General features: G+C 45.3%; 1 protein-coding gene across 1 annotated transcript; it reads left to right on the top strand.

Annotated features, from left to right (window-relative positions):
- The first annotated feature begins 47881 nt into the window (after positions 1–47881).
- On the top strand, positions 47882–59836 carry AMOTL2 (angiomotin like 2). Its single transcript, XM_075341004.1, has 10 exons — positions 47882–48037; positions 50033–50839; positions 51915–52068; positions 52857–53001; positions 53408–53500; positions 55397–55692; positions 55805–56100; positions 56193–56377; positions 56492–56635; positions 58588–59836. The coding sequence occupies exons 2-10, from the start codon at positions 50151–50153 to the stop codon at positions 58635–58637; spliced, it is 2052 nt and encodes a 683-aa protein (XP_075197119.1). The 5' UTR covers positions 47882–48037; positions 50033–50150; the 3' UTR covers positions 58638–59836.
- The last annotated feature ends 12253 nt before the right edge of the window (positions 59837–72089 follow it).

The following is a 72089-nucleotide window of genomic DNA, read 5'->3' as shown; positions in this document are numbered from 1 at the left end:
TATTTTTTTACAATGAATACAGATTCGCTTGACAGAGAAACTTGAGAACTTCAGGTGAAGTTTTTGTCTCATTGCTCAGTTTTACACCATAATTAAACTATTTGCTGTAATTATGTTTTCAGGAAGTTTGGGTGAAGACTGAAGGAAACTAGGAATCAGTCAAGAATTACTTTGCATTGGTGCCATGGGAATTCAATAGTTATCACCCATTATTACAGTTGAGCTGGCTGTACACGTAAGATAAGTCAACCAAAACCTTCAATTTAGGCAAACTGGACAATAATTAGTGATGAGCGAGCACTACCATGCTCTAGTGCTTGGTACTCGAATCGATCAGATTGGATGCTTGGACGGGCTCGACTCGAGTAATGAGTATAGTGGAAATCAGTGGGAAACTCAAGTGTTATTTCAGAAGACACTAACAAGAGGGTTGGGGGCTGGAAAAGGATGGAAACTGCTTAAATAGATTGGGAACAGCATGGAGAATATTCGTGAATACAACTTTGACTCTCAGGCGGCTGCTGGGAACTAAATAATTTTAAAAATGACATGGGGTCCCCCATTTTTAATAATCAGCCAAGTTTAAGCAGATAACTAGGGGCTGGTATTATCAGGCTGGGAAGGTCCATGGTTCTTTAAGCGCTCCCAGCCTGAAAATACCAGCCTGGCTCTTCCCGATTGCCCAGGTGCTGTTGGAAATCGGAGTAATATTTTAGGGGCTAGCTGACAGCTGTCTAATGTCAGTTGGCATCAACCCCAGGGGTTAGTAATGGAAAGGCATATATCAGACACCCCCATTACTAACTCAGTAATAAAAAAAACCTCACACACATATAGGAAAAAAATAATTTATCTGAATAAAGACTCCCCCACGCTATTGCTCAGTTACCAATTTATTATCAAAAATGTTCCCATGAAGCTCCGTCATAGTCCATAATCCCAGGTGACTGTAAACAGTAAAGTACAGCTCTTTGCAGGCGCCGGGTAGAAACGACAATGCTCAGCGCCACTGGGTCTCACTGAAAGCAGCATTGAGTCAGTGGCTCTGATGAGAGTTTATGTTACTATCTGGCCCCTATGAATCTCTGTACTTTACTGCTATTCACAGTCGATGGAGCTGCATTTGAGGGAATATGGACTATGATTGAACTGTGTGGGAACATTTTTGATAATAAATTGGTGAAGAGGGGGATTGTGTTGAGAAGTCTTTTATTCAAATAAACTATTTTTTCCTGTGTTTGTGGGGGTTTTTTATTACTGGGTTATTAATGTGGGTACCTGATAGACTCCTATCCATTACTAACCCCTGGGTTCAATGCCAGCAGGCATTACACAGCTGACATCAACCCCCAAAAATATTACCCTGATTGCCACCGCACCAGGGCAATTGGGAAAAGCCATGCAATTCTAAATGTGATTTGCCAATTCTGGGGAGGCTGCAGGCTGATATTTTTAGTCTGGGAAGGGGCCAAAAATCAGGGGCCTTCGCAGAATGATAATACCACACCCCTGCTGTCTGCTTTATTTTGTCTGGTTATCAAAAATAGGGGGGGAACTCAAGCCTTTTTTTTATAATTGTTAATTTATTAGGTTAAACAAAACTACAAATGCCCTTTAGTGCCACATGAAATGTCCTAAATGGTGCAAGTGTACAAACCCTGTTCTAATCTAAGCTCTCTCCCTCCTCAACTCTCCCTTTACTGCTTCTAGAGGACAGTGTGCCGAGCATCGCGCTCTTGGGTCTCATAAGACCTGATGCGGCTATTCACAGGAATGCCAGTAGCCAACATGGCTACGGCATTAGTGTGTATGGCAGGCAATCCCTCATGTTTATTGGCTATCTAACAGGAGCAAAACATGGGGGACGGGGACTCGAGCATGACATTCAAGCATGTGTCATACTCGGCTGAGTAACAAGCGTGCCCGAGTAGCAGTACCGAGCACGCTCCTCATCACTACCAATTATCTAATGTGTCCCACCAATGGCATATGTTGAACTACTTAAAAAATTTGGAAGAAAACTCCACTATTTGTCACACATGGACTACGGGATGTCCGGCGCATGGCACACCACAGAGGTTCCAACGGGAGGGAAAGGGAGAGGAAGACCCTGAGGGAAAGGGAGAGGAAGACCCTGACAATAGGAAGTAGAGAATGGGACAACTTCGGAAACTAACTTGTGCCTGGCTCCTGAGCTCACCTAACGTCCCTATACGAGTCCTTTCGTCTCATATCGCTGTCACATCCCTAACTGTCCCTCCACTCACCATGTCTAGTGCTAAGGCTGGTGAGTACACTAAACGTCACCACTAGGGCAGGGTCTTCTTACCTCTGTATCAGGTTTGTCTATTGTAACATGTATATGTATTCTGTATGTAACCCCTTCTTATGTACAGCACTAGGGAATCAATAATGCTCTATAAATAAATAATAATAATAATAATCTCTATTTAGTTAATCAACTTCTATAGACTTCAATGGTAAAATAAAAACAAATCAAGCTGAAATCAGTTATGTTAAAATGGGAAAGAAAAGTTGTGCCGGCAGAACTTTTTTGACAACGGATCCGTAATAGATCTAACTGGATATGTGAGCTAAGCCTTCTACTGTAGCTATATATATATATATATATATATATATATATATATATATATATATATATATATATATATATATATATATATATATATATATATATATATATATATATATTTATTATAAAATTGATTTCTATGCTTTTTCCTACAACTGAGGAGACATGAGGAGGGGGAATGTGTGGAGAAGACAAGGAGCAGATGGCAGGTTCAGGTGGTGAGGAATTAATGACAAACCATCTTAGCAGACAGCCCTCTCCTCACACTGATTAAATAAGGGGGATTTCTGCTTTGAGAGCCAGCTGGCAGGCAGAGCCAAACACCCTCCAGCTAACAACACACGTTAATATGGACACATTAGGCAAATATTCATAGCGGCCAGGTCCCCAGGGTCAAGATATGTTTTGGGGCTTCCATTAAATTGTATTGGCTTACAAACTGTTAACCCAATGTTGTCCATCCAGGCTCTTGTGCTGGATTTTAGCCATTTCTACTCCTTGCAAAAAGTGGAAAACTCTTTTAATGTTATAGTTCTCATATTCTCATAGACCTAAATCTTCATGACCAGTCTTGTTGTTTTTTTTTTTTTTTTTTTTTTTTTTTTTGCTTTCTTTACAGCATATTTTTTTCTCTCCAATTTAAATTTAAATAAAAATATTCATTTATTTTTGGGTAAATCCAAATGGGACCGAAATTTGTACAGAGGCATTAGGAGTCACGAGGCTTGAGGCTCAGCATTCAGAATGCCTGATAATATGTCATCTCTGTGACTCTGTATAATTGGTGGCACACGGAGACAAAATGTGCTCATAGCAGGGTTGGGGTGCATTCTTTTTCCCTATTGAAATCAGTAAAGAGCTAAGGGGGCTCTTCATGAATGGAAAACCAGGAAATTATGCAGGGTCAAAAGGAATGGACCCCAGGAGCAACCATAGGGTGGAGTGAAAAAAAACCCCTGCTGTAATATTCAGTCCAGTAGTTATCAGTATTGCTCATATACACTGAATACTCTTCCTGGCAAATCAATGAAATTAACTCCCAAATCACCCTATTTTAATTAGTTATTTTGGTGGATTTTTGTAATTTATTGCAGAATTACATGGAAACTATTAGGCCTCATCCAGATGTCCAGTGATCGCATACACGTTCTACCCATCTTTTTCTCAGATTGAACAGTATCTACCATATTCTATGTGGCTGTTCACATCTCTGTGTTTTTTGAGAAGTGTGTGTCCACAAAAAAAAGATGGCCATCATTTATTCGAGTCTTCGATCAAGCTCACCAATACATTATAATACAATACAAGACATGCAAAACTTAAAAATACACTGATGTAGTAGCATAACTTAGAGCTCATGGGCCCTATTCAAAATCATCAAAAAGCCCCCATTTATCATTGCTTTATACCATCATTGGGCTTCTCACATGGACCCCTTAGGCTCCAGGGCCCGTGCCATTCCCACTTCCACATCCACCATAATTCCACTCATGCACTGATCCTATTTGCATCATGTGCTGTCTAATTTTCACTGGCTGGTTGCTAGGGGAACCTTGAGAAACTTCCATCAGCTTTTTTTTGTGTACGACATAGGCCGGAGTCACACTTGCGAGAGACTCGCGCGAGTCTTGCATCGCATCACCCGGCATGGCTGCACAGTCTCCTGACAGGAGCGGGTTGTTTGCATGTATTTCTATGCAGCTGAGACGCTCCTGTCTAGAGAGTGGGCAGCAATTCCGGGTGATGAGATGCGAGACTCGCGCGAGTCTCTCGCAAGTGTGACTACGGCCAAAGACTGATAAAACAGTGATGGTAATACTGACACACCCCACAATGATGAAAACCAGATCCAAAACAAAGAAAAAATTGGTCTATGATTTTCATGTGTGAGAAAAAAAGGCAGTCTTAGGGCTCATGCGCACGTTGCTTTTTTTTGCGTTTCTGCAGCGTTTTAAGCTGCAGTGTCACATTGTCAAAATTCATGCGTTCTGCATCCCCAGCAAAGTCTATGAGAATCATGCAAAATCCGTGCGCACGTTGCTTTTTTAAACGCAGCGTTTTGATTGTCAAAAATTTGACAAATTCTTTACGTTTAAAAAAGCAGCATGTCACTTCTTTTGTCTGTTTTGGCAGCGTTCAACACCCATTCAAATCAATGAGTTGTAGAAAAACGCTACCAAAATGCTAAGCAGTGCGTTTGCACTGCATTTTTGTTGCGATCCGCATGTTTTTTTGACATAACAAACGCAGGTCTTTCGGTATCTCTCTCTCTGTCGGTTGGCCGGTCGGTCTTTCTCTCTGTCTGTTGGTCGGTCTCTCTCTGTCGGTCGGTCTTTCCCTCTCTTTCATACTCACGATCCACGATCACTGGCGCGGCGCTGCACGGCGTTCACACTTTGGCGGCTTCTCCTCTTTTGAAAGTGCCGGCTGCTCATTATTCCATCTCGTATTCCCTGCTTACCCCGCCCACGGCGCCTATGATTGGTTGCAGTCAGACACGCCCCCACGCTGAGTGACAGCTGTCTCACTGCAACCAATCACAGCCGCCGGTGGGCGTGTCTATATCGTGCAGTAAATAAATATATAATTAAAAAAAAAAAACAGCATGCGGTCCCCCCCAATTTTGATACCAGCCAGGGTAAAGCCACATGGCTGAAGGCTGGTATTCTCTGGATGGGGAGCTCCACATTATGGGGAGCCCCCCAGCCTAACAATATCAGCCAGCAGCCGCCCGGAATTGCCGCATCCATTAGATGTGTCAGTCCCAGAACTCTACCCGGCTCATCCCGAATTGCCCTGGTGCGGTGGCAATCGGGGTAATAAGGAAATAATGGCAGCCCATAGCTGCCACCAAGTCCTAGGTTAATCATGGCACGCGTCTCCCCGAGATACCTTCCATGATTAACCTTGTAAGTTAAAGAAAATAAACACACACATCCAAAAAATCCTTTATTTGGAATGAAAGACAAAAAAAACACCCTCTTTCACCACTTTATTAATCTCCAAATACCCCTCCAGGTCCGACGTAATCCACATGAGGTCCCACGACGCTTTCAGCTCTGCTACATGAAGCTGACAGCAAGCGGCCATAGACCACGACCGCTCTCTGTCAGCTCCACGCAATAACTGCAGTGAGCCGCGCAATCAGTGATGACGTCACTCAGGTTACTCGCGGCCACCTCTCTCAGGTGGAGGACTCCAGCTGTGGCCACGGGTCACCTGAGTGACAGCACCACTGATCGCGCTGCTCCTTTCAGTCACTCAGGGGATTTGCGGTCACAGGTGAATCCTTCACATGTGACCGCAAATCAGGCTGCGACACAAAGAGAGAGAGAGACGCGTGATGTCAGTAAAATTGGGTGAAGCTCTGAGGTCACTGCTACATGAAGCTGACAACGAGCGGCCATAGACCATGACCGCTCTCTGTCAGCTCCACGCAACAACTGCAGTGAGCCGCGCAATCAGTGATGACGTCACTCAGGTTACTCGCGACCACCTATCTCAGGTAGAGGACTCCAGCTGTGGCCGCGGGTCACCTGAGTGACAGCACCACTGATCGCGCTGCTCACTTCAGTCACTCAGGGTTTTTGCGGTCCCAGGTGAATACTTCACGTGTGACCGCAAATCAGGCTGCGACACAAAGAGAGAGAGAGACGTGTGATGTCAGTAAAATCGTGTGAAGCGCTGACGTCACTGCTGCGGACTCCTGTGTCCTGGCACTGACCTCGGAGGTTCATCTGACTTCATGACAGCACACAGAGACAGAGCCGCAGGATGACAATGAAGTCGGGTGAAGTTCATCCTAGTTCATTCTCATCGCCCGGCTCTGTCTATGTCTGCTGTCAGCGGGCATGTAGCAGAGCTGAATTGCCGGGGGACCGCACTGACAAAAATGCATCCAAAACGCGTGTAAAATGCATGCAAAATGCATCCAAAATACATGAGTTTTGGATGCATTCTTTTTGTCAAAACGCAGCGTCAAGTCTGCCAGAGGGTGCATTTATTTCTGCACTAGTCAGGACGCAGTGTGTGCATGAGCCCTTAGGCTATGTGCGCACATGTGCGTATTACATGCAGTTACGCTGCGCTTTGTAGCGCAGCGTAACTGCATGCGTCCTGCGTCCCCTGCATAATCTATGGAGATTGTGCAGGAGCCGTGCGCACGTGGCGTCTTAGACCGCAGCGCTTCGGCTGCTGCCCGAAGCGCGCATTCTAAGAAGTGACATGTCACTTCTTCCGTACGCTTTGCCGGCAGCCCCTGCTCTGTCTATGGCAGGAGCTGCATGCAGAGAGCACGTTCTCTGCCGGCACTATGCGCTTCAGAACGGAGCTTTTCAGCTGCGCTCTGAAGCGCACCTTTTAGGTGCGGTGCAGAGCGCACACGTGCGCACATAGCATTAGGCTGGTTTCACATCAGCGTTTTTTTGCCTAACGGCAAAAAAACAAGCAATGCATCATGCCGGATCCGTTTTATTTATAGTACACAACGTGCAACCGCAAGTCACCGGACCGTTATTTTGCAGGATCCGTCTACCGGATCTGGCATAAAACTGGACTGGTGACTTGCGGTTGCATGCGTTTGACTGCTGTTTTTTGCCAAATTTTGACGGATCCGGTTTTTGTTTTCTTTTTTATACCCACACAAAGGTATATATACATTGTTTGACTGTTCTTTGGACTCCATTTGTTGACATGATCACGTGACTTCCGGTGGTTGCCATGGTGGCACACGGTCATGTGATGACACCTGTAGCTAACATGAGTCACTTCCTCTCGATGCTGGAATACAGCCGGCATTGAAAGTAAAGCAGCATATCTGCAGATCTTAGCTCTGTAGCTGTGATCTGGAGATATGGGAGAGCGATCAGATTGCTGATCGCTATAGCCCCCTAGGGGGACTAGTAAAATAAAAAAACAGTAAATAGGTTAAATTTTTTTAACTTTTTAATTTTCAATGGGGTGATTTGAACTTTTAGGTTTTTTATTTTTTTTTTAATTTTTAAAACTTTTTTTAAAAATTAAAAAAAAAAATAAACCTAAAAGTTCAAATCACCCCATTGAAAATTAAAGGGTTAAAAAAAATACATATATTTGGTATCGCTGCGTTCAGAAATGCCCGACCTGTCAAAATATAAAATCAATTAATCTGATTGGTAAATGGTGTTGCAGAAAAAAAATTCCAAACGCCAAAATTAAGTTTTTTGGTCACCGCAAATTTTGCGCAAAATGCAATAACAGGCGATCAAAACATAGCATCTGCGCAAAAATTGTACTGTTAAAAACGTCGGCTCGAGACGCAAAAAATAAGCCGTCACTGAGCCATAGATCCAGAAAAATGAGAACGCTACGGGTTTCTGAATATGGCGCAAAACATGCGCCACTTTTTTTGGACAAACTTGTGATTTTTTTTTTATTTTTGAATCCGTTAGAAACAAGTAAACCTATTCATGTTTGGTGCCTGAGGCATCACACTGACACATCAATTTTACCATATAGTGAACACGGTGAATAAAATATCCCAAAAACTATTGTAAGATCACACTTTTTTGCAATTTTTCTGCACTTGGAATTTTTTTGCTGTTTTCCAGTACACTATATGGTAAAACGTATGGTTTCATTTAAAACTACAACTCATCCCACAAAAAACAAGCCCTAAAGCCAGCTTTACACCTTACAATTAGGTGTGCAATCTCGTATGCGATGTGACACGCCCAGGTCGCATATGTGATTGAATGAGATTGCACGTAGGTCGTTCATTTGCTGTCACACGTGCGTTAGTAGTCTATGTTAAATTGATCAATTTTGTGTGCGATCCTTTAGATCATGTGTTCTGTGACGTATGCATTGGGCACCCTTTTTTTTTTATTTATTGACTTGCCAAGCATGTGTAATGTGTAGGGATGCGTTTTTACTATGTCATCTGCCATTCAGCTCTGCTACATGGCCGCTGACAGCCGACACAGACAGCCATGTAGCAGACCTGAATGGCAGATGACAGCAGACACAGACAGAGCCGCACGATCAGAATGAACTCGGGTTAACTTCACCCGACTTCATTGTCATGCTGCGGCGCTGTCTGTGTCGCATCCTGATTAGCGGTCACCCGTGAAGAACTCACCGGTGACCGCTAAACTCCTGAGTAACTGAATTTAGCAGTCCTCTCTCATACTCACCGATCCCCGATCACCGGCGCGGCGCTGCACGGCTTTCACACTGCTCCGGCGGTTTTTACTATTTTGAAAAAGCCGGCCGCTCATTAAACAATCTCGTATTCCCTGCTTTCCACGCCCACCGGCGCCTATGATTGCACCCAATCACAGCAGCCGGTGTGCGTGTCTATACTGGGCAGTGAAATAAATAATTAAATAAATAAAAAAAACTGCGTGCGGTTCCCCCCAATTTTAATACCAGCCAGATAAAGCCATACGGCTGAAGGCTGGTATTCTCAGGATGGGGAGCTCCACGTTATGGGGAGCCCACCAGCCTAACAATATCAGCCAGCAGCCGCCCAGAATTGCCGCATACATTAGATGCGACAGTTCTGGGACTGTACCCGGCTCTTCCCGATTTTCCCTGGTGCGTTGGCAATTCGGGGTAATAAGGAGTTATTGGCAGCCCATAGCTGCCACTAAATCCTAGATTAATCATGTCAGGCGTCTCCCCGAGATACCTTCCATGATTAATCTGTAAGTGACAGTAAATAAACACACACACTCGAAAAAATCCTTTATTAGAAATAAAAAAACACTAACATATACCCTCGTTCACCACTTTAATAAGCCCGAAAAAGCCCTCCATGTCCGGCGTAATCCAGGATGGTCCAGCGTCGCTTCCAGCTCTGCTGCATGGAGGTGACCGGAGCTGCAGAAGACACCGCTGCTCCTGTCACCTCCACGCAGCAACTGAGGTGAGTAGCGTGATCAGCTGAGCTGTCACTGAGGTTACCCGCTGTCACTGGATACAGCGGTGGCCGCGAGTAACCTCAGTGACAGCTCAGCTGATCGCGCTACTCACCTCAGTTGCTGCGTGGAGGTGACAGGAGCAGCGGTGTCTTCAGCAGCTCCTGTCACCTTCATGCAGCAGAGCTGGATGCAACGCTGGAGGTCCATGGATTACGCCGGACATGGAGGGCTTTTTCGGGCTTATTAAAAAGGGGGAACCAGGGTATATGTTTGTGTCTGTTATTTCTAATAAAGGATTGTTCGGGTGTGTGTGTTTATTTACTGTCCCTTACAGATTAATCATGGAAGGTATCTCGGGGAGACGCCTGACATGATTAATCTAGGAGTTATTGGCAGCTATGGGCTGCCAATAACTCCTTATTACCCCGATTTGCCAACGCACCAGGGCAAATAGGGAAGAGCTGGGTACAGTCCCAGAACTGTCGAATCTAATGTATGCGGCAATTCTGGGCGGCTGCTGGCTGATATTGTTAGGCTGGGGGGCTCCCCATAACGTGGAGCTCCCCATCCTGAGAATACCAGCCTTCAGCCGTATGGCTTTATCTGGCTTGTATTAAAATTGGGGGGGACCGCACACCGTTTTTTTTAATTATTTAATTATTTATTTCACTGCACAGTATAGACACGCCCACCGGCTGCTGTGATAGGGTGCAGTGAGACACCTGTCACTCAGCGTGGGGGCGTGTCTCACTGCAAGCAATCATAGGCGCCGGTGGGCGGGGAAAGCAGGGAATACGAGATTGTTTAATGGGCGGCCGGCTTTTTCAAAATAGTAAAAGCCGCTGGAGCAGTGTGAATGCCGTGCAGCGCCACGCCGGTGATCGGGGATCGGTGAGTATGAGAGAGGGGGGGAGAGGGATAGACTGACATGGACAGAGAGAGAGGGACAGAGATAGTGACCGACTGACAGAGACTAGTGAATGACAGACATTGTGAGGCGCTTCAGAACGCAGCTTTTCAGCTGCGCTCTGAAGCGGACCTTTTTTAAGCTGCGGTGCAGAGCGCACACCTGTGCACATAGCCTCAGACATTAAAATCGTGTGAGGTATGTCACACGTTTCAATTGACTAGGTTCCTGCAACAAAACGTCCAATGTATGAGGAATAAACGACGTGTATGCGATCACCGTATTTGCGTTCAATCTTGATCGCACGTAGGTGTCACACGGAAATACGTCACGAACGATGCCGGATGTGTGTCACTTACAACTTGACCCCGACGACGGATTGAAAGATTTATTGAAGTGTGTAAAGCAGGCATTATATGGCAAGATTGACAGAAAAATAAAAAAGTTTCTCGGAAGAAAGGGAGGAAAGAAAAACCCGGAAAAACGCAAAATGCCCAGGGACTGAAGGGGTTAAAGCATGTAGAAATTTGTACAATTTAAATATACTCACTGTTTTGAAGATTTGGGGTGCCAAACTTGGGGCGATTACTGGCTCCTGGGCTGGGAGGTCAGCAGCTGTGAAGGTATAAAGAAAGTACATTAGAACAAAAAATAAAGCAGGCCATTATAAAAGCAGTGCGACAAAACTTACATTTTGTCAAAGCTCTGGCTTGTTCAGTCAATTCTGAGACAATGTGGATGCTCCTTGGTATATGAACTTCAAGATAACTTTGTTTTCCTACTTTCTGGGCATGCTCAGTACTGGAAAACGGATCCTGCAAATCAGATGCAGTGACTTGTGGTACAAAACGGATCCGGCGCTCATTGAAAAGCATTGCAGAGCGCGCCGCAATGTACCGGATCTGGTGAGATGCAGTATTTAAGCTTTATACAAAAACGCAACATGTTAAAATACCGCAAATTACTGGATCCGGACAGTAACGCACACAACCGCATGCAAACGAATCTTACCGCAAGTCCATTGAAAAAGCATTGAGCACACAACGGATCTGGTAAGATGCGTTTTTTGTTTTTTTTGCCGTTAGGCAAAAAACGCTGATGTGAAACCAGCCTAAATAAGGTCTTATGTTTGGTCTTAAGGGTGCTTTACACGCTGCGATATCGGTAACGATATATCGTCGGGGTCACGTCGGTAGTGACGCACATCCGGCGCCGTTACCGACATCGCAGCGTGTAACACAAATGAGCGACGATCAACGAGCACAAAAACGTGAAAAATCGTTACTCGTTGACACGTCGCTCATTTCCTTAATATCGCTGCTGCTGCCGGTACGATGTTGTTCGGCGGTCCTGCGGCAGCACACATCGCTGTGTGTGACACCGCAGGAACAACAAACATCTCCTTACCTGTCTCCACCTGCAATGCGGAAGGAGGAGGTGGGCGGGATGTTACGTCCCGCTCATCTCCGCCCCTCCGCTTCTATTGGCCGGCTGCTTAGCGACGTCGCTGCACAGGTATGTGCGTGTGACGCTGCCGTAGCGATGTTCGCTACGGCAGCGATCACCACATATCGTTACAACGACGGGGGCGGGTGCAATCGCATGTGACATCGCTAGCGATGTTGCAGCATGTAAAGCACCCTTTACGCCTGCAAAATGCCGATCTGTGACGGCCTCATAGACTATAATGGGCGCATGTTCCATCAATGGACAACACAGAGAAACAAACTTTGAGTCAGGCTTTAAATAAATATATATATTAAATATACTGTATAATACATGATAGTAATTAATGCCTATGGCGACATCTGACACACCTGTATACAATACCAGATCCATTGGTTAGTTGCTTTTTTTTCTGCCAACATTGAGGCACTAATTATCATTGTTTATTAGTTGTCCAGACAGAGATTTGTAAAGGCCCCCATACATCTTATACTGTCATCGGTAGGCTAGGCTGACAGTATAAAGTGTATTGGGGTCTCCTTTCTCTTCCCATTGAACAGACCAATATACAGTTTAAGATTTGGCTGTGCGGACAATGTCTCTTTTTCTACAACTCTCTCCTGATTCATTGATGTCAAGGGAATAAAGGACCCGGCATGTTTGATTACGGATTCCCAATCCTTGTGTTCTCGGTGAGATAAGCCGCCCCCAGAGGAGTGTGACAGCGGGTCTGTAATAGAGGACACAGATGTACAGTTAGGTCCAGAAATATTTGGACAGTGACACAAGTTTTGTTATTTTAGCTGTTTACAAAAACATGTTCAGAAATACAATTATATATATAATATGGGCTGAAAGTGCACACTCCCAGCTGCAATATGAGAGTTTTCACATCCAAATCGGAGAAAGGGTTTAGGAATTATAGCTCTGTAATGCATAGCCTCCTCTTTTTCAAGGGACCAAAAGTAATTGGACAAGGGACTCTAAGGGCTGCAATTAAATCTGAAGGCGTCTCCCTCGTTAACCTGTAATCAATGAAGTAGTTAAAAGGTCTGGGGTTGATTACAGGTGTGTGGTTTTGCATTTGGAAGCTGTTGCTGTGACCAGACAACATGCGGTCTAAGGAACTCTCAATTGAGGTGAAGCAGAACATCCTGAGGCTGAAAAAAAAGAAAAAATCCATCAGAGAGATAGCAGACATGCTTGGAGTAGCAAAATCAACAGTCAGGTACATTCTGAGAAAAAAGGAATTGACTGGTGAGCTTGGGAACTCAAAAAGGCCTGGGCGTCCACGGATGACAACAGTGGTGGATGATCGCCGCATACTTTCTTTGGTGAAGAAGAACCCGTTCACAACATCAACTGAAGTCCAGAACACTCTCAGTGAAGTAGGTGTATCTGTCTCTAAGTCAACAGTAAAGAGAAGACTCCATGAAAGTAAATACAAAGGGTTCACATCTAGATGCAAACCATTCATCAATTCCAAAAATAGACAGGCCAGAGTTAAATTTGCTGAAAAACACCTCATGAAGCCAGCTTAGTTCTGGAAAAGTATTCTATGGACAGATGAGACAAAGATCAACCTGTACCAGAATGATGGGAAGAAAAAAGTTTGGAGAAGAAAGGGAACGGCACATGATCCAAGGCACACCACATCCTCTGTAAAACATGGTGGAGGCAACGTGATGGCATGGGCATGCATGGCTTTCAATGGCACTGGGTCACTTGTGTTTATTGATGACATAACAGCAGACAAGAGTAGCCGGATGAATTCTGAAGTGTACCGGGATATACTTTCAGCCCAGATTCAGCCAAATGCCGCAAAGTTGATCGGACGGCGCTTCATAGTACAGATGGACAATGACCCCAAGCATACAGCCAAAGCTACCCAGGAGTTCATGAGTGCAAAAGAGTGGAACATTCTGCAATGGCCAAGTCAATCACCAGATCTTAACCCAATTGAGCATGCATTTCACTTGCTCAAATCCAGACTTAAGACGGAAAGACCCACAAACAAGCAAGACCTGAAGGCTTCGGCTGTAAAGGCCTGGCAAAGCATTAAGAAGGAGGAAACCCAGCGTTTGGTGATGTCCATGCGTTCCAGACTTAAGGCAGTGATTGCCTCCAAAGGATTCGCAACAAAATATTGAAAATAAAAATATTTTATTTGGGTTTGGTTTATTTGTCCAATTACTTTTGACCTCCTAAAATGTGGAGTGTTTGTAAAGAAATGTGTACAATTCCTACAATTTCTATCAGATATTTTTTGTTCAAACCTTCAAATTAAACGTTACAATCTGCACTTGAATTCTGTTGTAGAGTTTTCATTTCAAACCCAATGTGGTGGCATGCAGAGCCCAACTCGCGAAAATTGTGTCACTGTACAAATATTTCTGGACCTAACTGTATAAGAGTTTGGAGAGCTAGGTCAGATTAGCGCAACTGAAACCTATCTAGTGTCCACGGGGCCACTAACACTGGTAGCCGGCCAGTTCTCTATCTTTCATTAAATAAATAAGACTTGTATGGAGAGTTTATAACCCAAATCTGCTGATTACGGAGAAAATAATTCCACAGAAAATACTAAATTTATCTTTGAAGGCTTCGCGTGAAAAGGTTATGAGATGCCAAGAATAACTGTTGGGTAGAACTGATAAAAGCCCTTTGTAAGGAGTTTGTATGTTCTCCCCGTGTTTGCGTGGGTTTCCTCCGGGTACTCCGGTTTCCTCCCACACTCCAAAGACATACAGATAGGGACTTTAGATTGTGAGCCCCAATGGGGACAGTGTTCCTGATGTATGTAAAGCGCTGTGGAATTAATAGCGCTATATAAATGAATAAAATTATTATTATTATTATTTAGGCTCTTTGGAACATTGCATTAAAGAGTTAAAGTGGCAGATGCAGCTAAAGTTGGTAAAGTGCCATTGGGGGAGGGTGGGTCACCTGCAATTGTAGGGTCTGCACACAGGCTGCCATTGTTAATGACATATGGCAGGGGACTCACAGCTAGTTCCAAGCCATTAATGCACTTTAAAGCCTAATATACATGTATTACAAGCTGAGGTCCTGGGACTGTATAACTGTATATTGTGTGTGTCCAGGGCCGGATTAAGGTTGGTGGGGGCCCCTGGGCAGAAAATCTGGTGGGGGCCCCATAACGTTAACATTTTTAGCCATAACAGTAGAGCACGAACCATAGCATTTAGATATAAATCCAATGAACATTTATCTTATCCTGTTCTGCCACATTCAGATTTACAGCACTACAATACAGATACAGTCCAGGATCACTCACAGTAGTCACTTATACACAGAAAGTAGAGTTAGGCTATGTGCGCACGTTGCGTTTGTCTCTGCAGAAATTTTTGCAGCAATTTGAACAGCACACATGCGCTTCAAATCGCTACAGAAAGAATCCGTAATGAAAAGCCAATTCCATGCGCTCTGAGTGCAGCCCCTCCCATAGACAGAGCAGGGGCTGCATCCAAAGCACATGAAAGAAGTGACACGTCACTTCTTAGAGCGCAGCGCTTCAGGCAGCAGCCGAATCGCTACACTCTAATACGCCACGTGCGCACGGCTCCTGCATAATCTTCATAGACTGTGCTGTTTGTAACGGGGGCAGGGGGCGCCTCAGGGGGTGTAGTCGTGGCCCCTTTGGGCGACAGGCTGACCCCCGGCCCGCCCGTCACTATTAAAACAGGGGTGTTGTTTGTGGGGCAGAGTGTGGGTGGCAGGGACGCGTTCGTGCCGGTACCTGAGTTCTCCGTTACGCCGTTTTCCCTCGGCTCGTCAGCCCCTTCATCAGTTACAGAAAAGAGCCACTGACAGGCAGCTGGTAAACTAAGAAACATTTTATTGAACGAGGCTTCCATTTTCTGTTACACTTCTCAGCAGCAAGTTACTTCAGTACTTCACTATAACGTTACAGATTACGTTCCTTCCTGACGGTTTCCCCTTTTTGCTGACGGTCACTCTCCTTCACCTGCAGGGGACACTTGTTAACCCCCTAGTAGCTGTACTCTGAACCCTGAATTACTGCAGGGCAGATCTAGCACACACTACCGGTTCCGGATGAGTTCCCACTCCTCTTTACACCTTTCAGCATCAAGTCACATCGGTTTACAGGTTACACTTCTTGCTGACGGTTTCCTCTTTCCCCGGTAACTTTCCCTCGCCTGCAGGGGACATGCGTTAACCCCCTAGTAGCTGCACACTGAACCCGGATCTATAGGGCAGATCTAGCACAGACTACCGGCTCCGGATAAGTTCTCACCTCTCCACTTCTTTGCCGGGGAACTACTTCTCTTGCTTTCTACGGGCGTTCCCGTGTACCTCCACTTCTTTGTCTGCGCACTCACTCTGGCTGCCTGCCACTTTTTACTCACACACTGCCCCGTCACCTCAGACTTCTCTCTCCAGTCACATCTCACTGCCCTCTGCACACTGCTCTGCCTTCAGAGACCTCCCTTCCCCACCTAGGCTGCCCTGCCCCTCCTTCCTTCCCTGCCACTGTTACCAGGGGAACCACTGCTCTACACTGGCACCTAGTGGGGAAACTGTTTAATCACTACAACAACAACAGGTAACATTTTACCATTAACATTTAACATTTGCCACCATACTATGTGGCGTCTTCAGGGGGGGAAAACGTTCCTTCACTACCAGGGGTCCGACTACCCCTTACACTGGGGACGCAGGACGCATGCAGTTACGCTGCGGTGGAGATCGCAGCGTAACTGCATGCAAATACGCAACGTGCGTACAGAACCTTACTCACATATTTTTTATTGATCCCAATGTTAAGGCAGCCAGGGCCGGCTCCAGGTCTTTGTGGCCTCCGGGTGAAAGAGTCTCAGTGGACCCCATCCACACACAGACACGCACACACACATACAGGCATACGTATATATACATATTTGAAGACAAATTCAGAAAAATACATATAAACAGACAAATATATGCACAGTCATATACACTGACATATGCAGACACAGACGCATTAGGGCTCGTGCGCACGTTGCGTAATTCCATGCATTTACGCTGCGTATAGCACTGCAGTGTAAATGCATACGTCCTGCGTTCACTCTACAATCTATGTAGATTGTGCATGATACTTGGGCACGTTGCTTTTATGAACGCAGCGATTTGGGTGCTAAAATGTTGACCCAAATCTGTGAGTTCATAAAATGAGCATGTCAATTATTCCGTGCGCTATGGATGCAGCTCCCGCTCTGTCTATGGTGGGGGAAGCAGCCAGAGCGCATGAAATCGGCATTTTTTGTAAAGAAAAACTGCATCCATTATGCAGTGTTTCTGCAGTGATTTGACGCGCACATGTGCTGTCAAATCGCTGCAGAATATTCAGCAGTTACGTGCGCATGAGCCCTTACAAGTATTAATATGGGGAAATCGCCAGCAGCCTCACTCACCTCTCCCGCTTGTTTCCATCCAGCTCCTTCAGGACATGTGGCTGTGTTTCACGATGGCTGTCACTAACAGACATGACTGTACACTGACAGCACTGCTGTATTTACATCACAGGAGGGCCTGGGGGCTACAATATATACATTACAGGAGGGGCAGGGGCATAGACGTTACTGGAGTGGCAAACAGCTCTGGTGGTGTACTCATTACTGGGATGGGTGACATAGCGCTCTGGGGGACCCATATAGTTCTGGGGGGCTGCACAGACTGCTTCTTACACACACAGCTCTGACACACACACACACATCTCTGACACACACACACATCTCTGACACACACACACACACACACACACACATCTCTGACACACACACACATCTCTGACACACACACACACCTCTGACACACACAAATCTGACACACATACACACACAGCTCTGACACACACACAGCTCTGACACACACACAGTTCTGACACACACACAGCTCTGACACACACACACAGCTCTGACACACACACACACACAGCTCTGACACACACACACACAGCTCTGACACACACACACACAGCTCTGACACACACACACACACACACACAGCTCTGACACACACACACACAGCTCTGACACACAGAAACACACACACAGCTCTGACACACAAACACAGCTCTGACACACACACACACACATCTCTGACACACACACACACACACACATCTCTGACACACACACACATCTCTGACACACACACATCTCTGACACACACACACACACATCTCTGACACACACACACACACACATCTGACACACACACACACACACAGCTCTGACACACACACAGCTCTGACACACACACAGCTCTGACACACACACACACACACAGCTCTGACACACACACACAGCTGACACACACAAATCTGACACACATACACACACACAGCTCTGACACACACACAGCTCTGACACACACACACACAGCTCTGACACACACACACACACAGCTCTGACACACACACACACAGCTCTGACACACACAGCTCTGACACACACACACACACACACACAGCTCTGACACACACACACACAGCTCTGACACACACACACACACAGCTCTGACACACACACACATCTCTGACACACACACACATCTCTGACACACACACACACACATCTCTGACACACACACACACACACACACATCTCTGACACACACACATCTGACACACATACACACAGCTCTGACACACACACAGCTCTGACACACACACAGCTCTGACACACACACACACAGCTCTGACACACACACACACAGCTCTGACACACACACACACAGCTCTGACACACACACACAGCTCTGACACACATACACACACACAGCTCTGACACACATACACAGCTCTGACACACACAGCTCTGACACACACACACACAGCTCTGACACACACACACACAGCTCTGACACACACACAGCTCTGACACACACAGCTCTGACACACACACACATCTCTGACACACACACACAGCTCTGACACACACACACAGCTCTGACACACACAGCTCTGACACACACACACACAGCTCTGACACACATACACAGCTCTGACACACACAGCTCTAACACACACACACACACACACAGCTCTGACACACACAATGCACCCACCCATCACCCCCTACACACACACACACACAATGCACCCCCCTTTACCTCCTACACACACACAATGCACCCCCCTTTACCTCTACACACACACACACACACACACACACACAATGCATCCCCATCACCCCCTACACACACACACAATGCACCCCCCATCACCCCCTACACACACAATGCACCCATCACCCCTACACACACACACACACACACAAATACAATGCACCCCCCATAACTCCCCCCACACAAAACACACATACAATGCACCCACCCATCACCCCCTACACACACACACAAAATGCACCCCCCCATCACCTCTACACACACACACAATGCACCCCCCCGTTACCCCTCCCCCCACACACAATACAATGCAACTCTCATCACCCCCTACACACACAAATCACACTGCCCCATCAGTACACACTCCTGCCTCCCCCCTCCCTCGGAATACAGTGCTCCTCCTCTGCCTGTCACAGAGCTGTGTTCCTTCACAGATGTTCACCGTTGTGTCCTCAGCCCCTCCCCACTCATCATCATTAATTAAACTTGTCTCTTCGGCTCCTTCATGGAGCGCTTACCATCTGATGTCCCGTGTGCCGGCGCCCGCAGCACTGTGATGACGTCAGCAAGGTGCTGATCTCATCACGTTGCTGCATGTAGGGGGCGGGGCCCAGTCCCGGCGCGCTGTTCAAATGTATTTACGTCTGAAAGACGCAAATACATTTGAATAGGAAGAAGGAGGAAGCTGCGAGCACCGGCTCCGCTGCACTCCTCATTGTGTGCATGCCGGACACACAGCACACAGCAGAGCCGGCACAGCACAGCGCTGCCTCCTGCTCCTGCTGCAGCTAGTGTGTCGGGCCTGCATGCACACACTGCGGAGGAGCGAGGCTGCACATACAGCGGCCCATTACACCGTGCCCCTGCTTCTAGGGTGGGGGGGCAGGTGCCCCCCCGCCCCTCGCTGGGTACGCCCATGACGGCCGCAGCACATAGCAGGGAGCTCATTGGCACACCTCTGACCCCGGAAGTGCAATCGCTGGTACTTCCGGGGTCATTCAGCGTCCTGTGCCCGCAGTTTGTTTTGCGTCTTAAAGACGCAGATACAAATAAATGCCGGTGCACCGCCCCATGCACCCCCCCCTCCGAAAACACAGCTGATTTATTAGACTGTCTTTACGGAGGGGGAGAGGGTGTGAAGAAAAAAAAAATGTTGACAGTATGGCCCTGGTGGTGGGGGCCCCCTTAGAAGCTCTTTTGGTGGGGGCCCCTGGGCTGGAGCCCCGCCTGCCCCGCCTATAATCCGGCCCTGTGTGTGTCTACCTATCGAATATGCTCAGGATAACATAGACACTCACTTATGTTGTATAAGCAAACCCTTTATTATTCCACCTCTTCAAGGTCGTGTTCACACAGTGAAATTGCATGACTTTGTTTTTCTATTCTTTTGTTAGTTATTAGCTTTGATTTGTTGGTATTTTTTTTCTTTACATTTTTTTTTTTCTAATTTAAAATTTTTATTGAATTTTCAAAAAACATACATGAGAAGAACACAAAACCATGCTGCATCAAATAGTATTCATCGATAGTCTGAACAGTAAACTATCATGGGCTTCATAATGGAATATGGATGATTACAAGAATACATGGATAATCATTTTTAAACCATAGAAAATAGTGAAACAAAGAAGAAAGCTTAAGAAAAGAGGCAGTCATGAAGAGTAGAGAGGAAAGAGCGGGTCAGAGAAAGAAGTGGAAGGGAAGGAAGTAGGGCGCGGCGACCGGTACTGATACATTGTCTGTTGGACCAAAACTTGTCCAAAGGGTAGTATATTATCTGAAGAATAAAGGGGGCCAGGGTACCTGTCTTCCGGAGGTTAGATTAGTTCCTGAAATTTTTTACCCGACAGAAATGATTCCCACTGAAACCATTTGGTGGCTGTCTCTACCGTCTGCCCACGTGACTGGGCCATTACCATTTCCATTCGGTGAATCACATTCACCTCCATTACCCACTCATCCAGCGTAGGGGGGGTAGGATCCTTCCAACGTCGTGGGATCACTGTCTTGGCAGCCTGGAGGAGGTGACGTAGGATAGATTTTTTATAGACCTTTTCGGATATGTTAAAGATGTACAGCAAAACTGCTTCTGGGCGGCTGGGAACCACAATCCCGGTGACCTCTTGAATGGCCACCAATACTTTGTTCCAAAAGACCGACAAGCTCGGGCAGTACCACCAGATGTGTGACATGGTGCCCCCCTGCGCTCCACAGCGCCAGCACGTATCAGGAACTTCAGGACACCACGCACGGAGAGATGCTGGGACCCTGTACCACCTAGAAAGAATTTTATAGCTGGTTTCTTGCATCCTGGTGGCCACCACTGACCTGTGGGTCAGACGGAAACAACGCTCCCATTGTTTCCTAGGGAACGTCTGATTGAGCTCTGTTTCCCATGCCGCACAGAAGCGAGGAGGGGACGTCTCTGCCGTGTCCGTCATAAACTTGTACACCCTTGATATTGCATGGCGCGTATCAGAAGACCCACTACAAAGGTTTTCAAAAGGTGTTTGGGGCGGACAGTGGGCCATGACAGTATTCCTTACATTTTTTGCTTTTAACATTAAACACATTTTCCAGATTTTTGGGAGGCTAAAGGACATTAGTGGCATAAAAGGTGCTTTTTTTTTGTTTGTGACTGTTACTTTTTTCCTATTTGTTTTTGTTCCATTTTTGTTCTTTGTTGTTATTTTTAAACACAACATCATCCATGTATATTTTTTTTTCCAGGCATTTTCAATAGGCTTGTCTGAAAAAAATATAATGTACATTAAAGGACTTGTCCATTAATTGGACACCCATGTCTCAATCCACATATTTCACCCTTTTATAAGAGCAGATACTCATTCTGGTGTCGGCGCTGTTCCAACAGTGTCGGCACTGGCTCTCCTGGGGTCACTGTCCCTTCACTGTCCCCACTTTGGACATATCACATACATCCGTAGGAAGGGAGGGACCAGCAGAGCTCCCTTCCACCAGAGGTGAGCAATTTGTCCGAAGGCAGGGAGAGTGAATCGGCCACTGATTGGCCACACGGATCGCGTGAAAAAACACCGAGAGAGACAACGCCGACACCGCTGGGGTTGAAGTGTTATTATTTTAAAAGTGGCAAACATACGGATTGAAAAGGGATTGTCCGAGTTGTGGATAACCCCTTTAAAAACCTTGTTCACTACTAATTCAACCCTTTCATAAATGCAACTGGGCCCCATGTGATATAACACATCATATACTCACCAGAGATGTCTTTGGAATTTTTTTATTAATTTTTTGAGCTTTTTATTTAACTATTTTGAAGGGATTGTCCTTTCCTTGGCAACTCCTTAAATGCAAAATGTAAAATAAAACGACGGAACATACAAAATATTCCCTGACCGGATCGTTCCAGAAGTGCAGGCTGATTCAGCTGCTGTACTCATACTTGTTTAGGATGTCAAAGTTACATATGAGGGAAGTGAGAGCGCTGCAGCCCATCACCTGCTGCACTCACATGACATAACAATGATACATAAGCACCAGAAGACCCAGCACCAACATCTCGGAACAACATCGATCCAACAGGTAAGTGTTTTAAATGGACTCTATCAACACAAAATTACTGTTCAAACCAAGCTCATGAGTTTGTGCATCATGGTGGGGTTAATTATTTAAAGGGAACCAATCACCAGGATTTTCCTATATAACCTAAATCCAATGCTATACTGGCACTATCAGGCTGATTCTATACATACCTTTAGTTGTCAGATTGTATGTATAGTTTTTGAAATACAGGCAAGTAAAGTTTTTTGATTGGCAGCAGCTGTCGAATAGCTAATATATGGGTGGGGTTTTGCTATCTATTCCCGCCGTGGTCTGCTGCCTGGCCTCTGTAGATGCTAGAATGTATGTGCAACATTTCTAACACACCCCTATCACATCACAGAAATGACTCATACTTGGAAAGAGCCAATACAGTCTAGTAGCATCTACAGATGTCAGGCAGCAGACAGAGGTGGGAACGGATAGCAAAACCCGACCCACATATTAGCTATTCGGTGGCTGCTGCCAATCAAAAAGCTGTACATTTCTGTAACTTTAATTGCTTATGTTTCAAAAAGTATACATCCGATCTCACAACTAAAAGGTATGTATAGAATCAGCATGATAGTGCCAGTATAGCAAGGTGTTTAGTTTATATAGGAAAATCCTGGTGATTGGTGCACTTTAAATCCACCTCCTTACCTGCTTGTTTTCCATCTATCTCTGCCCTTCTCTTGCTTTATGAAGACAGAGCTGGCAATAAAAGAACAGGGTAGGGTGGAGATAGAGGGAAAACAAGCAGGTGGGAAGGTGGATATAAATGATTGGCCCCACCATGATGCACCGAGCGCCTGTGCTTGGATGTACAGTCATTCTGTGCTGGTAAAGTCCCTTAAATATTGTGTTGTGTGATTTAATTTTACATGTGGCTTTTAAGGAGTTGTTCAAGTGGTTGAAAACTCATTTAAAGTGTTTAAGGCCTCCAACACACATCCGTGAAAATCACGCATGTGCCGCGAGACACGTATTTTCCCTGCATGTTGCGTTTGGAAAGTACGTGTCTCTGGTACGTGCAGGACACGTGTGTTCTCCGTGTGCTATCCGCGATAGCACACGTAGAACCGGTAATTTGCATACTCACGTGGTCCGCGCTGCTGTCCGTAGTGCTGATCTTCAGTCTCCAGCCCTGCCGTCTCCCCGCTGCTGCTGCTGCCGGCCGCAGTGAAGTGAATATTAAATGAGCATAATGAGCGGCGGTCGGCAGCAAGTGACAGCAGCGGCAGAGACAGGAGGGCTGGAGAAGGTGAGTAAAGATTTTTTTTTTCTCTGACACCTGAGTTTTCTCCGGTGCGTGTCACACGGGACCGCATCCACACTACATCCGTGTGGTAAGGCTGCGGGCCGTGTGACACCCGTGATGCCGGAGAAAACGTGGACATGTCGAGCGTGTTTGAAAACGCACACACGTACAAACGACACGGACACACGTTCCGTGTGGTTTTACGTGTGTGTGCCTGCTACCATAGGGTAGCATTGGTGTACGCGTCTCCGTGCCGCCGGTACGTGCAAAAATGTACCAAACACGTACCGGCGGCACGGATGTGTGTTTTAGGCCTAAGTAAAAGCTCAAAAAATTCTACAAAAAACTTTGCACCAAAGTGTCCATAGATGAAAATGCAGCGACCTTAGTAGCAGCAAAATCAGCACCAAATCATGGAGATATTACAGTGAATTCTTCTTTGATTATATTCACCAGCTCTCCCGACCGTAGCTATTTCTTTATATAAGCCTTGTTAGCTCAAGTCAGAAAACCTGGTGGTTGGGCTGGGTCTCCTGATCCAACCACAGTCTATGAGGTTCAGGTGAGTGTGTTTGGCCACTGTGCTGTCGGTGTGTACATCAGAGTACTTGACCAATGTTAGCCAATATGAAAGTGTACACTAGAGATTTAGAGCGCACAAACATGTTCAAACATGACTGCGCCAGTAGTTTCATCCGGCATCTGAACTAGTCCCTCAGGTGAATTTACACACAGCAAAGTAGTTACTATTCACATGTCAAGTTATTTTTTTGTAACCATTCATTTGAATAGTTCTTGCCTCATCAACAAAATGCATGTTATTTTTTATGGGACTATTCACATGTTAGGTTTCCTTGTGCTGACCAACTTTTGCTGCTCAATAGTGACATGCTCATCTTTTGTTTGATTTTCTCACCAAACTTGCCAATAGAAGTGACAGCATTCAGATGCCATCCTAGTGCTGTCTCATTGGTAGAAGAAACTGGAGAAACCTCCTTATTTTGCATACTTTTATTTTTCATGTGCCATAGACATTGGGAATTGCATTGGTGAGTTCAATACATAACATGGATGAAGCAACAAATAAAAAAGGACACATGAAAAGGCCCATCCATTGTAATGGGTCTGTTATCTAACTAAAAAATTACGGATAACACACGTACCAAAAAAGACCGATGTGAAATCAGCCTTAGGCAAAAAGTTGGCTCCCGAGAAATGTCTCCTTTTATCAATAACTTTTCGAATTGACCAAGTTAAAATGGTTCTACTACCAGTGACCCTTTACTTTACTTCTTTTGCAACTCTCAAATTTGGATTCCCTAGAAAAGTATAAAAAAAAAAAACATGTAATGTATGTGAATTACATAGTATGGAAAGGTAAATGAACCCATATAAAATATCCTAAATTGTGTTTCTCTGCAGATGATGATTATTTTCATTACTTTTATCCCGCACGTTTTAGTATGTCAACTAGAGATGGTACTATTCAGTTCCCGGTCATGATGAGCTCTTGAGCTCTGTGAACCACTTCTTATCTAATTAATGGCATCTGCAGCTCCTCTTTGGATTAGCTGGCCTGGTGTGACATCATCGATGCGGCATGATGCTCCTGTGTGTCCCGCCAGGCTGGCTAATCAAAAGAAGATGCCGCAGATGCAGAAGGTAGGAGGCGGTTCTCAGAGCTCCCATCCGTTAGCGACAGAATACTGGCGTGTCTGCTGGGCTGGGTCTGGCAAAATCAATTTACAGAAAAAAGAGGATGTCCAGCTCTTCAGGCAAAGAATCACGTCTTTATTTCATCATGCAGACACAGAGAATGACATGACCAGCACTACGCGTTTCAGGTGAAAACACTCACCCTTAATCATGAACATCTGATCATGATTAAGGGTGAGTGTTTTCACCTGAAACGCGTAGTGCTGGTCATGTCATTCTCTGTGTCTGCATGATGAAATAAAGACGTGATTCTTTGCCTGAAGAGCTGGACATCCTCTTTTTTCTGCATTTCATTGGGCTGTGGCAGTGCCTGTCCGTGCTCCAGGACGGAATCGGGATTGAGCCTTACACGGTGAGCTGATTCATATAAATTGGAAATCAATTTACACCATCTCTAGTGCTAACTACAACAGTGATTAGTCTAGAAACTACTGCAGAAATATGGTTCAATGGAACAAGAGCTTTTACGTTTGTCTATTGTCAATTCTTCTAAATATATAAATGACCCAGTAGACAAAGCAGCTGCGAAACGTGTTTGCTGTGTTGTAGATGAGACAGTATATAGTGCTACTTCAATATATAGCCCTTTTATTTTTTTTATAGCGGTTTCACCGATCGACATGTCTTTGTGACTATTGTGTTGGATAAGTAGATTTTTCATGTTTCCTAATTCAGATTTAATAAAAGTGAATTGTAATTTTTGCAATTATTTTGGTCATATGTGTTCTTTTGTGTTGCTTTCTATTAAGAGCTATTCAGAGTTCCAGCAGTGGAGCTGCATTCACACTTTGTGGTTACAGTACCTTTTTATTTTTTGCTCCATGGCATTTTGCTGAGATTTTGTACAAATTGCAGTAAACAAAACATAATTTAACAAGGATTAACCATAGTAAGTATTCATTACTGCCAAAAACACAGATATAGAGGGTGCAGAGGTGCACACATTGGATCTAATACAGAAAAAAATGAATCAAAGAAAGTAAATGGACAATTAAACGCAGACATCCGTGTCTATGGGGATCTATCAAAAATGCGTAAAAAACTGAAGCCATCAGTTTCCATCTATTTTTCATTTGTTTATGTGATTCTTTGTTTTGTATCTATGGATAAAAAATTCAAAAGACCTACCTCCTTTAGTTTTTAAAAACAGGTGGAAAAAAATTAGACAAAATTGATCCAAATGATGAAAAAACTCAATTTTTGCATGTAAAAACAGAAGTGTGAATGTGGCCTAACACATCCGTGTTTCGCAGTTTGATTGTAGACAGTGATTCACGGGCAGGGTCTCATATACGTATATGAGACTGTCGAGTTTGGGTGAGAAGACCCTCGGACCATCCATGCATCTCATTCCTTACTTGTACCATGATATATAGATGTGTGAAGCCGGCCTTAGGATATATTCAGATGATGTTTCATGTGAGCGCTTTTCATCCGAGTTTCATCAGCATTAATGAATTACAAAGCTTCTTCTATACTTTCTAATGGTAATAATGGATAGCTCTGGTGCCATTCGAGAGTTTCATGGGCCCATTGTAGGGAACCATTGGGTATTTTTGATCAGTGATGGAAATTCTGTCTCCAAAAAAAAGAGCAGCTCCGTAGATTATAATAGGTATATGTTCTATCTTTGAAAACCATGGGCAGAGCATGTATGAGATAAATGGACGTCTGAAGGAGGCCTTAATTTGAGATTGGCAGAAAATAAGTCCCTTATTGTCTTGGAAAAACAGGTGACAGCTCCTTGCTTTAATTAGATCCCTCTTTAAACTGAACTCTGGAGATTATGTCAGAAATAATGACAGATTCTAGCACCTACCTCACTGTGAATGGCAATATGGACACAGAAGGTCCCCGGCACAATGAATGGGACACTGTTCATGCTGACATCTGTTATCCCAGTTGAGGAGCATCTGTAAGACTCCTGCAAGGATGGTGTCAGGCTGCTAAATCCATTACTGGAAACAAATACGTTAATGGTACTATCTCACAGCGGCTAAAGCTGGACAAGGTCATAAAATGGGTATCAGGCTTCTGAGGGGCTCATATGTATAAATCAGTCTACAAAGATGTCCTTTACATAGATGATATAATGTAACCAACCAGAGCTGTAGCCATGGATCTAAATACCCTGGCCAAGTTAAGTGACTTGTCGGCACATCGCTTGGGCACCAAGCACAAAAGGCATTGACCTTGGTAGAACACCCCTGAATGAAGACTGTATAAACGTACTTCAATCCTGTGACGATGTGATGCAATGTTTATGATGATTCCACATGTAGTAAAAAAATGCGCAATGTTGAAAGAACTCTGTCACCCCCAAACCACTAACAAAACCCACTTATACAGGGATGTAGGCGATGAAGCCCCTATGAAAATCATACCTATAATAGAGATTTTAATGGTTTACTTGGTATAAAAAAACACCCTTCATGTAGCCAAAGGGCTCAGTGCAGCGTTACGTCCTTCCGTTTGCATACAGAGCTGATTGATTGATATTGGACAGTGCTCATCATGCAAATTGGAGGGTGTTTCACTGCACTGAGCCCTTTAGACACGACAAGGGTGCACTAAAACCCCTTCATGTGGATACAAAATAATTTTCTATGACAAGTAAACACTAAAAGGACTTTTATGTTTGGCTATTATCAGTTCTTCTAAATGTATCTTTATTTAAATATAAAAGACCCAGTAGTAAAGCAGCTGCGAAATGCATCGGGTGTGTTGGTAGGTGAGGTGGTATATAATCCTACTTTTTTTTTTTTACAGCAGATTCCGTGTTGGACCATCACCCATCAACATGTCTTTGTGACTATTGTGTTGGATAAGTACATTATATATATTTCCTAATTAAAATGTAATAAAAGGACCTTTATAGGGGATATATTAAAGGATATTTATAGGGGCTAAGTTGCCTACATACCAATATAAGTGGTTTAGTTTGCATTTTGGGAGTGAAAGACTCTACAAGGAGTGTATTTCTTGAAAGGCTTGGGGGACACCCATGGTAGACTCTAGGACAGTTTTCTTTAGCAGGTGCCCATTTCAAACAATAGCTGAGACTAGATGTTAAGATTGTAATGTTGATAGAAATTACTCACAGCACCTTCAATAGTAGAAATGTTATTAAAAGTAACCAGAGAAGCACGTACAACCATGTGATCATCTTGGAATAGTGGCACAAGTAGTATAGAAAACTTGTTGATGTTGCGACCGGCGCAGTGGTCTTTTTCAAGCCAGTCGCTTATGGAATAAAGATGTCTCTTCACTGAATCCCCCTGGAGGAGCTGTCCTTTTCTATACTAGATATTGAAATTGTGTCACTGGCTGAAAGACATACGTCTAGTGCTCACTTGTTGCGAGCGGGGGTCGCTGCCGCTTCTCTCTCTCAAGGGGGCCTGCTCGGATCCGGGTTCGCTGGTGCAGCTCGAGTGGTGACCGGACCCGGGCTCACACGGCCGCCCGTCCTCACAACTGTCGGAAAGGGGATATTTACAAGGGAGGTTGTCTGTGACGCCACCCGTGGGTTGCGGTGAAGTATGTAGGCACCGCCGCTGCCTGTTGATGGGGGCGCCCGGGGGTGATGGAGTGGGGCAGCAAGTTGGGATCCCCTCCACAGGTAGGGGAGGTGTAGTCCTGGGGCCCTGGGATTGAACACAGGAGTGATGGCTACTGGAGGTGGCGCGCCGGACCGGGGGACAGTGGTGTACTCACAGTTCAATAACTTCACACAAGTCCAGTAGTAAACCAAGTTGTCAGTGGCCGGCCGCCTCTGGAGGGTGCATTCGGGTCCCGCACTCAGGCTGATGAGCAGATAACCCTTCCTCCTGCACTTCATGTTTCCTTCTCTTTTGGACAACTTCGCGTGGAACGGAGAAGTCCACTCCCGATTCTATTTGTGTTGGGAGCTGTGGCCTGCGAAAGCTGACCCTTGGAATTTTAGTGGGTTCTTGGCGGACACCCTATCCCCCACGTTGGGCTTCCGTTTAGCTCTATCTGGGCAGTAAATTGGGACAATGTCTGGAACATTTTCCCCGACTGGTTAATTGGAGGGGCTTGCAACCTTCCTCGCCCTAGGGTCCAGGCACCCCGACTGTGCACGGCCTCTGGACCGGATTCCCGCTGTCGGTACCGGTGGGCTACAATCCTGCCCCGGTCCACTTTAGGTCTCCCGCGACCGGATCTCCGTCGCCTCTGGCTCTGCTCACCGTCTGCCACCTAGCCAAGTAGTCCAGGGGCCACTACCCCTGAGTACACTGTAGTAAGTTCTCCACACTTCCACTGCCAGCTTCATCTTCAACTCTCTACAGGTCTGACTGCACTTGTCTACAGTCTACACTGTTCTGAACTTGACTCCAACTGAACTCAACCGACGTGTTCCCGCCTCTGGACTCCTCAAGACCCCTAGGTGGGCGTTCTCATCCGCCTGATCCCGCCCACTGGTTTGTCCTAGTTATCATGAGGGGGTGACCAGGGTTTTATGGCTGTGTGTTGTGCCTAAGTGTGGGTTGTGATGGTAACAAGGTAGGATGTTAACTATTTGTGACTACCTGGTTTTGCCAGGGCGTCACACACTCATGGCTCCAACCCATTAGTGTATATATGGGGCACGGCCTATAAAAGGAAAGGTTCGTCTTCTCCAATGGTATACGTCAGGAGATGGAATTGTTGATCCATAAAAATGACTGGAATGAACGGGCCATGAAATAAGTGATCTTTAGTGAGAATTTCTTTTTGTGACAAAAGGGGCACAATGCATTGAAATAAATTAGCATGTTTTCTCACCATGTCTCCACCCTATGGTCTCATTCATCAAATCTGGTTTTCAGGTACATGATCTATGCATGTTGTTCACAGATTGAACATGTACCCATCATCATCGGTTCGGCTGCTCACATGTCCATGTTTTTTCGTGAAAAACAACCCTCAGAGACTTGTAGGTTTTTTATAGGATTCATGGATCAAACTCGTTCATTCAAATCAATGGGGCCGTGAAAAAAAAAATGATAGTTCACATATGCCATCCATGTGTCTGTCATGTGAGTGCTCGACATTTTTTTCTGCTTGATGAGTAGGAGAAACTATGAAAAGAATGAGGCCTAAGGCCAGTTTGACATATCTGATATTCAAGGTCCAAGTAAGGACAGCAATGCCTGAACTGCTCACAAGTCTCCAGACCCAAACTCAACAGTCTCATGTATGCACCATGCCTATGGGGCTTTTGAGTTTGGGTCAGGAACCCAGCAGACTAAATGTCAGAATGTGAAGCTGACATACTTGTGGAAGAAAATTACTTGATCTATTGTCCTTAAAAACATGGGACATCAGGACAATTTTACAGTCATTATAAAAGAAGAGGAAATTATCACTTTCTTGTAAAAATAATCCTCCATGATATCTTTACAAGCAGTTTATTATTGTACAGCAACTGTGGACTCACTTACCAGGAGTCATATATCCCCAGAAAAATAAAGTGGGCACCTGCTGAAGACCCGAGGAAGCGACAGTTGCCCAAGTGCATTAACTCCTGACAGGTGGAAGTGTTGGGAGCACTTGCTATAGCCATTGCTGTCACTTAATGAACAATAAGCAATAAATGTGGGAACAGGCACAGAGAAAGCTGTAGGCAATATAACTGTCAGTGGTGGGGTGTCATGTGGATTTCTACGGCAGGCGGGTGGATGTGCACAAAAGGTTCCATAGTAAATGGGGTCTTAGGTAGTTTGACTGTTGTAGAATAGCTCTATTCATGTCTATATTAAAGCAATGGCAAGAGGGGCACTGTGTCACCCACCTGTTTTATCTTCACTCTGATAATCACCATACATTAAATCTATATTTATTAATGGACCTATCTTATGATAATTTCAACTTAACAATGACCCTTCCTTGTAAGTGCTGCTTTAATCTATCCTGCCTTGGGTACTCTATGTGACTGGAGACTTGTGAATCCTCAAAGTGCGCAGGGTATGCACTGTCAGGATTCCCCGATGCTGACACTGGTAGCTGGTGATCATTTGACCTCAAGTCCGACTAGATACAGTGCCTACAAGTAGTATCCAACCCCCTGAAGATTTAGCAGGTTTGATAAGATGCAAATAAGTTAGAGCCTGCAAACTTCAAACAAGAGCAGGATTTATTAACAGATGTATAAATATTACAAACCAACAAGTTATGTTGCTCAGTTAAATTTTAATAAATTTTCAACATAAAAGTGTGGGTCAATTATTATTCAACCCCTAGGTTTAATATTTTGTGGAATAACCCTTGTTTGCAATTACAGCTAATAATCGTCTTTTATAAGACCTGATCAGGCCGGCACAGGTCTCTGGAGTTATCTTGGCCCACTCCTCCATGCAGATCTTCTCCAAGTTATCTAGGTTCTTTGGGTGTCTCATGTGGACTTTAATCTTGAGCTCCTTCCACAAGTTTTCAATTGGGTTAAGGTCAGGAGACTGACTAGGCCACTGCAACACCTTGATTTTTTCCCTCTTGAACCAGGCCTTGGTTTTCTTGGCTGTGTACTTTGGGTCGTTGTCTTGTTGGAAGATGAAATGACGACCCATCTTAAGATCCTTGATGGAGGAGCGGAGGTTCTTGGCCAAAATCTCCAGGTAGGCCGTGCTATCCATCTTCCCATGGATGCGGACCAGATGGCCAGGCCCCTTGGCTGAGAAACAGCCCCACAGCATGATGCTGCCACCACCATGCTTGACTGAAGGGATGGTATTCTTGGGGTCGTATGCAGTGCCATCCAGTCTCCAAACGTCACGTGTGTGGTTGGCACCAAAGATCTCGATCTTGGTCTCATCAGACCAGAGAACCTTGAACCAGTCTGTCTCAGAGTCCTCCAAGTGATCATGAGCAAACTGTAGACGAGCCTTGAAAAGACGCTTTGAAAGTAAAGGTACCTTACGGGCTCGTCTGGAACGGAGACCATTGCGGTGGAGTACATTACTTATGGTATTGACTGAAACCAATGTCCCCACTGCCATAAGATCTTCCCGGAGCTCCTTCCTTGTTGTCCTTGGGTTAGCCTTGACTCTTCGGACAAGCCTGGCCTCGGCACGGGTGGAAACTTTCAAAGGCTGTCCAGGACGTGGAAGGCTAACAGTAGTTCCATAAGCCTTCCACTTCCGGATGATGCTCCCAACAGTGGAGACAGGTAGGCCCAACTCCTTGGAAAGGGTTTTGTACCCCTTGCCAGCCTTGTGACCCTCCACGATCTTGTCTCTGATGGCTTTGGAATGCTCCTTTTTCTTTCCCATGTTGACCAAGTATGAGTGCTGTTCACAAGTTTGGGGAGGGTCTTAATTTGTCAGAAAAGGCTGGAAAAAGAGATAATTAATCCAAACATGTGAAGCTCATTGTTCTTTGTGCCTGAAATACTTCTTAATACTTTAGGGGAACCAAACAGAATTCTGGTGGTTTGAGGGGTTGAATAATAAATGACCCTCTGAATAAACTTTTCACAATTTAAAAAAAAAAATAAAAAAAGAAATAACATTCTTTTTTGCTGCAGTGCATTTCACACTTCCAGGCTGATCTACAGTCCAAATATCACAATGCCAAGTTAATTCCGAATGTGTAAACCTGCTAAATCTGCAGGGGGTTGAATACTACTTGTAGGCACTGTATATCCAGCCTCACTCACTTCACTTGTATTGAGCGAGGCCACACACGTCTAGTCGGCACATGACCACATACATGCACATCACATACATGTGGTCATTCACCCGCCAGCTCCTTTTGCTGGAAAAACCACACAGCATGCACTGCAGACTTGTACTTCAAGACTGGACAAACCCTTTAATATACGCCGAAATACAATTATTCACAAAGAGTGGAAAGATCTCTTGGCTTTTGGCTTTTGTCTTGCAAAATCTTAGATAAAGTGTCAAACTCTATTCATATTGTGTCGCCCCCGTGCCAGCAGCCGGCGCTGCTCGGATCCGGACCTGCTGGGGTAGTGGCTCGAGGGTCTCCGGATCCGGGGGTCTTGCGGACTTGCCGAATAAATGGGGAGACGTAGATGTATGGGCTAGGCTGTATTAAGTTCGTGACGCCACCCACGGTGTGTGGTGAGTTGGGACACCACTGCTGCTGTGATGGGGCACCCGGGGGAGATGTAATGGCAGCCGGCTGTTAACCCCTCCGTGGGTAGGGATGGTTGCCCCGGGGCCCAGTGTCTGGTGCAGGGTATAGCGATGGCGAGGGGGAGGTTTGCTTACTCACAGTCAATAAATCACACAAGTCTCTGGTAAACCAAGGTGCTGGTGGCCGGTGCCATGGCCGGTTGCATTCGGGTCCCCCACCCGGGCTGGTGGTCTCTATCCTTTTCCTCTGCACTGTTTTTGTGTAAGGTGGACTTCCAAGTCTGGGTCTCAGGAGTCCGCTCCCGGCTGGATGTGGCTTAAGGAGCCGTGCCCGCAGACGCTGGCCCGTGGGATCTATGGGCCCTGGCGGTGACCTCTTATCCCTATCGGTGGGCTGTTGTCTTCTATGAGGGACTCCCATATACAATGAATTGAGCGGAAGTGGAGTATGTGAACCTCCGCTCCATTCAGGATTCCAGGGCTCTCAGCGGTCAGATTCCAAGAAGTTATTCAATGTCATAGAAATAGGGAATAACCTGATTTTGGGGGAATAACCATTTAAATGTATAATGTTTAAAGAGAGTCTTCCATATGTCAAGTGGCATTGGATGATAATTAGATAAAGTATGACAGATTGGGTTGTGGCTAATATTGTGGTTTGTAGTTCCAGGATGAAGCATTTTAGTGCGAAACGCGGGTCGGGTGACGTAGGACCCTGCATGTTTATCATTTATAGGTGATTGGTTTACAATTTCTTTTTAATGTACCTTCCAATATTAAAGGGAATGTATCGTCATAAAAAAAAAATCAATAACTGAAAAAATGTAAAGTAATAATATTTTAATGTTTTGTTTAAATATTATTTTTTTTTTTTTAATTAAGCAAAATATAAAACAAAATTAAAAGGTTTGATATTTTCCACTGTTTCCACTGTTAAACACTAGGGGGAGCAGCTTCTGAAATGCTACAGAAATCCAACTGTAGAAAAAACTCAGGTTACAGCTGCAGTAAAGTGGGCGGGGTCTACTCTCCTGTGTGTGATGACACGCCTCCCCCCTCCTAATCTGAGTGTTTACAACAGATAACAGAGAATCACATGTAGGGACACAGTGCAGAGCCATTTTGTTGGTGACCAGAAATGTCTAAAGTGTCACCAAGGACAGCAGGAGTATCACACAGGATAGAATTAGATACACAGCCGTGCAGACAGTATCATACAGGAGAGGATTAGATTCACAGCTGTGCAGACAGTATCAGTGGTAGCAGCGGCGGTACTCACATGCAGTGGCACAAACACACAGCGGCAGCGGCAGTCAGAGCGGTGGCTGGGGAGAGCGGAGGGAGGGGGTGTCAACGGAGACGGTAACGGGGGGAGGGGAGGGTAGGCGGCCCGTACTCACACATCCCAGCGGTTGGCAGGGGTATAGTGGAGCAAACAGCATACGCTGTGAGCTCCACAATGATGGCGCTGATAACCTCCCTCTGCTGTGATCTGGACAGCCCAGGGGGGCGCGTCCAGTTCACAGCAGATGCCCACTGTAACGTTACTAAATGGGGTCGGATCCCGACCACTGTTCTCTATGCACAGGGGCTGCCATAAAGGAGTGAGTAACTGTCGTTACACACATAGCAAATCCAGCATGGCCCCTAGTGCCTCCAGTAAAATTAGAATTAAATAAAAACTAAATAAGCAGTGATTTTAATTTTGTATTAAAAATACTTGATTTCAGAATCACTATTTTTAATACAAAAATAAAAAAACGCGATACATTACCTTTAAGGCTTTATAACTTTGGCTGTCATGCACTTCATTTGCAGACAGTGTTGATCTACTTGTGCAAGATTTTTATGATTGCTTAGTTACATCTCTCCTCCTATGGGTGTTATTTAAATATTATATTGCTATTGGGGTCTTATTAATCCCTTTCATCTTTAATATATATATACATACTCTCGTTTACCCATAGGAGTTCTGAATAAATTTAGCTCTACTATGCTTGACCTATGTGAACTGTAATACATGCTACATACCCCTGTATTGTGTGCCTATTCTGAATTTATATTTATTATTCTTCACCTTCTCACTATATGCCCGTTGTCCCCCAGGTTTTCTTCTTTGTTTTTATTTACCTGTTTGGGTCTTTTTCCTTACATTTTATTTATGTAATTTAAAATAAAAAAATATGTTTTTACGCTATGTTCTTGCATTTATTCATTTGGGATAATTAGTATTGAGAAGGACTTGTAAGACCCTGAAATGTTGTAGGTTTTGGTAGTTTGGTAGATGTAATTTAATAAAAATACTTATTCTTCTTAAAATCCTTTATAGAAGAACTGAAATCAAGCCTTCCTTGAAATTTGAGCAGAAAAGAAAAGATCTAAGGTATTGGATTATCACATATAAAAAAAATTTCAACCTGTTCTTTTCTTGACCGAGCTGGCACGGGATTGTATTAAAGGGGTGGTTCACTACTCTGCAGTAGTGACCACATCCCTGTAAAACTGATATGGAAGGCTTTTTCTAAATACTTTGATCAGCCAATTCTGTCTGTGAGCAGCTCATCCCCAGGAAGTGACCCCTTCTGGGATCTGGTGATGTTACGTCAACTTCCAGTTGACCTGACATCACCGAGGCAGCCCCAGTCTTCCAGATTGACTGGGTTGTGTTCGGCATCTTGCCATTCATCAAAGCCCAGCGTCACAGCGCAGCATGTCGCATGTGCTCTCCTTCACTGCAGAACGCCGCAAGCAGGTGAGATGCTGGGCTGTGACGAGCAGTGAAACTCCGCCCACAGCCCAGTCACTCAAGAAGACCACCGCGGTGATGTCAGTTGACATTACCAGATCCAAGAGGTCACGGAGCCCGGTGGGACTCATGCGATGGGGATGAAAGGACCGCAATAGCACCACTTGCCAGCATAATTGGTTGATCAAGGTACCGTATTGTCCAGATTGTAAGACTCACTTTTTTCCCCCAAAACTAGGGGGTAAAATGGGGGTGTGTCTTACAAAACTGATATGGCTTACCGGGCGGCGGTGGTGGAGCGGGGTTATAGGAGACAGGGTAACAGGACAGGCTCGAGGGTGTTGCGGCGGGTGCCATTGATCTGCGGGTGTGCTGTGGGGGTGTTGCAACAGGTGCCATTGATCTGCTGGTCAGCTGTGGGTTTGTGACTGCAATGGAGCGACTCAGCAGGATCACAGAACGGGGTGTCTCGGCAGCGAGTGCCATTGATCTAACTGCGGGCTCCATTGAATCGCCCGCAGTTGATGGGATGGACTTCAAGAAAATGGCTGTGGAGGCGGCGCGTGCGCAGATTGGCGCAATGGACTTCAAGACAATGGCCGCAGAGTCCTATCTGCATAAGCGCCACCTCCGTGGCCATTTTCTTGAAGCTCATCTCATCCACTGTGGTCGATTCAAAGGAGCCCGCAGTCAGATCATTATCACCCCGTCTTGTGACCCTCTTGAGTTGCTCCACTGCAGTGTTAGCCCCGCAGCCTGCCGGCAGATCAATGGTTCACGCCGCCATGACACCCCAGCAGCCCGCCGGCTGATAAATGGTGCCCACTGCCGCAACAACGCCCAGTATTGCTAACAATCCTGAGCCGCAACACCCCCTACTCTGAGCCCACAGCATCGCCCTGCCTCCTGTGACCTTCTTGAGCCGCTCCACCATCGCCGCTCCCCCCTGGTGAGCATTAAGCAGGCTTTACACGCTGCAACATCGCTAGCCGATGCTAGGGATGCCGAGCGTGATAGCACCCGCCCCCATCGTATGGCCGATATGTGGTGATCGCTGCCGTAGCGAATATTATTGCTACGGCAGCGTCACATGCACATACCTGCTTTGCGACGTCGCTGTGACCGGCGATCTGCCTCCTTTCTAAGGGGGCGGTTCGTTCAGCGTCACAGCGACGTCACAGCAGCGTCACTGAACCGCCGGCCAATAGAAAAGGAGGGGCGGAGATGAGCGACCGGAACATGCCGCCCACCTTCTTCCTTCCTTCTTTTCCGGTGGACGCAAGTAAGGAGATGTTTGTCGGTGTCACACATAGCGATGTGTGCTGCCGCAGGAACGAGAAACAACATCGTACCTGTCGCTGCAGCGATAATAAGGAAATGAGCGACGTGACAACGAGCAACGATTTTTGACGTTTTTGTGCTCGTTGATCGGCGCTAATTTGTGTTACACGCTGCGATGTCGGTAACGGCGCCGGATGTGCGTCACTAACAACGTGACCCCGACGATATATCGTTACCAATGTCGCAGCGTGTAAAGCCGCTTTAGGATTAAGATGCACTAGGATTAAAAGATGGACTCTCATTTTAACATTAAAAATTATTTTTCCTATTTTCCGCCTCTAAATTTGGGGTGCGTCTTATAAAACGAAAAATACGTTATTTGGAAAAAGCCTTCTTTATCAGTTTTACAGAGATGTGGTCACTATTGCAGAGTAGTGAACCACCCCTTTAATGCTTATTCTCTCCAAGACAGTTTTATGTCAGTCATATGTTAGTGTGGACTTGTACTGACTGTATATAGTTGTTTGGCGCTCATTTATGGGTAGAAATAAATTGTAAATTTTACTCAAACATGACCGTTTTCTGTATCTTTTTTTTTATTAAATTGAATACACAATTTGGTATCGCCGTAATTGTACTAACCTGGGGAATCAGGTTTTCAGGTCATTTATTATTACAATTAATACAGTAATAAAAAAAACCTGAGAAATTATGGTATAATTGTACTTTTTCACCATTTCATATAATTTTAATTTTTTTTCCGTACATTGCATAATAAAATGAATAGTGTCATTCTAAAACTACAACTAATGTCCCTGCATATTTTCTGTCTTAAGTAAATACTGAATCTTCTGAGGTTTTGGGACAGCAATATTTTCCACTGCGGTGTGCACTTATCACTGTGTGGATAACAAACAGAGCGCTGGGAAGCGCCGGCCGGGGGTGAAGATGGGATCATTCCCTTTAAATCCATTATATGAAAGGGGTTATCCGGCTTAATTTGCTTTTTTTTTATTACCCTATTGGGCTACATTGGGGCAGGTAAGTAGATAGAGACCACTTACCTGCCCTGCTGTCAGCCCCTCTCCCCCGGCTCAGAGCGATCATGTGACCGCTCCTGCCGCGATTTTACTGCTTCCGGTCATTTCATGTCAACATGGGCAGGACCATGTTGACATGCAAATCTGGGAACAGCATGTTGCCTCCCTGCTGGGCGGCTACAGTGCGATGAGCTCCGCCCCCCTTCCCTGCACCCTCCCACACATTCCCCCGCACCCCGTACTCTGCCCGCAACCTCCCCCGGCACTGCTGTGGGTCCGTGACCTGGGGGAGGGGCCTGGCAGCGGCTGCAGTGGTGTCAGCGCCAGCACCGGGCCCCCTGCTCAGGATTGCACATTCAAATATACCGGCATCACAGATCACAGATGCCGGTACATTTGAGAGCGCTGATGAGAGGGAGCTCTGCTTCTCCTCACTGTCCCGCTGTCTCTGTCTGACACTTCAGGACAGCGGTGACGTCACTACTGCGCTGATATGTCCTGACCAGACAACAGACGGTGCAGAGTCCGATGTGCGGGTGCGGTGCAGAGTCCGATGTGCGAGTGCGGTACAGAGTCCGATGTGCGAGTGCGGTGCAGAGTCCGATGTGCGGGTGCGGTGCAGAGTCCGATGTGCGGGTGCGGTGCAGAGTCCGATGTGCGGGTGCGGTGCAGAGTCCAATGTGCGTGTGCAGTGCAGAGTCCGATGTGCGTGTGGTGTGCAGAGCCATATGTGTGTGTGCGGTGCAGAGCCCTATGTGGGGCTGTTGTTTCCAATGCTGTAGTGATAACAGGTCAGTGCTGGGGCAGAATACTGACAGGGAATGTGTGTGCAGAAGGTGGGGCTGGACACTGAGGCTGGGCGGTGCCAGCTGTGACTGGGAGGTGTGGCACAGGAAGAGGTCAGTTTGCTGGAGCAGAAGGTAAACAAAGAGCTGCAGAGAATAAAGTCATAATTCAAGATGAACAAAAGTTAGAAAACAAAAAATAACAATGTAGGGGTGTTTTATATGACAATACAGCACAGATTAGCTTAACAAAAATTTTTGAGTTTATGTCGGACAACTCCTTTAACACAACTAAAACTATGAATCTATTCTAAAAATATCCTTAAAATCCATACTCCGGTCCTCCCAGCATTGAATGGATGACTCGGACCAATGTTATACAAATGAAGCGGTGCAGATCTGCGATCTTTTTCTCACCTGTATTCAGCCTTAGAAAAAAATTGCAAAATGATGCGATTGGCCGCGTAAATCAGACAAGACTCACCCATTCAAGCCTATATCTGTGAGGAAAAAAAATGAATGCCACATGGATCATCCTAGTGGCATCCATTTTTTATGGTCATATTACCATTCTGTAGTATAGGACACATAAATGGTCCTGTAAAGGAATAATAGCTGCTGAGATAAAAACACATTGCATACGGATGAGATATGGTGGTGTGAGAGAGCCCTAAGGGGTACTTTGCACGTTGCGACATCGCTACTGCGATCTCGTTGGGGTCAAATCGAAAGTGATGCACATCCGGCGCCAGTTACGACGTCGCAACGTGTAAAGCCTAGAAGCACCGATAAACGATCGCAAAAGCAAAGTAAATCGGTGATCTGTGTAGTGTCAGTCAATTCCATAATTTCGCTGCAGCGACAGGTACGATGTTGTTCCTCGTTCCTGCGGCAACACACATCGCTGTGTATGAAGCCGCAGGAGCGAGGAACATCTCCTTACCAGCGTCCCGCCTGCAATGAGGAAGGAAGGAGGTGGGCAGGATGTTTACGTCCCGCTCATCTTCACCCCTCCGCTTCTATTGGCCGCCTGCCGTGTGACGCCGCATGACTTGCCCCCTTAGGAAGGAGGTGGGTCGCCGGCCAGAGCGACGTCACAGGGCAGGTAAGTGCGTGTGAAGCTGCCGTAGCGATAATGTTTGCTACGGCAGCTATCACAAGATATCGCATGTGCGACAGGGGCGGGGACTATTGCGCTCGGCATCGCTACAATCGGCTAGCAATGTCGTAGCGTGCAAAGTACCCCTAACAGTCGCCGTGTAGCAGGAGCTTTACAGGAAATCCCTCAGCAGGATTTCACCAAAACTATTTATATGTGTATATAGTTCTTTCAAAGACAAGTCCAGCAATACCTTTACATGGTCAGTCTGTTTCTTCATTACGGAGAAATCAGCAATTAAATTGATATTCAAATGAGCCTGATAAAATATTTGTAAATTTGAAGTCTCCATCACTCCAGCTCTATTCTATGCCCAGTGCTGCCTCCTCCTGATTGACTGATGGCTCCTTTGTCAAGTTACACATGAGTTAGGCTGTCAGTCAAACAGGAGCAGGTGGCACTGGGCAGGGAATAGAGCTGGAGTGACAAAGGCTTCAGATCTACCATAGCTCTTTATCCTTATTTGCATAACAATTCAGGTGCTGATTTTTCAAGAATGGAGAATGAACTGGCCACTGGTCGCTTTACACGCAACGACGTATCTAATGATATGTCATCGGGGTCAAGGAATTCGTGATGCACATCTGGCCTCGTTAGCGACGTCGTTGCGTGTGACACCTACGAGCGACCGCTAACGATCAGAAATACTCACCAAATTGTTGATCGTTGACACCTCGTTCATTTTCCAACTGCCGTTGCTCGTGCTGGACGCAGGTTGTTTGTCGTTCCTAAGGCAGCACACATCGCTACGTGTGACACCCTAGGTACGACGAACAACAGCGTTCCTGCGACTTCCGGCAATGAAGTAGGAGTGACGTGAATGCGGCTTCTCTCCGCCCCTTCGCTTCTATTGGAGGCCCGTTGATTGACGTCGCTGTGAAACTGCACGAACCACCCCCTTAAAAAAGAGGTTATTCGCCGGCCACAGCGACATCGCTAGGAAGGTCTGTGCGTGTGACGCGTCCTAGTGATATTGTTCGCCACGGGCAGTGATTTGCCCGTGACGCACAAACGACGGGGGCGGGTGCGATCGCTAGCAATGTCTCAGCATGTAAAGCAGCCTTTAGGCTTGAGCTATATAGCAAATTTGGTTATGACAGACGCATGCGGCCAACGAACACGCTATATCACAGCAAAATGTAAGTGTATATGGTCATATTGTGACCTGCTGCAATATACCGCAATCTTTAGGTATGATGTATCATAGCCAAGGTTGCCATAATTCGGGGGCGGACATATCATTGATGCAGCATGTGCAGCCGCCAAGGGGTCTAAGAGGTTGAGGGGCCCATTTCTACCTCCAAACTAGGTGGAATAGTTCTTTTTGATCAGTTTTTAGGCTACAAAAGGCCCATATATTATTCTTGCACAGGGGCCCTTCTCTGTCTGTGTGCACCGGTACCATAATGTATCTCCAGCCTATTAAAGAGATTCATTATTGTATTCTTCTGTAACTGATCAGATCTAGTTTTGTATAGTGGGCTATAGTCATAACCGTATTGACATGCTATTTTTGATTGTATGCTATCTAAACCTTTTTCCATCAAGCGAGTTGTCCTTCACTGCTCTGACAATCCATGTGGCACCATATTCCAAAATATCACTACTTAGAATATATAAGAATCTGGCTAGGACAGCTGGTAGACATATTTTATGTGAAATATTTGTAGAATGTGTGTGATATATATATATAATGTATAGAATCTAGATGTATTATGTGTTATGTCTGGCCCACAGGGTACGGTATGTCTACAGAGATTGTAATATATATATATGTAATCTGCTGGCAACGCTCCTGTAGCCGTCTTGTAGCGTACAATGCATTCCATCAATAACAATAGGAAAAATCTAGAAAATGTATCATGATGAGAGCTGCAGGGAACTATATCTTGTGCTCAAAAACAGCACTTAGACTTGTTAGTTTCAGTGTGCCAACTGTGCTGTACAGCCAGCACCCTAGTCTAAGTGCTGTGATCAGAGCTAGATCAGATAGCAGTAGTCTAACTTCATAGATGCCTCTGTTGTGACTGGTATTTAAGAGCTTGGAGTTCCCTTCTGATGCCCATTGCTCCCCATCACCCAAGCATGGCATTGTCATGGGAGCTCTGTACCTACTAAAGGTCCCCATGACTGCCAGGTTTGTGAACCTATGGTGCCAGCCAGTGACTGAGTTTCATAGATTGGTAATTTACACTGCAATATTACGATATATTATTGTAGGGTTTTCACATGTTTGTCTCTTAGGGGGACTTATACAGAAAACACAATAAAAAATATTTTAAAAAAACATACAATTAGTATATGTTAAAAAATTTAAATTACCCCTCTTTTCTTTAAGCATAATTAAAATGTAAAAAAATGTAATGTACCAAAAGTGCGGCACACAGGAGAAAATGAACTTTACTTCTCCCAGGAGCTGCCGGCTTTCAGTTATGCAGGTATGCAGGGAGCAACTGCAGGCACTGCACACAGCACTAAGAGTCGTGACTGTAAGCACGCACTGCCCCCCGCCTGAACCACAAAACTGTCTGACATGTCGTTTACAGTGCATCAGAGTGGAGCTGGCTTTTAGTCAGTGCCGGGGTAAGCCCACGACCACCGCTCTCAAAGTTATGAGTGATCACTGTTATTACTCCTGCATGACTGAAAGCCAGTGGTTCCTAGGAGAAACAAAGTTAATTTTCTCTTGGGTGCTACTCTTTCACAACTGCAACCGAGCACCTTCAAAATTATATTAACCTGCAGATTAATATAATAATATAATAATATTTATTCATTTATATAGCGCTATTAATTCTATAGCACTTTATTAACCCTATATTTACAGGTTAATAACGTTATGGTATGTGATAGGTTCCCCTTAAAGGGAATCTGTCAACAAGTTTTTGCTATGTAATCTGAAGACAGCATGCTGTAAGGGTTAACAAAACTATTTCAGCAATGTATCTAGTTTCACATTGTATGCATTTGTTTACCTGAAATATTTGTTCTAGCTTCAGGAGATTATCATTGGTGGACTAGGTAAGCTAAAGGTGAGCTAGTCCAACACACCCCCTGCTGTGATTAGCAGATTACTGTCTATAGACTTTGTACATATAGAGCGTGATGTGGATGGGGACAGCTGCACCCAGTAATCTAAGTGACACATCGTTGGATTCAGGGTCTTTTTGCCTACAAAATGCTGCTCTCAGATGAGGTAGCAAAAACCTGCTGACAGATTCCCTTTAAATAAATTCAAGGCTGAGAAACTTTTGCATGCCCCCTCTAGCACATGGGGCATAGAAAGAGCCATTTTAAGCACCAGATGATGTTTCACAGATTAAATGATATGGCAGGATATAAATAGATTTAATACAGCCCATGAAGTAGGCAATTTTCCCAGCTCCCTGATTTCACTGGTAACATCAAATTTGATAAGGTGATTTCTGCAAAACCATATAACTTAGTCAAGTAACTGCTCTTCAAAAAGCCAGTAGTCTATAGCCTGCTTTACAAGTTACGATTTCGCATACGATATCGTATGCGATCGTAACCGCCGCCATCGTATGTGCGGCACGTTCAATTTGTTGAATGTGCCGCACAAACGATTAACCCCCGTCACACGTACTTACCCGTCCATACGACCTCTATGTGGGTGGCGAACGTCCACTTCTTGGAGTGGGAGGGACGTTCGGTGTCACATGGATGTCACGCGGCAGCCGGCCAATTGAAGAGGAGGGGCGGAGATGAGCGGGACGTAAACATCCCGCCCACCCCTTTCCTTCCGCATTGCCGGCTGGAGCCGTGGGAGGCAGGTAAGATCTGTTCTATGTTCCCGGGGTGTCACACACTGCGATGTGTGCTGCCTCGGGAATATTGAACCCGACGTGCAATTCGTCAGGATTCAACGACGTGTATGCGATGAACGTTTTACGTTCAATCGCAATCGCACGTACAGTGCCTACAAGTAGTATTCAACCCCCTGCAGATTTAGCAGGTTTACACATTCGGAATTAACTTGGCATTGTGACATTTGGAATGTAGATCAGCCTGGAAGTGTGAAATGCACTGCAGCAAAAAAGAATGTTATTTCTTTTTTTTATTTTTTTTTTTAAATTGTGAAAAGTTTATTCAGAGGGTCATTTATTATTCAACCCCTCAAACCACAAGAATTCTGTTTGGTTCCCCCAAAGTACTAAGAAGTATTTCAGGCACAAAGAACAATGAGCTTCACATGTTTGGATTAATTATCTCTTTTTCCAGCCTTTTCTGACTAATTAAGACCCTCCCCATACTTATGAACAGCACTCATACTTGGTCAACATGGGAAAGACAAAGGAGCATTCTGGCAAGGGGTACAAAACCCTTTCCAAGGAGTTGGGCCTACCTGTCTCCACTGTTGGGAGCATCATCCAGAAGTGGAAGGCTTATGGAACTACTGTTAGCCTTCCACGGCCTGGACAGCCTTTGAAAGTTTCCACCCGTGCCGAGGCCAGGCTTGTCCGAAGAGTCAAGGCTAACCCAAGGACAACAAGGAAGGAGCTCCGGGAAGATCTCATGGCAGTGGGGACATTGGTTTCAGTCAATACCATAAGTAACGTACTCCACCGCAATGGTCTCCGTTCCAGACGAGCCCGTAAGGTACCTTTTACTTTCAAAGCGCAATGTCAAGGCTCGTCTAAAGTTTGCTCATGATCACTTGGAGGACTCTGAGACAGACTGGTTTAAGGTTCTCTGTTCTGATGAGACCAAGATCGAGATCTTTGGTGCCAACCACACACGTGACGTTTGGAGACTGGATGGCACTGCATACGACCCCAAGAATACCATCCCTACAGTCAAGCATGGTGGTGGCAGCATCATGCTGTGGGGCTGTTTCTCAGCCAAGGGGCCTGGCCATCTGGTCCGCATCCATGGGAAGATGGATAGCACGGCCTACCTGGAGATTTTGGCCAAGAACCTCCGCTCCTCCATCAAGGATCTTAAGATGGGTCGTCATTTCATCTTCCAACAAGACAACGACCCAAAGCACACAGCCAAGAAAACCAAGGCCTGGTTCAAGAGGGAAAAAATCAAGGTGTTGCAGTGGCCTACCTTAACCCAATTGAAAACTTGTGGAAGGAGCTCAAGATTAAAGTCCACATGAGACACCCAAAGAACCTAGATAATTTGGAGAAGATCTGCATGGAGGAGTGGGCCAAGATAACTCCAGAGACCTGGGCCGGCCTGATCAGGTCTTATAAAAGACGATTATTAGCTGTAATTGCAAACAAGGGTTATTCCACAGAATATTAAACCTAGGGGTTGAATAATAATTGACCCACACTTTTATGTTGAAAATGTATTAAAATTTAACTGAGCAACATAACTTGTTGGTTTGTAAGATTTATGCATCTGTTAATAAATCCTGCTCTTGTTTGAAGTTTGCAGGCTCTAACTTATTTGCATCTTATCAAACCTGCTAAATCTACAGGGGGTTGAATACTACTTGTAGGCACGTACCTGTCACACACTACAATGTATCTTACGATGCCGGATGTGCGTCACTTACAACGTGACCCCGCCGACACATCGTAACATATATTGTAGTGTGTAAAGCAGGCTTAACACGCCCAAATCTTTTGTTCCCACAAATAGAAGGCTGCAGGCAGAGGTGTTTAGCAGAGGCTTAATCCCCTTTCCCCACTGAAAATACATGATCACTCATCCAAAATGAGCATGCATGTGTATGGGAGGGTCTGGCAGAAAATTCATGATCACCTATCCAAACTGAGCGTGCATGTGTGTCTATGGGAGCATCTGGCAGAAAATACATGATCACTCATCCAAACTGAGCGTGCATGTGTATGGGAGGGTCTGGCATAAGTGTTTGCTTAAGCATTTAGCTATTAAAGAGAATATGTGATCGTGGCAAAAGTGGATGTTTTGTTTTTTCTTAAATATTCCCATTGCTTTCTGACTATTAATTTTTTTAAATCTGCCGTATGGTTTAGCGCAAATTTTATGGTCTTTACAATGGGGGCGTGGGTAACGGGAACCTTGGGGGTTATGTATTTAGGCTGTTCTACAGCATTATCCTGTGAACAATGCTCCTTTGGAAAAGACCATAATAATTTGCATCAAATATAGAGGCCCATATCTCTGGAATTATATAGCTGATGGAATACTGAAGGGAGGCAACAGGGATAAGAAACAACTGTCTACTTTTGACCTTGTGACATATCCTCTTTAAACGTTTAGGCTAAGGACACACAGGCATTTAGTATCCAATGTGATATGCTAATGACCCCGACTTCCGCTCGGCTGGGAGCATCAGCCGAGTGTCACTATACTGTGATGTGATCCTGCGATCGGAGCACAGCTGCAGTGCGGAGGAGAGGGAGGGACTCATCTCTCCATCTCCTCCATTAGCAGCTGGTTATCGCACTGCACTTAGGTGTAATACGAGTGCAATGCCATGTTTCTCTCGCACCCATAGACTTGAATGGGTGCAAGTGAAAACAAATCGGACAGCATGCTGCAACTGTTTTCTTGGTCCGAGGGCTGAGAAAAAAAATCGCACATGGGACCGACCCCGTAGAGTAACATGGCTTCGGGTGGAATGTGATTTTTTTATTGCATTCCACTGGCTTCGTTTTACTCACTGTGTGTGCCTAGCCTTACGCTACCACTTCTACCTCAGTATTAGCAATAGTAGGACTAGCATTAGTAATCGCAGTACTTGTGTTTGAGTAACAAAAAGAAAATAGTCACAGACAATATTGTAAGTTACTAACTGTAATGATTCTGACCCATATTTAATCTTGAAAAATTTTAATTCATACAGTGTATTTAAATAAATAAATAAATAAATAATAGTTATTAGTAGTAGTAATAGTCTTAGTAGTTGTAGTAGTATCATTATTATTAAGAAAAGTAGTAATAAAATTAATTGAAATAATATGAGAAGTAATGCTCACAGATATAAAGCAATAGACTTCAGTTTAATCGTTTCCCATATTTTTTAATTTTATTTTGTTCTATATTGCTGTTATATATTTGATGTAGCTGGAGCAGTGTTTTTGTTCTTTGTTCTTCTCCACTTCCAGTATGCACTTTGCACAGTACAGCAGGGGATTATACTGCCCCTAGTGGAGCACAGGTGTATGTGCAGCTCCTGGAGAGAGTGAGGGTGGAGAGCACAGTCCCGGGAGAGGAGGGAGAGGAGGGGCAGGAGAAAGGTTATGTGTGGTTAGAGCTGTTATCCCAGGGGGAGCCTGAAACCCTCACATTCCTGGCATAGCACAGCTAGTGAGGCAGTACAGGCAGTGTGCTAGCAGGAGAGTCAGTCTGCTCTGAGCTCCCAGGCTGTGCACAGTCTGCTCCCATCACAGGGATACACACCAAGCCACATGCTGCAGCACTGGGGATGATCTGGTGAGTGCACTGTCATTTTTTTCCTTCTCCTCTTGGATTGGGACCATTACATGGATGTGTTTGTTTTATTTATTATTTATTTTACTTTTATTTATCATTTATTTTACTCTTATATAGCGCCATTAATTCTGCAACACCTTACAGATGTGATAGTTTTATTCTATTTTTCTGCAAGAATATGATTGTAGGCATGTTGTAAAATGTATTTCTATTTATATTACGTTGTTCTTTATACTTGTTATGGTTCAATGTGCTAATAATTGGCATTACTCTGGAGGAACACAAGGAAGCAATAGACACGGAACATATGTTACCATATTTACGTAGATATGTGATGCCTTTTGTATTGTGTGTGTGTGTGTGTTTGTGTGTGTGTGTGTATATACATATGTGTGTGTATTTATTATATACTGTATTGATAACATATGTTACCATATTTACATAGATATGTGATGCCTTTTGTATTGTGTGTGTGTGTGTGTGTTTGTGTGTGTGTGTATATACATATGTGTGTGTATTTATTATATACTGTATTGATAACATATGTTACCATATTTACATAGATATGTGATGCCTTTTGTATTGTGTGTGTGTGTGTGTGTGTATATATACATATATATATATCTTGTAACATATGTTATAAATATACACATATATATATATATATATAGATATAGAGATATATATATATATATATATATATATATATTAGTGTGTGTGTGTATTTATATACTGTATTTATAACATATGTTACAAAATATATATATATATATATATATATATATATATATATATATATATATATAAAATTTTATTTAAATATGTGTGTGGGTGTATTTATTATATACTGTATTTATAATATATATTATTGATAACATATCTACTACACATGTGCCCCATAGATTGTGCGCACTAATAGGATTGGCCTCTTGTTGGTCCGGATGGCATGTGCTGAGCTTTAGTAATATGTTTGTCTTTTATCTTTTTGACTATTGATGTGTTGTGATCATTCGGCTCTGCTGGCTTGGTATGCTTTGTTTACAATGGAAGGGTTAACAATGGCGCATTCTTTGGTGGGGAGAGAAGGACAGAAATGCAGGTGTTTGGTCACCCCTAGCAATGGCTGAGGAATTTGTAGGGTATTTTTTTTCTGTTATTGTTCTTATTTTGAGCACAAGCTTTTGTATAGTTGTGGCAGGGCTGCAATCCACAAAGAATGTCAATTGCAACACAAAGAGAGCGGTGATGTCACAGCGTAGATATTTCTGAGGTGCTAGTATCTCCTACGCTGTGAAAAACAGCTCTGGGCACTAAAAATCTACAGCTTGTGGTCTTTGAACTTATATTGTTGACAACAATATGGAAAATGTCATTTAACTCAATGTTACATATGCAAATTTTCGTGTGTCCGGAATCCCCACATCATGGCACAAATCTAGAGAACGCAGAATGTAGAATTCCAATTTTGTCCTAATTATCGTGAGTCGCCTCTATAGATGAAAAATTGTAGAGTTTGTTGTTCAACTTCAACTAGGAATTCTGGTATTCGGGAGGGAGTCTACAAAACAGGAGCTGCAGGGGGGCATACCAAAGGAATACTGGACCTTATCTCTTTAGAAAAAAAAGGGGAGGGAAAATTCCAATCATTAATACAGCCCCTGCCTAAAAGAGAAGCAGGTCAAAAGTCTCCAGGTTACTGTGAGCAGTGGGTGTTGGCGACCAAGCAGTAGAAAGGTATGTGCAATTAACCACCAAAGGTACCATCAAGGTCAATCCTTCGCTGCTAAATGCTCAGTAATAACTAGGGTTCCTCAGCCTCCAGCAATGTCCTCTGATGTTATCTATTGACATGCGCAATTTTTGTAAAGTTAGTAGTGTGCAAAGAAAAAGATGTACTGTATATGATACACACACATATATTTTTATAAAATATGTATGTATATGTGTAGATCAGTAATAAGATCCTATTGTAATATGTTGTTTTTCCATCCACAGGCTGCGATCACCAGTGCCTTAGATCAGCAGAAGATTCAAGGGGGGGAAGGATTATCCAGTATTTTTATTTTAGTCCTCTGGTGGGATATATATTTATTTATTCTTTTTTTGAGCAAGAATGAGAACAGCGGAGGATTCGTCTGGAACGGTCCTACACCGTCTTATTCAGGAGCAACTGAGATATGGGAATCTGAGTGAGAATCGCACGTTGTTGGCCATCCAACAGCAAGCCCTGAGGGGTGGTGGGGTCAGTGGAAGCCCCAGGACATCCCTTGAAAGCCTAGAACAAGAGGAGATGCATGGGAGCCCTTCAACAAGGCAGGAACCTCAAGGGCAGGAGCACCATTGTGATCATTTCTACTTGGAAAATCCTATGTATAAAGCTTATGAGTTCCAACATAAGGGTGAGGAGCTCCCAACCTATGATCAAGCCAAAGCTGCCCTTTCTCAATATTATGCAGCTCAAAATGTCCAAAGTGTTGAACATGTTCCTCATAGGCAAGACCAGTCACTTATGGAGCTAAATCATGGTCATGTAAGGTCTCTGAGTGAGAGGTTGCTGCAGATGTCTCTTGAACGTAATGGCGCCAAGTCTCAAAACCTCATGAGCTCCTCACACAGCTTCCCTCAACTTTCTAAACAGTATCAGCTATCAGTAGCTCATGGACAACAAGATGGAGTAGTACACTACAGAAATGCTCCACCTGAGTATCCAACCTACAGCCAACCTGAGCAGATCAGTGGGTATGCTCCCGAACAAAGGCGATATTCCGGAGACCTCCCATTATACCATCAGCCTGATGTCAGGTAAACACACAAATTCGAGAACCATTGTTCTATTTGCTTTACACTCTAACATGGTCCATAATAATACTTTCTTCTATCCGAGAGCCAATAAACCAGACTTCAAACAGTTGACTATCTGAATTGTGCCTGTGTACATTGATGTATTCAACCGCACAGACAGACCAACATTGTATTAAAAGACAGATCAAAGGCAATTATAAAAAATCACTGTAAACTCTGGTCTTTGGTTTTAAAAGAGATCCCTGACAATAAAGCCTGAGTTGGTGGGCTGCGACAATTCTGCATTGTTCACACAGGAAGAGATAAGCAAAGACAGGAAGTGGCTCTGAGAAATGCCGATAGTAGCGAAGGAATATGTTCAGTCTCATAGTAAAAGAATTTTCTCCCTTGTTAGTTCTTGTAACCCCTTTGGCAGCGGCGGCGATTAGTCCCATTAACGGAAATACCATCCCCATTGTGAGAGCCATTATGAATTCCTAAAAGTTCCAGTCAACAAATAGTAAATAGGAAGATGTATTATTCTAGCTTTAGGCAGCGCACCTCTGTCCATTGCCTTCCTTCCAGACGTTAGTATGCGGGCTAGCTCTGGAATGGCATTTAGCTCATAAGTGGCAGATGTAGGATGAGGAGAATGAATAAGTTATACATTAGGTAATTATATTCATGGTAAATTACAGGCATACTCCGGATTTGAGTTAGAATGGTGCGGTGCAATTTCGGTGTAATTAGATGGCCGGCTATGTCACAAAGATTCAATATAGTCGTGGGTTAATTGGATTTTTCTGGGAGTCGGTGCATTAATTTCGGCGACGCTTGGGAAGATGCTGCTTTGTGTAGGTTGTACAAGACCGTACAGGCCCCAAGTACAAGTTAATGCTAATCTCTCGGTAGCGTTATAAAAGCAGTTCCCAATGTAAGGTGAAGTCATTTGGTTATTTTGGGACAGGAAGGAAGCGCTATCCATCTCCATTTATATTCAGAGCCGATTTACATCATACAACAAGTAACGATCTGTTTGCTAAGCTTGATAGATGCAGGCATATCTGACTTAACATTCTTATTTTTTTACTTGTAGGACAATGCCAGATCCTAATGTACAATATGGCCAAATGGCATCCTTCAACGCAGCGGGTAACCACATGGCGCGCATGGATGCATTGCTCCGAGAGAATGAAAAGTTGCGCAGAGAACTTGAGACTTACAGCGAGAAGGCAGTCCGAATTCAAAAGGTAAAACCAATATTATAAAAAGACTCCTCACGCACGTCACAAGTGCACTGTGTGTCTATGAAGTGTTGCCCCGCAGCTGTCTTTCCTGTCTGGTGCATCAGGCCCTACATTTTGGAAAACCCATTAGTGTCCATAATACGATTCCCATCAACAAACAGGTTATTGTAAAGCTTCTCCAGCTGGTCACGGAGGGTGGGGTGTTTACCCCTCTCGGTTTCGTTTTGTCAACCCTTTCACTTTCTTTGCACCAACCCCCCCCTCCCTTATGGTCTCCCCTTTAACAGCTGCGAGGACTCCTTGCACAATGAGGCAGCTATGAGCCATTTGTTAAAGGCACACGTAGAGCTGAAGGCCGCTGACAGTTGCTTGGGTTTTGTGTTCTGCTTGAGCTGACCTGATGTGGCATAAATGAGCCATTGTGTGCGGATGAAAAGGTGCCTGTGTTAGGAAGGCCTCAGCTGTAAGGAACGGGGAGGGGGTGCCAGCCCCTCAGCAAATGTGTAATCCAGACAGGCAGGTGGCATAAAGTCCACAGACATAATCAGTGTTTAAATAAGGAGCTCTATGGTGCTGTCTGGGCCCTTTAAAACTATTCAATTTAGAAAGCGAGCATAATGAGATCACTACGGGAATCCCATTTCAGTTTGTAGGATTAAGGCCGAAACAAGACTTCAAATTAAAGAACTTTTTGGAATATTATAAGCATTTATATGGCCGTACTAACTGATCTTTGGTGGAAGCAGATAATATTAACATTACAGACTATTAATTCCTTTCAATTTTTGCAGCTGGAGACAGAAATTCAGCGAATCTCTGAAGCCTATGACAGCCTCATGAAAGCCTCCTCCAAGAGGGAATCACTTGAGACCACCATGAGGACCAAGATGGAAGAAGAAATGAGACGCATGCAAGACTTTAACCGTGACCTGAGAGGTGAGAGAAGAGAGGACAATAAGAAAGGCTTCCTTCACTGTAACATACTGTCATGTGCTATCAATCATTACCTTCCCACAATGGATACTAACATTAATTGAGTGGACTTGGAGTTCTTAAGACCATCAAGTCCTTGAAAAGCCATGTAAGAGAGAACTAAGACAAAGAAACAGTGGGATCTTCTGACAAAGCTCATTAACCTACATATCCTATCAAGGTCTTGTTAATTGGAGTCTCCACTGAGTTCTGCTGTCCTATTTATGGGATATTTTTGGGAAGACCTTTTCACTAGAGAGGCAGCCTCAGAAATAAGGTGGAGGGATTAGATGAAGAAAGAGTAGAAAAGTAATGTTTCATGCAGGCTGAATGGTAAAGGCTAAAAAATGTTTTTGCGGTTTTTCTTTAGAACGACTGGAATCTGCAAACAAACAGCTGGCAGCCAGGAGTCTGGAGATCCGAGAGGACAACCACGGGACTGTATCCAAGCTACTTGCTCAATGTAAGTTGTACTTTTGCAAATCAACCCTAAAACATTACAGTATCACCACCATATGGTGACAAAAAATTGCTACGGAAAATGAGAATCCAGTATTGTATAATCAGTCCCTGTTAGGATATGACAATGTCTTCTTATTCAACCCCTATTACACACACTACAAATATTACAAAGAGATTGCTACCAGTTCATAAACAAGTGAGTCTCAACCTCACCGCTGTGTACGTGGGATCTGGCCTGACGCACTTCTGAGGATACAGCGGAGGTGTGTCCATTCTTTGCTTCCTGAAGAAAAGGCTATGTTTCTTTAGCAAACAAACAGAGTTCAATGTGACCTGAATTCTTTGCATTCCGGTAGCCAAGTGTCCCCATCCCCCCTTTCTTAGCTTTAGAAAAGCGGAGGGAAAAACACAACATGGCTCGCACAGCAGGGGTTAACAGGATAGGTTTTATAGTCAGTCAGACTAGAAAAAAATTCTCTATGAACTGGAAAAAAAAAAACGCCACGAGGAAGTAAATGGATTTGAGTGATAAAAGATAAAATATTACTAAGATATTCTTTCTGCATTCTTATTAATATTTCATACTGTCATGTTATAGGACAGGTGATATCTGTATAATTGGTGGGGGTCTGATTACTGATCCTGAGAATGGAGAAGCAGTGTGCATGGCTGACTATTGCTCTATTCACTGTCTACAAGCGTCACAGTCATGCATGCGCACTACAGCTATATTCACAGTTTTCAGGACCCCTATTATGTTCCCCCTTGTGAATGGAGCTGTAGCGTACATGCATGACCACTAGTCTTTTTTCTACATATTGGAGCGGTGGTCGCATATTTGCATATCAGCTCGATTCACATGGGATTTCCGGGACTCATTCATAGGGAATGGTGGGCATCACATGTCCTCATGTGGATGGAGCAGTAGTGTACATGCATGACTACCACTCTAATTATGGCTGTGCATCCACATATCAGCTCGATTAACACGGGATTTCAGGAACTCATTTATAGGAATGGTGGGCGTCACATGTCTCCACGTGAATGGAGCAGTTGTGCGCATACGTGACCACCTGTCTATAGTGGTGGTAATCGTACATGCGCACTGCAGTCCCATTCACATAGGAGTTTAGGACCCCTTTTTTTTGGGATCGTTTGGGGTTCCTTTTGGGGCACCCCCATTGATTTCACATTTATTGTAAGATAACCCCTTTTAAGCATTCCGTATCTCCAACCTTAAGGCTTATCCAATCTCCTATACATTTTTACAAGTACTTGCCAATTTTTAATTACCTAGTCTTATTCCACCACAAAAATCTAATGGCATAGTATATCCCAATGTTGGAGAGCTGGGAACACCACCAGAGAAAACTGGTCTTACCAGGATATACATCCTTGAGCTCTTATGTTCTTGGTGTTTGGCTTCCCCAAAGCTTGGGAACCTTCATGTTTACTTAACCTTTTCATGGAAGAGTGAAGTAGCAGTCAAGTTTAACATATTCTTAGGAATATTCTTGTTAGTTCATTCCACAGAGAGACAAAGCCCTTGTAAACATGTTCGGATCTCACAGGCCTCTTTGCTGTTTACAGAGCTTATCGTACCTCTCAGGTCTCTTCTTTTTTGTTTGCCAAGTCTCCTAGACCTAGGCTGGGATCTCCAGCTCTGGGGGAACGTTACTGGCTTGTAGACTATGAGCAGATGTTATATTGAAATACACTCACCACTTCTTTGTTAAACCTGCCTTGTATTTGTTTCTGGACCGCACTTCCCACCACGGACAGGTTCTCATTGTGAATGATTCATTTTAACCTGTTTCAAGAATTGGATTCAAGCTACTTAATGTAGAGATTTCTGACTATTTCAGGTCGTTAATGGTATATTTCTAATTATATGCAGGCCGTGAACAGCAGCAAGAGAAAGAGAAGCTGGAAAGAGAGATCATCCTCTTGCGTAGTGCCAATGAGGACCAGCGGAGGAGAGCAGAGCTCTTGGAAAAAGCCCTTAGTAATGCCCAGTCCACAGCAGCGCGAACAGAAGATGAACTCCGCAAGAAAAGAGCATATGTAGAAAAGGTGGAGCGATTACAACAAGCCTTAAGCCAACTCCAAGCTGCCTGTGAAAAGAGAGAACAACTGGAATTACGTCTGAGGACAAGGCTGGAGCAGGAGTTGAAAAATTTAAGGACTCAACAGGTAGGGAGGAGTGTAGTGCAATGTTTTTTATATTGATTGTATTCGCTACATGTCTAGTAGTATTGACTATAACAGAAAATCATAACTTCTTTTTTTTTTTTTCCCCCAACAGAGACAACCACTGTCACAGAACGGAGGTCAATCCCCTCAGCTTTCTCTCCAAGTACTGTCCGAACAGCTGAGGGAAAAAGAGGAGAGGATTTTGGCACTGGAGGCCGACATGACCAAGTGGGAGCAAAAGTACTTAGAAGAACGCACTATGCGCCAGTTTGCAATGGATGCTGCTGCCACTGCTGCCGCTCAGCGAGACACTACCATCATCAATCACTCCCCGCGCCACTCTCCAAACAATAGCTTCAATGAGGACCTCCTAATGGTCAACCACAGGCATCAAGAAATGGAGAACAGGTATGTTGACTAGTCCATATTTCTGTACTTATGTGACTAGTATCCACTGTTTATTTTTAAGAATTCTTACCATTTTGCTTCTTCCTATGTAGAATCAAAGCTCTACATGCCCAGATACTAGAGAAAGATGCAGTGATCAAGGTCTTGCAGCAGCGCAAACCCCACCAGGGCCCACTACGGCCGGCTAAATCTGTGCCCTCTATTTTCACGCTATCTGTATCAACACCGAACTCAACGGCAGGAGAGCGACAAACCAACATATCACAAGTGTTAGCAGGTGATTACTTAAACATCTCAGGGCAGATGGACTTGATGTTTCACCTGTCTAATGTACATATATATCCTGTAATAAGAAAATAAGGCTTATCTTTGCCTAATTTTTCCTTTCCAGTCAGCCAATCGAATTGCTTGCCATCTCCCAATCCTGGCATCTTACCCGTGCACTCGAAACATGGCAGTAAAGATGGCAGCACCCAGACTGAGTGTTCAACTGAAGTAACAGAGTCCTTTCTGGAAAATAACGTATCTTCACTAGGTAAGTCTCTTGTTTCCATTTTGGGTGTCTTTGTGTATTTTTTTTAATAATTAATTGTATATATTTATGGATATTTTGTAATCCTCATCAGCTTCATACCAGTAAATTCAGTTCCCACCAAATACTATTGATTTGCAGAAAGGGTGTTTTCTTGGCACACACAACCCTAAACATTATATGTTCACCCATCAACAAGGCTTTCATTGGCTCGTTGTGAGTCTTCACACCACTATACCATTATAATGCAAGTGTGGACATAGTGTCGCTAGAACAAGCTTGTATTCTCTCATTGCTGATACTCGGGAGATGTTTCGCAACGGCAGAAGCTGCACTCGCTCACCTCCCCTCCCCCAGGCTGAGCCTGTGCCGAGCCTTGCATAGCTGAGAGCTTTCTCCTCTCACAATCCCTGCCAAGGCTTGGCCTCCCTTGGTGATGACTAATGCCAATGAATCTCAGCTATGCAGCTGGGAACAGAATGCAGGTGTGAGGCCAAAGATTGAACGAAGAAGGGGGAAGGGGGAAAAGAATATGTCTAATGCACCAGAGAATACATTATTGATCTCGCCTGCACTCTAGGTACTATGAAATCTGATTATGGCATAGGGTGATATATAAAATAAATTAGGAATGTTACATACTCTGCCCTAGTTCCCTGATTTAGAAAAAAAATAGTTGTCCAACCACTTGAAATATCCCTTCCTCCAGTTTGAGTGGCACTAAGAAGCTTTTGTTAGTCATTATGTTCTTAAGAACAATTAGTCAATAGATTCCTTAAGGTTTTCCTCATATTTCTCACATTCCCATTACTCCGGAGTAACCTCACCATAAAGATACAGTCTGTCTGCTCACCACGTAAGGCCACAGACATGTCTGGAATGTCTCGCCACCACTACCACCACTTCACGATCCAGCCAAAGAAAATAGGCCATTGTGACCCAGTGCGCTGGTTTTTGAAACCTTGAGCAATAGCGCTGCATACATCATCCCAGACAAACCCTTTCACACTACAAGGAAGGCCCACTGTCCCGGCTTCACTCCTCGTGAATGGAATTCGGTCCTCCTTTATGTGGCCACATATTAACATGACTGATCACATGCTTGTCTCATCATCTGTGTATTCAATGGCCTTTGTAAGGGGTGAATCAGAGAATGGAATCGCTAGGGTGCATAGCTAGTGCTTAGATGGATGAAATCCAGTCATGCATAGACAATTTGCTTTCATGCTGACAGGACATCCAGTGAATGTATATTAATATCTGTCGGCCTGCTGCTTCTCATGTGCTGGCATCTGAAATATTACAATGTAGTGTGTCCAATGCATAAGAAATGTGTGAACAATCAAGTCAGCCTCATATTTTACATTATCTTAATGATTTTATCATGACCAGTTTGTTTTTGTGTTCCAATGGCCACTGCTATCTCACCCGTCCTTTTCTTCCGATACATACGTTTGTGAAGGGAGAGGGGATTTAAGCTGACAATCATGAACAAGCATTCTTAAGAACGCTCATTAAAAGATACCCTTTTATTGTAATTTTTCAGCAAAATGTACTTTGTAAACAGGAGAACAATGACGGCATATGCGTACCGAGTAGTCCATTACCGATTATTCAGCTCGCATCGTTTACTGCAGTCTGCCTGTTCAAACAGGCTATTTAACGACCACCGATTGATCGGTATAAGTTTAGTCTCACCGGTCAGTCTGTCTATACAAACCCTAAGTCGATACTAGAGACCTCTGGCTTTGGCTTATTGTCTTTGAAAACAAAAGGATTGGGCATGTTAAAATCCTTTTTGTCACCCATTAGTTAAGGAGTGTCACGAGGCCCCCATACAAAATTAATGTTTAATTGGTCCCTTAGGTTTGGCTAACTTTATCTGTATCCAACCACTTGATCGTTTTCCTGAAGAGCTGCCATATGTTAATGTCCTGTTTATTTTTGTTTTTCAGAAACTGCAACAAGCTCCAATATTTCTGAAATGGTAGAAATTCTCATCTGAGTTGATGATAACATCCGAATGTTGGGAAAGTCTTACACGACCAGGAACCATAGCTGGTCGCTCAATTGTAGTTTACGTGGGATAAATCCTGTGCAACTATGAGGCAGTCTTAATGCAAGAAGATGTGTTCTGCTTGGAAGCTCCAACCTAAACTGCAGATGGACTTTAGAGTTGTGTGAGCACTGACTTCTCAGAAGACAAGAAGATTCGCGAAAGACCTCCTTAGATTTTCACCCATCTGAAGTTGAAGACACTTACCAACTTCAATTAATGTGATACAGTATCTGATCTTTTGGAACTGCAACTCAACCACAAGAGTTTGAATCATGTGGAAACAGACTTTGGGAGGGGGAGATGAATAAAGTCTACTTTTGGCTTTCAAAAGCCAAGGGCCAATTCCTGTTGCTGCTAGAAATACCTACAAAAATGTAGGGGTTTGAAGTGGTTTAAAATTGTCGGACTCTCGTCCCAAACATTTGTCATGTACATACTTATGTGTTTATTTTTATAAGTCTTCTTCTGTTGATTCTCAATTGTATTTATACATCTTTTGTTTCTGTCTTGTTCAGACCTTTTGTGGTCTTCTCTTATCAATGTTCTACCATGATACAAGGGTCAATACATGAGCTAAGCCTCATAGGTTGATACTTAAAAAAAAGTTCACATAAGTACAAGCCAAATACTATTCCTTGTACGTCTCCACTAGATCATATATTGTATTTATTTTATATTTTAAAACCCACTTCCCTCACTCCGAGCCTTCTCTTTCTCGTTGGGCTGCTGTTGCTGGTCAACAGTAGCCATTTTTTTATTTGTCTTCTTATACATTGTTTACAAAATTAGATCAGAAGAAAATTGCATAAAGCAATTTACTAAAGATATGTTCTAGCAATTTTCACCCCTTCCTCCACCCCTTTGACATCAGAATGGGTTACAAATGTAATATATATTTTTTTTGTATTGGTATTTCTGCCTATCTGCGCTGTGAAAGTCTGTTTTATTCCAAAGATGTATGAATCTGATATATATTTTTTGTGAGTTTACTTAAGTTATCGAAAGTATTTAAAGATGTACGCGTGGCTGTTGTTTCTTAATATTATTCGCTTAATGTATGCTGCCTGGATGCTGTCTGGTTCTGCTGTTGCAGACCAGAATTTTGTTATTTTAATTATGAAATTAAATCAATTTTAAAAGTAAAATGATTTTTTTTATGACTTCATATCATTTGTACAACATCATATTTGTTATATTACAATTGAGTTTGAAAACTTAATTGGATAAGGAAACACTCGAGATAAAACTGATCTATCGGGTTATGCCTAGTCCAAACCAGGGACGAACATATCATTGGTGCAGTTGCACAGGGGACCAGGGGGTAAGGAGGCCCATTTCTACTTCCAAAGCAGGTGAAATTGGGCATTTTGAAGAGCTTTTTGACTCTAAAGGGCCCATATATTATTCTTGCACAAAGGCCCTCGTCTCTCTGTGTCCACCAGTGGTCCAAACCTTAGGGGGCAATGAATGGGGCTGTAATTCAAATGCCTAAAAAATGTTTCTCTCCTTCAATGGTTTTATATATGTTATAAGATATAAAGAGTCTTTTCCTGGGATGCTAAGCCATTAATAACAAATTGGTGGAGGTATCACAGCACATTGAAAATGGCACCGCTCGGTCCACACGTGGTGGCAACTAATGGTATTTTTGTAATACCATCCAAAGACAGCAAATGGGAAAGGGTGACACTGTTTCTACAAAGCAGAATATTGTGCACTTATTTATTTCTGGTCTGTAAAAATGATTCTGAAACGATGAAGTCATGCTGTTGTGTTCAAAGAAAAGAAACTCCTTCCCTAACAGGGCATGCACCATATGTGTAAGCAACAGATGGACCTACAAAAATATTCTCACAAAAATAACAAATATTTCCTAAATGTGACATAGTCATTCAGAAATAGACTCCTTCAACTTTTATGTTTTGAAAGTTAGCGGCTCAAGAAGATTCCTAACGCGCTATTTACGGAGAAAAACATGACGCGACATCTCCACTCCTAGCATTAACAGCTGAATGGAAGAAACGAAGCAAAAATTCCAACCTTTCATAATCAGAGGAGCTATAAGTGAGCAAATATGCCGAGATGTGTTTACACATTCCTGTGCTAGTGCCCTTCCCCGTCTGCCAGGGCTTTATTCACCCTCTTGTCTGTCTCTCTTCCTCCTTACTACAGCTCCTAATTTATTTATGTCTTCTCCACGCTGAATCAGAGAATTTACCACAAAGTAACCTATGTTCTCCCTATGAAGTCATGTTAACCTGACTCTTCCAAACTTCAAACTTAAAAAAAGAAAAAAGTATTGGACGTAAACAATTTGGTTAGCAATAAGTGTTAGGTGGCATATGTTTATACAGACAGTTGTAGGTGAGTAATAGGTAAATTTGTGACTAGCAGTCTGCAATCGGAAGCAAGTGGCTTGGGTAACCCCAAGAAAAATGAAGGGGCCAGATAAACCCAAGTGGTCTTGCTCATTGCCCTCTTTCGTTGAGCCTACAATATACCCTGCTAGCTTTTCTCGAAGTACACTTTTACACTTTAACGTTCCTATAGACCCCATTCACCAGACAGAGGAAAACATATTTTCTTCAGGCTAGTTTCACACTTGCATTGTTTTCCTTTAGTCGCAATCCGCCGTTTTGGAAAACAGCGGAATCAGTTAACGGATTCCGCTGCTTCCCATAGACTTGTATGGATGACTGATTGCGACTAATGGACCTGCATTGCTTCCGCTGGCCGACGCTGCGTTGCCTCTGCCGGGCAGAAAGAACGCAGCATGTAACGTTTTTGGAGCAGCAGAATCCTTAGGATTTTGCTGCGCATGCTCTCTCTGGCTTCCTGCACACGTAACCAGGGTACACATCGGGTTACTAAGCAAAGCGCTTCGCTTAGAAACCTGATATTTACCCTGGCTACGTGTGCAAGGAGCCAGCGCTAAGCAGTGTACGCTGGTAACCAAGGTAAATATCGGGTAACCAAGCAAAGTGCTTTGCTTAATTACCCGATATTTACCTTTGCTACATGTGCAGGGAGACCGACACTTCCCCGCTTGGCTCTGCCCCCTCCCGCACTCCACTCCGCATGTACACACACAGACACACACACACACACACACACGCACTTACACCTGTTCCCAGCCATGCAGTCCCCGCGGCACTGACATCCTCAGCTCCATGGCCCCGCTCGGCTCCACCCACCCCACCCCCCGCACACATTCTCGGCGGCCGAACGATCAGCTGATCACCCGGCGACCGGCTGCTGTAATCGATCAGCTGATCACCCGGCAGCAGACTATTGTGAACGATCAGCTGATCACCCGGCGGCCGGGTGATCAGCTGATCGTTCACAATAGTCTGCTGCCCTTAAAACTGTAAAGAAGAAAAAAACAAAAGCAGATTCCGTTGTTTTGTACGATCCATTGCATCCGTTGTGCCACTATATGCAACACATCCCTTGCATCCGTCACACAACGCAATACAACGGATGCCATTCAACGCAAGAGTGAAACTAGCCTTAGACTTTCGTCTGGCCGGTATGTATCACCCTATCATTTGTTGAGCTGTATAAGAAAGCAAAACAAACTGCACCACAAAAAAAAGAAAAGTACAACATGCAAATATATGTATATATAATGGGTTCCCATGGTAGATAGGTATCTAGGTTATCCATTATTACTGTTGCCACTATCAGATGTGTCCCTCTGGAAAGCGTGCACCCAACAGTGGCCAAAAATCTGTAGTCTATGAGAACGCCATATTTGAAATTAAAGTAGGTGCTACAGAACTATTCAAGGGTATGAACTGCAACCAGCAAGTGAATTGTACCATCTTAAAATCAGTGTAACCATCAAATATCAACCACAGTGAAGTTCTAGCACGCCAACATATTCAGAAAATCTTCAATAAATATTTTAGGATCAGTTCAGACAAAACTGGAGTCTAAATGGAATTCTTTATAACCAAACAGAACCATAAAAGTTTTAGGCTGCATACCCACGATCAGGGTCACAGTGTTCCACACACCGCATTTTACAGCTGTGTCCAAAACGCTGCGTTGTACAGTACAAGCACAGTGGATGGGATTTATGGAAACCCAATTCCCACTGTGTGTGTACGGCGTGCAGTGTACACTGACCTACATGTCAATTCTTTGCTGTGGAGTTACAAGCATTCTCAGCAGGGAGAACACAGCGATAAACCACAGCGCCCCGAACCCTGATCATGGGCACAAGCAGCTGTGGTCTTCTGTGGAGGAGACTCGCAGCCCCGCAGGTCAGGACCCGCCGTGTCCAGGACACAGTGGGTCCTGATCGTGTGCACATACCCTTACTTTTACAACAGACATAGAAGTAGGGTTTTAGTAGAACTGCCACCAACCCCGATGCTGGATCAAGTGGTCAGCATATGTACAGCACCTGAACTCCAAACTCGGACACTGATTTTTTTTAAAATGTCCGTGTTCTGTACGAACCCTGAACTTTACACTTCGGATTCACTCATCGCTACTAATTATGGTAAATTCTTGGCTACTAATTATTTTCACTCCGTCCTGGTTGCTATTTTGCTCTGCAGCATTACATCATAACTACAATTGCAATCAAAATTAACCAACCCCTAATGCCAATTAGGATTATTAGCAAAATGTACAATCTTTCTGCTATTTGAAATAAATAGTGATGGATGAGCACTAAAATGCTCGGGTACTCGGTCCTCCAGTCGAGCAGGTCAGATGTACTGAAAGGGCTCAACTCGAGTAACGAATTTAATGTTAGTCAAGAGTTGGGCACTTTGGATCTCCACCCACATACAGCCAGCAGGGGCGGATTAAGGGTAACCAGGGCCTCAGGCTGTTCAGGATTTGTGGGGCCCCCATAACTACACACGGGTCATGTGACGGGTCCATCATCATACACCTGAAACAGATCATTTCTGAAAAATAGTTGCCGAAACTATTGTGACGCCCTGGGCAAGCCAGGGGTCACAGGTCATCACACCACCACACCCTACACCCCAGTTAGGAACACCAAAGCTAACCCAAAATCCTTGTTGCCTTCCTCCAGGGGCTGATGTTCACACCATGGGGTGGGCCAGGCGGTTGGCTCCGCCCACCGAGGAGTTCACAGCCCTGGAGGCGGGAAAACCAGGCAGTCAGCTCAGGGGGGAGCTTGAGTGAGGAAGGAGTAAACAGTGAAGTGAAAGTGAAGTAGTAGTGGAGCAAAGAAGAAAAGAGTAAAAGTGAGAGTAGAAAAGCCTGAAGTTGGTCCAGCTGTGTGCAGGACAGAGTCAGCAAGGTCAGCAACGGCGGTGATTGTCCGGAGGGGTGACCGTTTGGAAGTTCCTGGAAGGACCGCGGACGGGTAGTGGCCCGGCGGTCTGGAGCAGTGTACAAAGGACAGTCAGCACCAGGGCAGGGGCCTCTCGGACCCCGGCAAGGCTAGGAGTCGCCATAATTTGCCAAATCCGTCAGTGAAGGGGACGTCGATCCCCCAACAACCAAGTCCCGATTGAAGGCAACAGCCCAACCATTACAGTAGAGACACCGCCACCGCCAGGGCACCAGTTTCTAAGGGCCAGCGCCTGCGGGCAAAGAGTAGAGCTCCTCCGGTCCAGCTTGAAGCCGGGGAGCGGGTTACCGGTGGGAACCCATCGAGACCATCAACAACATCAGGTGCAGGAAAAGGGACATCACCGTCACCTACTGGGGAAAGCAAGTGCAGCCATCCGTGGGAACCGTCTTTCCAGCCGTGTGTTTTACCGAGAACTGTGTCAACGTCTCAGGCTGAGTGAGTACCACAGTGCCGCAAGGCACAGCGCTGCCCCCGCGTCCCTGCGCCCACCAAGCCCTGCATCTCCCACCTCATCATTGGGCCCCGGGATCACCAACCCCTACCCACGGAGGGGCAACACAACAACTTGCTGCTTCACACCATCACTCCCGGGATCCCCACATCGAGCAGCGGTGGTGCTAACAAATCACCACAACCGTGGGTGGCGTCACGGACAATAGACAATATCCCAACAACCCAATCCCCTTTCACTCACGGGCGAGGAGCGCCGCTCGAGAACCCCCGGGATCCGGCCCACCGCTCGAGCCACCACTGAGCAGCAGCAGCCGGACCCGAGCAGAGGGGGGAGCGCAGTGCTGACACCCTCCTCCCCGCCCGCGACAACTTGGCGTCACGGACAGGATCTTACCGCTCTGCCGTTGGGTAGAGGTGCGCCTTGTAACCGCCGGAGGTATCCGGCCGAAAAATTTAAGAAGTCACCATCTTTGGCGCGAAAAGTTCCCGCTCGAGCGTCTTCTCGAGTAGTGGAGGCGCGAAGGCCAAAACTCCGCCCCAAGAGAGGAGGGGCCGAAAAGAGCTAAGGGGGACGCGATGGTGGCTGGCTGCATGTGAACGCAGCTATAAAAGCAGGGATGCCAGGACTCTGCAGACATCTTGTTCCTGGGAAAAGCCGCCAGCAACATGTGGATGCCGTCCCGCGACACCATAGCCCCCGCGCCTGGGACCGTGGCGTGGGTGGAGATCCGGACCGTGCAGCTTTACCAACGGCTGCAGGTCAAGATGCAGCTCCTCATGGAGGAGTGGGAGGCCGACATTGCGGACGTTATAGCAGCCGTGCGGAGACGCGAGGAGGAGGCGGAGGAAGGGAGGGTGAGTGACCCACACCCCGATGCCCTGGAAGGGCCGGTCATCGCGGCTGCGGGACCCGGTCCAAGCCCTCTCCCCCCGTTGCCTCCCTCGCCACCCGTCTCGGAGGTTGTGACCCCGCCACTAGGCCTGCTACCACCGCAACCGGTAGCAATACCCAGCGTCCCCGCCCAGGCGGGCCGACCTGTAGCCGGAGCCCGTAGTCGACCGGAGGTGTTGCCCTGGAAGGTCCCAAAAACTGAACCGGAGGCATCCCATGAAAAGTCCCCCGAGCCGGAGCTGATGACCCGCTCCGAGCCGAAGGCCCAGCAGCGGAAAGCCCCTATGCCCATCCCCCACACCTCGGCTGAGGTAGCGCCGGGTTGTTGCTGTAAGGCAGCGCACAAGGCCAAGACACCGCGGGACACGCCGCCCAGATTCCTGACAGTGGGCAACGTCCAGAATGTCCCGCGGGGCCCGACCCGTGCGCCGGAGCTCGCAGTAGCGCCATATTGGGATAGGGAGCCGGTATCGTTGGGCCTGGAGATCGGCGAACGGGAGAGAAAGAAGGCCGAGCTGGTGGCCAGAGCCATTAGAGAAAAAGAAAACCTCCGACAAGCAACATTCCGTGTCCGGGGACCGCTGTACGAGGGGCAGGTGAGGCGGTTTGATGTCCGCCGGGGCTACGGGTTTATCTATGAACCGGGCCTGGAGGCCGAGGTGTTTGTAGCCCGGCGGGATGGGAATGCCCACCTGCCTGAAGAACATCCCGGCCGTAACCTAATGCCGGGCGATATTGTACAGTACACCCGGCACTGTGGAGAGAGGGAGTGGTTTGCCCTGGATGTAAAACTGTGGGGCAGCCAGGAGAGCAGAGTGAGTCCCGCACCCCCTCCCTCGGAAGAAGCTGAAAGTCCGGAGTAGGGCAGCGGATGCCCGCTGCAGCAGTCCCCGTTGGGATCATGTTTGTCTGAAGTTATGTTTGAAAATGATGAAAATGATTACCGAAGTTTAACCAGATTGTCTAACAGTGATTGAACCGGCCGGAGCCGGCACCGTTGTCCCCGTGGGGACCGTTTAAGTTGTTTTGCATGAGGAACTGCTCATGGACAAGCCCGAGAACTTGCAGGGCAACCACAAACGTTAGTGGCTTGTAAATAAGTTGTTTACCGTTACCGTTTCCGCAGTTGCCGCCTCCGGAGAGGCAGGTTGGAGGGAGGGCCCTCAGCAGAGCGGCTGGGGCCCAGCCACCAAAGGAACCGGTGGCTACCCTCTGGAGGGGAAGGACAGATCCCGCTCGGGTAACATGTGCTGGACTTGGGGACAAGGGGTGCTGCCTGGGTTTTAGGGGCAGCATCAGGGCCAGGTTGCTTGGGTGGGAGAGAGCGGAAACCGTAACCGTGAACCGTTATGCAACGTTTAAGAAATGTGCCTCCCGTATGGGAAGAATTATTAAAAATGTAAATATGTTACCGTTTACCTTTTATGCATTTTCAGAAAAATAAAACCGGTGTTGGACGGGCAGCCCGCGGACGGTCTGCATTTTGCTAAGGGGGAATGTGACGCCCTGGGCAAGCCAGGGGTCACAGGTCATCACACCACCACACCCTACACCCCAGTTAGGAACACCAAAGCTAACCCAAAATCCTTGTTGCCTTCCTCCAGGGGCTGATGTTCACACCAGGGGGTGGGCCAGGCGGTTGGCTCCGCCCACCGAGGAGTTCACAGCCCTGGAGGCGGGAAAACCAGGCAGTCAGCTCAGGGGGGAGCTTGAGTGAGGAAGGAGTAAACAGTGAAGTGAAAGTGAAGTAGTAGTGGAGCAAAGAAGAAAAGAGTAAAAGTGAGAGTAGAAAAGCCTGAAGTTGGTCCAGCTGTGTGCAGGACAGAGTAAGCAAGGTCAGCAACGGCGGTGATTGTCCGGAGGGGTGACCGTTTGGAAGTTCCTGGAAGGACCGCGGATGGGTAGTGGCCCAGCGGTCTGGAGCAGTGTACAAAGGACAGTCAGCACCAGGGCAGGGGCCTCTCGGACCCCGGCAAGGCTAGGAGTCGCCATAATTTGCCAAATCCGTCAGTGAAGGGGACGTCGATCCCCCAACAACCAAGTCCCGATTGAAGGCAACAGCACAACCATTACAGTAGAGACACCGCCACCGCCAGGGCACCAGTTTCTAAGGGCCAGCGCCTGCGGGCAAAGAGTAGAGCTCCTCCGGTCCAGCTTGAAGCCGGGGAGCGGGTTACCGGTGGGAACCCATCGAGACCATCAACAACATCAGGTGCAGGAAAAGGGACATCACCGTCACCTACTGGGGAAAGCAAGTGCAGCCGTCCGTGGGAACCGTCTTTCCAGCCGTGTGTTTTACCGAGAACTGTGTCAACGTCTCAGGCTGAGTGAGTACCACAGTGCCGCAAGGCACAGCGCTGCCCCCGCGTCCCTGCGCCCACCAAGCCCTGCATCTCCCACCTCATCATTGGGCCCCGGGATCACCAACCCCTACCCACGGAGGGGCAACACAACAACTTGCTGCTTCACACCATCACTCCCGGGATCCCCACACCGAGCAGCGGTGGTGCTAACAAATCACCACAAGCGTGGATGGCGTCACGGACAATAGACAATATCCCAACAACCCAATCCCCTTTCACTCACGGGCGAGGAGCGCCGCTCGAGAACCCCTGGGATCCGGCCCACCGCTCGAGCCACCACTGAGCAGCAGCAGCCGGACCCGAGCAGAGGGGGGAGCGCAGTGCTGACACCCTCCTCCCCGCCCGCGACACTATAACCTTAAAAATCCACTAATCTAATAAATATTCCCTTCAGTTTATAAAAAAAAAACACAATAAGGCCCGTTTCACACGTCAGTGAAAAACAGTGACGTTTTTCACTGGCGTGTAAAACACGCACATGTCCCTGCGTGTGCCGTGAATCACGGCACACGTGGGTTGTCTAAGTGCAATCCGGGCTCCGTTCTCCGTGGCCCGTGATTGCACTTAGAAATCAACTCACCTGTGCCCGCTCCCGCTCTCCGTGGTGCTGAATCCTCCTGCGGTGCAGCATCCGGTCGGCGGTGACCCCTGCAGCAGCTGCTTCCGGGTCGGCTGTGTCGCGCATAATGAATATGCGCGACAATAATCAGCCGGCTTAGAAGCAGCAGGGAGGACGGGCTGCAGAGAGCGTGGCTGAAGCCGGGTGAGTTAAAATGTTTATTATTTTGAATGCACGTTTTTTTCTGGCACGTGTTTCACGGACCACACCACTGTGTGGTCCGTGGAACATCAGTGATGCCAGAAAAAAATGGACATGTCTCCGTGCAGCAATCACGCACACGCGGGTATGCTGCACGGAGACACGTGCAGTGAAACATCACTGATGTGTGAGCAGACCCATTCATTATAATGGGTCTGCGTATGTCAGTGATTCTGGTACGTTTAAAAAAAAGCACAAACGTACCAGAATCACTGACGTGTGAAAGGGGCCTAAGGCAGAGTATTGAACAGTCCAGCTGTAAACAAGACTACTGCCCAAAAAAATAAATAAAAAAAAAACTGACCAAAAACATCCTGTGTGAACATAGTTTAACAAATACCAAGGTAAAAAAACTCACCAAATACTCGTGTGCACAAGGCCTTACACATACTGAGGTAAAAAAAAAACTCACCAAATACTGAACATGTACATGAGGCTTTACAGATACTGAGGTAAAAAGTCACCAATACTGAACGTGTGCATGAGGCCTTAGGCTATGAGCGCACTTTCTGTCGTCCTACATGCAGTTGTAAACGCACGTTTTAGCCTTAATTGATTTAGCCAAAGTTGCCTTTCTCAGAAATTTAGCGCAGAAAACGCATGCGTATTTACCGCGTTTTAGATGCGTTTTCAGCGCTTTTTACATGCTTTTTCCCTTGCGTTTTGACAGATGCGTTTTGAACATCAAGACACTACTAAATAAAGTTTAAACAGTCAAACGGAATGAAAATGTAGAAAAAAAAGGGACAAATCTATATTAATGGGAAAAATAATGGAAAAAGATATATTTAATAAAATTATAGCGTTAATATACATTTTATCGGTAAAATAGCAATAAATGCATATTATTCTAAAATGTAATTGTCGGACTATGTGTGTGTGTAAAGGGACATATCAAATCATTATTTTGATGTCCAAAAAGCATGCGTTTTTGTAGTCCAAAACGCATGTTTTCTGCAATGAAAAAGCAGGTAAAACGCAGGAATTTTGATATTTCTTGCATTTCTTGCATTCTCATTGACTTCAATGTTAACAAAACGCACCACAAATGGCAAAAATAATTGACAGGGTCCTTTTCTGAACGCATGGTTTTTGACCAAACTTATGCAAATTTTGAGATGCGTTTTGAAACGAAAGTGCGGACAAGAAATCATGAATTCTCATTGTCTTTAATGGAAAACCAAAACGCATGCATTTGGGCACAAAAACGCTGCAGTTCAAAACTGACCCTAAACGCACCTGAAACGCAGGTGAAAACGGAAAGTGCGCACATAGCCTTACAGATACTGAGGTAAAAAGTCACCAATACTGAACATGTGCACGAGGCCTTACAAATAGTGAGGTAAAAAGTCACCAATACTGAACATGTGCACGAGGCCTTACAGATACTGAGGTAAAAAGTCACCAATACTGAACGCAGGGTGTTTTTTTTCTGCAGCAAAATCTGAGCAAAAGCTACAGCTTGTTATTAGCATGTATTTGCATTAACCCAATGGAAAAAAAAAACCTGCAAAACCGCCCTATGTGAACATAGCTTAACAAATACGGTAACAAAAACTCTAGTCTAAGGGTATGTGCGCACGTTGCTTTTTACCTGCTTTTTTGCTGCTTTTTCTTCTGCGCTGTTTAATGCCAAAATGGATGTGTTCTTCTATTCAAGCAAAGTCTATGGGAATTTGGGTTTCTTGTTCACACTATGTTGTTCAAAATGCTGCCTTTTTGTGGCAGAACTTTGGTCAAAAACTCAGCTTTGGGGTATGTGCGCACTAGGCGTTTTTTTCACGCTGCGTTTTTATGTGCGTTTTTGTCTAAAAAACGCACCCGCGGCTAAAAAAACGCGGCAAAAACGCATGCGTTTTTGCCGCGATTTGGTGCGTTTTTTGTTGCGTTTTTGCTCACTGCGTTTTTAATCAGTGCACAATGCCATTAAAGATTGTTGATGAAAAAAAAAAAAAAAAAAAGGTCTGATGTCATTTCCTTCTTCAAAATGTTCATTGTATGCAGGAGAGCAGACAGCTGCAGAACTAGTGTATGCAGGAGAGCAGACAGCAGCTGCAGAACTACAAGTCTCAGCATCCTCCATTCACTAGTGTATGCAGGAGAGCAGACAGCAGCTGCAGAACTACAAGTCTCAGCATCCTCCATTCACTAGTGTATGGAGGAGAGCAGACAGCAGCTGCAGAACTACAAGTCTCAGCATCCTCCATTCACTAGTGTATGGAGGAGAGCAGACAGCAGCTGCAGAACTACAAGTCTCAGCATCCTCCATTCACTAGTGTATGCAGGAGAGCAGACAGCAGCTGCAGAACTACAAGTCTCAGCATCCTCCATTCACTAGTGTATGCAGGAGAGCAGACAGCAGCTGCAGAACTACAAGGCTCAGCATCCTCCATTCACTAGTGTATGCAGTTTTTTGCCCAAAAAGAAAAAAAAAATGACGTGGGCTTCGCCATATTTTTGTATGCTAGCCGGGTACAGCAGGCAGGTACGGGCTGCCCCCAACCCCCAGCTGCCTATTTGTACCCGGCTGGGAACCAAAAATATAGAGAAGCCCTTTTTTTTTTAATTATTTCATGAAATAATTAAAAAAAAAAATGACGTGGGCTTCGCCTAATTTTTGAGTCCAGCCGGGTACAACTAGGCAGCTGGGGATTGGAATCCACAGTGCAGGGTGCCCATGCTTTCTGGGCACCCCCACTGCGAATTGCAGTCCGCAGCCACCCCAGAAAATGGCGCTTTCATAGAAGCGCCATCTTCTGGCGCTGTATCCAACTCTTCCAGCTGCCCTGAAGCCGGGTGGCTAGCTAGGTAATAATGGAGTTAGGGCTAGCTGTATATTATCAGCTGGCCCTAAGCCCGAAATTCATGGTGTCACGCCAATATTAGACATGGCCACCATGAATTTCTAGTAATGATAAAAAAAAACACAACACAGAAAAATATTTTTATTAGAAATAAAACACAACACAATTAGTGACTCCATCTTTATTGAAATAAACCCCCCTCCGCAGTAATCCTGGGTCAGGGTCCCGCGCCGTCCAATCAGGATCCAATATCATCTGATCGGTTTGCTGGAAGGCAAAGCGATCAGATGATGTGTCAGGATCAAGTGCCTGAATCCCATCACACATCAGCTGATTGTATAAAAGCCGGTTATACAATCAGCTGATGCATCAGTGCAAAAAAAAAAAAAATAAAATAATACTCACTTATGTGCTGTGCTGATGACCGGCAGCTCCTGGAGCGATCGATTGGACAGGAGTCTGATCCTATACGATCGCTGCAAGAGCTGCCGGTAATCAGCTGATAAAGTCCCCTGACGGCAGGATCAGCTGATAGCCGGCCGGGCGCGAAAAAGCCGGCGAGACTACGATCAGCTGATGCGTCAGGTGACTGCATCAGGTGATCCACCGCCAGGTCCTGCAAGCAAGGTCCTGCCCCGGGGAGACTGCACACCGCCAGAGCGGCGGGACCGGGAGGAGCTGGGAGCGGGCATGGCACCCGGACCCTGCAGACAGGTGAGTAT

This window comes from Anomaloglossus baeobatrachus, chromosome 3 (assembly GCF_048569485.1).
Source record: "Anomaloglossus baeobatrachus isolate aAnoBae1 chromosome 3, aAnoBae1.hap1, whole genome shotgun sequence".
Lineage (NCBI taxonomy): Eukaryota > Metazoa > Chordata > Amphibia > Anura > Aromobatidae > Anomaloglossus > Anomaloglossus baeobatrachus.
Note: the sequence above shows the minus strand (reverse complement) of the source record. Positions and strands in the feature narration are given on the sequence as shown.

Coding starts and splice junctions, on each gene's coding strand:
- AMOTL2 (XM_075341004.1), top strand. CDS start 50,151: ATGAGAACAGCGGAGGATTCGTCTGGAACGGTCCTACACCGTCTTATT. Junction 53,002..53,407: donor CTTTAACCGTGACCTGAGAG/GTGAGAGAAGAG, acceptor GTTTTTCTTTAG/AACGACTGGAATCTGCAAAC. Junction 55,693..55,804: donor AAAATTTAAGGACTCAACAG/GTAGGGAGGAGT, acceptor TTCCCCCAACAG/AGACAACCACTGTCACAGAA.